This window comes from Oculina patagonica, chromosome 9, assembly GCF_052425735.1.
Source record: "Oculina patagonica isolate OP01 chromosome 9, crgOcupat, whole genome shotgun sequence".
NCBI classification, from domain to species: domain Eukaryota; kingdom Metazoa; phylum Cnidaria; class Anthozoa; order Scleractinia; family Oculinidae; genus Oculina; species Oculina patagonica.
The window spans coordinates 12,904,826-12,976,167 of NC_135766.1; the positions used below are offsets into that span (position 1 = coordinate 12,904,826).

At 39.6% G+C, this 71,342-nt stretch overlaps 5 protein-coding genes and 1 long non-coding RNA gene across 9 annotated transcripts in view; 4 read left to right on the forward strand and 2 right to left on the reverse strand.

Moving 5' to 3' along the window:
• Nucleotides 1-865: 865 nt before the first annotated feature.
• On the forward strand, nt 866-17,524 carry LOC144666284 (uncharacterized). The gene is made up of 4 exons (XR_013573152.1): nt 866-1,091; nt 2,960-3,021; nt 11,158-11,215; nt 17,461-17,524. It is a non-coding gene; the product is annotated as an uncharacterized LOC144666284 (long non-coding RNA).
• On the reverse strand, nt 3,380-4,958 carry LOC144666598 (uncharacterized). The gene is made up of 3 exons (XM_078528002.1): nt 4,259-4,958; nt 3,786-3,874; nt 3,380-3,411 (listed from the first exon to the last, which is right to left on the reverse strand). The coding sequence occupies exons 1-3, from the start codon at nt 4,729-4,731 to the stop codon at nt 3,380-3,382; spliced, it is 594 nt and encodes a 197-aa protein (XP_078384128.1). The 5' UTR covers nt 4,732-4,958.
• A 414-nt stretch (nt 17,525-17,938) lies between the features above and the next one.
• LOC144666207 (uncharacterized) lies at nt 17,939-31,468 on the forward strand. Its single transcript, XM_078527594.1, has 5 exons — nt 17,939-18,002; nt 18,338-22,941; nt 26,940-26,984; nt 28,311-28,355; nt 28,773-31,468. The coding sequence occupies exons 2-5, from the start codon at nt 18,377-18,379 to the stop codon at nt 28,795-28,797; spliced, it is 4,680 nt and encodes a 1,559-aa protein (XP_078383720.1). The 5' UTR covers nt 17,939-18,002; nt 18,338-18,376; the 3' UTR covers nt 28,798-31,468.
• A 1,299-nt stretch (nt 31,469-32,767) lies between these two features.
• LOC144666511 (uncharacterized) lies at nt 32,768-34,179 on the reverse strand. Its single transcript, XM_078527934.1, has one exon. The coding sequence runs from the start codon at nt 34,156-34,158 to the stop codon at nt 32,989-32,991; it is 1,170 nt and encodes a 389-aa protein (XP_078384060.1). The 5' UTR covers nt 34,159-34,179; the 3' UTR covers nt 32,768-32,988.
• A 7,684-nt stretch (nt 34,180-41,863) lies between these two features.
• On the forward strand, nt 41,864-58,749 carry LOC144666208 (uncharacterized). 2 transcript variants are annotated; one of them, XM_078527596.1, is made up of 8 exons: nt 41,864-41,959; nt 42,142-42,199; nt 48,215-48,284; nt 48,856-48,922; nt 50,449-55,074; nt 56,133-56,177; nt 56,723-56,773; nt 57,973-58,749. In XM_078527596.1, the coding sequence occupies exons 5-7, from the start codon at nt 50,495-50,497 to the stop codon at nt 56,745-56,747; spliced, it is 4,650 nt and encodes a 1,549-aa protein (XP_078383722.1). In that variant the 5' UTR covers nt 41,864-41,959; nt 42,142-42,199; nt 48,215-48,284; nt 48,856-48,922; nt 50,449-50,494; the 3' UTR covers nt 56,748-56,773; nt 57,973-58,749. The 2 variants fall into 2 exon arrangements, with proteins under 2 accessions (XP_078383722.1, XP_078383721.1); XM_078527595.1 differs by having other exon boundaries at nt 48,856-55,074.
• A 2,791-nt stretch (nt 58,750-61,540) lies between these two features.
• The window catches only part of LOC144666197 (uncharacterized), a 27,361-nt gene continuing 17,559 nt past the window's right edge, over nt 61,541-71,342 (forward strand). For 2 of the 3 annotated variants that reach the window (XM_078527570.1, XM_078527573.1), the window contains exons 1-5: nt 61,541-61,590; nt 61,815-61,875; nt 64,176-64,236; nt 66,701-66,759; nt 71,195-71,342. The exon at nt 71,195-71,342 is cut by the window's right edge and continues 4,317 nt beyond it. In XM_078527570.1, coding sequence (XP_078383696.1) covers nt 71,247-71,342 — 96 coding nt within the window. In that variant the 5' untranslated portion in view covers nt 61,541-61,590; nt 61,815-61,875; nt 64,176-64,236; nt 66,701-66,759; nt 71,195-71,246. The remainder of the gene's footprint in view (nt 61,591-61,814; nt 61,876-64,175; nt 64,237-66,700; nt 66,760-71,194) is intronic. The other variant, XM_078527571.1, reaches the window with a different exon arrangement.

Here is a 71,342-nt window from a genome sequence, read left to right on the forward strand (position 1 = left end):
TAGCACCAGAGTTCTCTATAGCCCTTCGCTGCCATTTTCAAATTTGTAAAAGGTTCGTGTTAACCTTAATTTGCCTCGAATTTGATGAAATTAACATAGCTGAGAAATATTTATTAATTTGATTGTTCATCAACTTTTTCAAATAAGTGATGTAAACATTTATATTGTATCTTAAGTGGTCAATAAAAATATGAAAATAAGTATATCTTATTTGTACTAACCATGTTGTATGTTCTGGGTATTATGATTTGGTCGCACACTGCTGGCTGAGAAACAGCAATGATTTTAAGGCCACTATTACCCAAGAAATTTGACTGGTTTTCAATCAATGTTCAACTAGTTCTGAAGAACCGTTTGTAAATTATAATAAGTATTAGCAGTATTTATTATTAAAATTAATTAATAAATTAATTATTATTAATTTTTTATTTTTTTACATTCCTGGCTGGGAAACATAATTTCTATCCAGCTGGCTGGGAACTTCCTTATGTGCCTCACGCTGGGAAAAAGGAACAGATAAATTTTTTTCCAGCAACAATGAAAAACACCTGGAAATGCTTTTATATCATTTATTTTCCTTCATTTGGGTGATTTTACCATAAATTGTTCGTTGGGTGCCCCTGCGCAGTCCCTTTAAACGACAAGTTATTTTCCATCAGATTCCCATATAAATACTTCACTAATTAAGTTGCGACATCATTATTTTGTATGCCTTTTCGAAATCAAGGAGGATAAAATGTGTTTGGATTTAACCTTTTATTTATTTTTCGCCTCAATCCAGGAACTCTATTCCTCGACGTTTATTTAACATGTCATATGTGTGTTTCCCAGAAATGCTACTGACATGCATTCAATTATTGATTAAATTATTAATAACTTTCGATGTTAAGGACGATTCCCTGCTAAGAGCCTGTCTAAGTTTTATTCAGGATGCCTAAAGGTGTCACGCATCAGTTTGTTTCATTCTTTGTCCTCCGTTTCTTAGAATGTACGCCGACGCATTATCTCCCCTCCCAGATATTTCGTTCAAGTTTGTCATCCAGTTTTATCGTCCATCGTAAGCACTGTTTTCACCTGGAGCGCAGATTAAGGTACTATATTAAGCTTAATTTATGTTTTGTAAAGATAAATTAGCAAAAAACGTTGACTTTCTTGTGGCATGTTTAAGAATTTCGACTGAGTTAATCGACTGATCATAAAAATATATTTTGTTTACACGAGTCTGTTTTCGCAACTGGCGTTCTGATTGATCAGTGTTCCTACATTCTTGCTGTATGTTAGTAATTATTTCTCAGTAGATAACGTTTTAGGACTACTTTGATCATGTTTGGCGAAAATAACTTGACTAACTTGAAAAAGACTATAATTATAAAGCTTACAATTAACAAACGCTGAGTGATATGCGAGTTCAGGAATGTTTTTCAATGTCCATATTTAATAACATTCCCGCATTCGTTAGCCGACTTTTGGTAGCTGAGTTGTAGGAAAGCTGAATACAGACTCATAAAGTTGGCAGACGGGAATTAGAACAAAGTTGATTTGAACAAGATAAAAGGAAAGCTATTTATCTCTTTTATCGAACGGACAGCAAGTTTTCGCTTACCGAAGCACTTAACAAGCTAGAAGTGACTGTCAAGTATTCAAAGTGTTGATTTGAGTCCAGATTGCATAGATTAAACTAAAGAACATTATCTTCGCCACAAGTTGGTAGTAACTCATCCATGTTTTATTTTTGTGGCATTTCTGGATAATGCACATCAATTTGTGGACTAGTTTATAAGCGAAAATTACATGTAATAAAAGATGCGTACCGTTATTCAAGCGTGGAAAGGAAAATATTCCGCTAATGAGTAATAACTGTCTATACATTCTTTGGAAAATTTTTATTTTTTTTTATTTTTCGAATACTCCAGGACTAAGTAACAAAGGAAAAATCAGAGACTTCAACTGAAATTACCGTATTTGTTCGACTTATAAACACCTCTCTCGAATAAACGCCGGCACATTAGAGCAAAAATATTAATAAACGCCTGATGCGGCGTTTATTTCAATAATAAAGTCAAAAAGCAAATGCAGTAATTATCAAGTTTGAGCAAGCCTTTAAGTTATTTTCCTTAAGATATTGACAATGCTGTTTTTAAAATTCAAATGTTCAGTTACCATACTATTGTCAGCAAGAAATAAATTAAATTTTAATAAACGTCGCCCTCGTATAAACGCCGCCCTCGAATAAACGCAGCCCTCGAATAAAAGCGGCACTCGAATAAACGCCATGGCGTTTAATCGAATAAATACGGTACCCGTATAAGTATTGTATTGTATTGGAGTAACCCCCGGGGGGGTATTCTACGACTAACGGTAAAGGGGATTAACCGTTATTGGGGTGCAAAAATATCAGTTTTCAGTGCTTGTTATGTATTAAAGAAATCCAAGAGTGCCCATCTCCCTTACCTGCAAGCAAACCCCTAGATATTTGACTTTTTTGAATCAATGATATGATTGGTCAAATTTTCCACCGTGTAGATGCACTATAAAAGGGATAGCTCCTCCTCCTCTTTGTCACAAATTCCCTGTTTCAATGAAAACTGAGGTGAACACTTCAACAGAGAACTGAAAAGGTAGAACTAATAATGATTTATTATATTTTTCCAGTTATTTTGCCCATGAATAATTTTTATGGATATCAATTAAACTTTGCAGACAATCCTTTAGCTTGAGTCCACGGCGACTAATCTTTCTTTAATAGTCATATGGTTGGTCAAATGTCAGGTGAAGTTTTGCATCAAATTCCCCACTATATGGAGATAGTTATAGACATAACTTCAAGTCAAATGCCTGTTGTTGCTGTTGTTGTTTTTTGTTGGGGATGGAGGGGGGTGCTCTTGGATTTGACATATATATATTATTTTAAATAATCAGTATTTATAGAATTTTAAATTTATATTCTTTAATCACACAGATCCCTGAGACTGGGAATTTCAAGTCAGAATGTGATATTTTGGACATTTCTTCTAATTGCTGGTAAGTTTGTAAACAGTGCAACAATTTCAACCAGGACCATTAATATTGCTTGAAATACAAAATAAAACAATCTGAGTTTAATTTGATGATGAGACGGTCAATCAATAGAACTATTACTGACCAAAGTGAAGTTGCTCAAGCTCTGAATTTTATTGGCATTAAACTAATGTAAAAATATTTTAGAGCCAGCAAAGAGTCAAGAGCATTATCTGAGCCTCAACAAAAGGTCATTTTTGCCAGCTGTAATAACTATGCAGCCATGAATGGATTGAACACACCGATTTGTTCGACACGAACTCACATTACGTGATCAATGTCACGCAACAGATCTAAATCACAACATTCCTCCCCTCTAGGATTACAAACTATTTGTCCTAAAACTTGCAATCACTGGAACAACAAAAAACAGAAACTTATGTGTTCTCTAATAACAAACAGTCCCTGTGATAATGTCACGATTAACACAGGTAGTAGACTGCAAAACAGTCGTTTTTTCTCTTAAGTCTCTTCGAAAAAGCGCGAATTTAAGGCGCGAAGCGCCGAATGTTGAGGCGCGAAGCGCCGATCGTTTTGCGAGGCGAGAAAAAATTTAGTCAGTAATTTTCAACTGTAACCTTGTGTAAGCACAATAATGTTCAAACAATACATGTACGTTTTGCACACATAACTGTTTGCATTTAATTTCTACGAATGCTGGAAAACCAGCAACACAGGTGAATTAAAAGAAGGCATATAATTTATTAACAATAGAAAGCAAAACTTACCACTGCAGAAAGATCTCAAGACTGAAAGGTTTCCGTACTGCTCTCTAAATGGCTTTTGTGATTTCTTCTTCCTTTTTGAATCAGTTCCCCTAGAAAAACATTCAATCAAATATTCTTTTGGTTAAAAATTATGTGTATGTATGTATTATAATTTGTTACATTTCAAGTCGTATCAAAGTTACAATAATCTTCAAGTTGAACCTTGCAACAAATTTGACCTGATTCAACACTAGACGATAAAACAGCAGCATACAACAAGTCCACAAACTGACAAAGATTTGTCAATATAGCATGATTGAACTTCGATTGAACATGATTAAACTTCGATTTTAAAATGCCTTCAAGAAAATATAAAGATAAGCTTTCACAAAGCTTAAAAGTTATATAAGCTCAAGGTTAATTACGGCGCAACTTTGCCACAATTTGGCAAGCACATAAGCTATTAAAACATTTCGATCAAATAAAAAACCTACCACGTTAAAACAGTGTGTGATTCATCAACAACAATAAGGGACAAGGAGCGACGAAAAGGACAGTCTTCCTTCAACAATGATGTGAACTTCTCGTTCAAGACTTGTTCGGCGGCTGCATAAACGACCTGAGTTTCGCCATTCTTTACGGCATTTAACGTCTCCACATCGAAACGCAGTTCAGCAGCAGTAAGATTGAACTCGTTTGATTTTATCTGCTCTTCCACAATACTCTTCAAAGGAGAAATTACTATGATAGTCGGCCGTTCGATCGAAGGAAGTGCTCCATTCAGCGAACTTGAAGCTCTGCTCTTGGCCAAAACAAACAGTTGGAATATTAAACTTTTCCCGAAACCCGTCGGTAGCACTGCAAAAACATCCTTTCCCACCAGAAGTGATTCAACAGCTGCCTTTTGCTCTGCTTTCAAAACGAAACCCAAATCTTTCGCAATCGCATCCAAATCAACATCTTCCATCTCGTTCCCGCGAAGAGCATGTCTTACTGTTAAATTGATGCGGTATCGAATATCTTTGATGAGGTGCGAAGAAAATTTTGTTGACAGGTAATGTCATAATTGACCAATGGGAATTTTCCGTTTCTGGGAGAACGGGAAATTCGAAACGAAATCAACGTATGTAAAGCCGACAGTCGTAACTTTTAGCGTCTCTCCCCAGTCTCACTCAGAGTTTTGACATCGGCTCCAGACCTCTCGCTGCCGTTCGAACAACCGAGCGCGTTGACCGAGCGTTCGCAAAAGATACGACTGTTTTGCAGTCTACAGGTAGTCCCTCAGATATCCTGGTCTGACCCTTTTCCGCACAGGGCGTGTCCTTAGAGGACTTGACTCGAAGGGTGTCTGGGTAGGTGTTGCTGGTGTTGCCGGTGGAGCCTTAGGAACATAAGTCGGATGGCTTACAACAGGGTCAGGTGATGTTACATGAACATCTGGCAAGGCTATCGGCGTCACGCTGGGTGTGTCGCCTGCAACTGGCTCTTCCACAACCTCATTCTCACGGCGTCGAACATGGTCCTGATGCCGCCGAATGACAGTTTCGTCGTCTAGCTGGACACGAGTTGACACCGGACCGGTTTTTATCCACTATGGTTCCTGACATCCAAGTGTTCTTGTGCCGGAAATCTTTAGCATACACAGCTTGACCTTCTACTACATCCCGTTCCTTGGCATGGTAATCGTGTGCGGTCTTCTGTTGAGACTGTTTATCTCGCCCTTTGTTTGCTACGCTTGGAGTCAGGCGATTAAGCTGTGGGTAGCTTCCGTCGCATGAGTAACTCAGCAGGTGGAACTCCTGTCGTGCTATGCTGTGTGTTCCTGTAGCTGAGGAGAAAGCGTGATAGTTTGTCTGGACGCTGCCCTCCTCCATCTTCTCATAGCCTTCCTTAAAGATTCGCACAGCCCGCTCCGCCAAGCCATTTGAGGCAGGGTGAAACGGTGACACCTTGATGTGCTTAATTCTATTATTCTTCATAAACTCCTGGAATTCTGAGCTGGCAACATTGCTGCCATTGTCGCTAACCAGTGTTGCTGGTAGGCAAAAATCTCTCTGAGTTTCTCGATGGTGGCGCTGGACGTGGTGGACCTAACCTGAAATCATACCCTCCCTCCCTACTACTGCTGCGGGGGAAGGAGGGCATGATACATTTGCTTGTCGAAAGTCATGTAAAAAAAAAGATTCTGGTTTTTTGTCTGATTGGTCGAGAAACAATACTCAATGGAGCGGTGTGGACTGATTGATTGTCGTATTTCAACGAGACTTCCGGTCAGAAGCTGGTAATGGCAAAGACGAGTCACGTTTACTGCGAGGACGAGTTCTTTTCTACGTTACTGTGAAGCCCTAACAGATTTCAAGTGTAACTCTCTGAAGGCAGAACAAATAGAGTGAGCGACAATGCGTAATAATTTTGGTTCCGTGAAGATGTTTTTGTTGTTCTTCGAAAACAATATTCAAGAGATGTTGGAATGTTACAAAAGCGACCGATCCTATCTGCCGTAAAACAGCTCTTGTCGGTGAATTCCTTTGTGTGTGTGTGTAAGCTGAAATAAAGGGACGGCATCCAGTACAACTGATAAATATATGTTCGCAAGCGCCATCTCACCTTGCTACTAAAAGCATTTTTATCTTAACACGGCGAAGTTTAAATACAGGCTGTACATATGTACAATTTTTCTCCAGACGTTTTCACGCCTTGTGGAAATCCGAGTCTCGAATTTGCCGCTTACTACAAAGAGTGGTTTGACAGTTCGACGACACATCAGTTTATTTAAATTAGGGGGCGGCTCGCGGCCGGTTAAATAAATGTATCAGGCGTTCTTTTTTCCTCTCGCTTTCGTAAAAAGAAAAAAGAACGCCTGATCGCAGGTTATGTTGGACCTCATACGATGCACTTCCAACCACTTTGAGTATGCATCTACAACCACATTTCTCCTTTGTAAGGCCCTGCATAGTCAATGTGAATCCTTGACCATGGAAGTCCCGGCCACTCTCAGGGGTGCAACGGCACTCTGCTGGTGCACTCCGATTTAATTGACATTTGTCGCAGATTTTCACTTTCTTGACGTAGCTTTTGCTAGGGCTTTCATGCGAGATTCACCAGGGTGGGCCTCGTGCAGTTCAGTGAGCACCTTTGATCTTTCCTGCGGTGGTACAATCATTCTGGCTCCCCAAAGTACACAACCATCTTCTACGCTCAATTCGGTCCGCTTGGTGAAGTAAGGGTTTAGCTCTTCAGAACTGTTCTTAGTCGGCCATCCTTCCAAAATGAAATTAAGCACTTGTGAGAGGATTGGATCCCTCTTGGTCCACTCTTTGATGTGACCACTGTGTACAGGTGTGCCTTCCAAATTTTCCATTAACAAGATGGTTTCACCTGGTACTGGAACTGAATCAGGCATCTCAGGCAAGGGTAGCCTACTTAGGCCATCTGCATTGCCATTGGTCTGGCCGGCCTTGTATGATATGTTATACTCGTAAGCAGACAAGGTAAGTGCCCATCGCTGGATTCGCGGTGATGCAAGGGCAGAAATCCCTTTCTTCTCATTCAAGGGTTTATGATCGGTCTTGATGGTGAATGGGTGTCCATAAAGGAACTGATTGAACTTCTTGACGCCAAACAAGGGTTGAGTAGTTCCTTCCAGCTGCATTTAGGGATCTGGACATGTATCCGATTTGTCGTCCAGCTCCACCTTCCACCTTGTGGAATAGGACTGCTCCCACTCCTTAATCGGACGCATCGGTGGCAAGGATAAATTCCTTTGAGGGGTCAAAATGGACTAGCAACTTGGCTGATTGCAACAGTTCCTTAGCTTTCTTAAATGCCTCTTGCAGTTCTTTTAGCCACTGCCATTTTGATCCTTTCTTAAGAGCTGGTGTAGAGGCTCCAGGACGGTTGCTACATCAGGCAAGAATCGATGGTAATAGTTGAGCATGCCCAGAAAAGCTCGCAACTGACTGACGTCCTTTGGCTCTGGTGCATTCTTTATTGCATCAACCTTCGCTGCCACAGGTTGGATGCCATCACCATTGATTACATACCCACAGTATGTGACTTGTGGCTGCATTAACAGACATTTTGCCAGGCGTAGCCTTAATCCTGCATCGGAGAGCCTGCTAAGCACTGCTTCTAGGTTGGCTAGATGATCTGTGTCATTCTTTCCACTGAGTAAGATATCATCAACTCGCACTACAACATGGGGAATGCCTTGTAGTAAGTTCTCCATTGTATCCTGGAAAATTCCGGGCGCTGAAGAAACCCCAAAGGGAAGTCTATTGTATTGATAGAGTCCCTTATGAGTATTGATTGTAGTAAATTTCCTTAACTGTTGGTATGCCTGTGACATATCCAATTTGGTGAATTAGTTTCCTCCGCCAAGTGTGGCAAGCAGATCCTCAGTCTTGGGGATCGGGTAATTCTCTACCTTGGAGACTTGGTTGACGGTCCACTTATAGTCACCACAAATACGCAATGATCCGTTTGTTTCACCACTGGAACAATGGGTGCTGCCCATTCCGTGAATTCTACTGGAGATATTATGCCCTCACTTTCTAATCGATCCAGTTCCTGTTCAACTTTTGCTTTCAGGGCATAAAGTACTGGACGAGCTTTCATGAACTTGGGTGTGGCCCCTGGGTCAACATAGATTTTGGCTTCGGTGCCCTTCAGTGTACCAAGTCCTTCGCCAAAAACATTCTTGTGTGCTTCTAGGATCCTCTGTAGCTGAGGGTTAATCTCCTGTATGTTAAAGATACTGTTCCAATTAAACTTAATCACTTGAAGTCAGTCCCTTCCAAGAAGGTTTGTACCAGGACACTTCACTACCATGGCTGGCAAATCATGCTGTTGATTTTGGTACTTAACAGGAATCAGCACCTCTCCTAACACTGGTATTTTCTCTCCTCTATACGTGCTCAATATGGCCTTGGAACTCTTTAACTCTACTTTGTCACCTAACTTGCTGTATGTTTGTTCATTTAGCACAGTTCTGGTAGAACCAGTGTCAATTTCGAAATTGTGCGGTTCACCACAAAGTTCGACACTTACTGCAAACGCCTTTGCTCTCCTTCCGTCCCGAATGTGATACATGGTTGCTGCATAAACATCTTCTTCCCCGGAAAATTCGTCCACTAAATGCGTAGACTGCTTCTGGTTCCCTTTTGTTTGCCCACTGTCTCGTGAGGGTGGTTTAGTTTTCCGTGTTCTGGAATCGGTTCCTTTACTCGGCGTTTTCTTGTAATTTTTCTTGCCATAACAAACTTTGGACAGGTGCCCTTTTCTCCAACATTTAAAACACTGAGCATCTTTGAATCGACAGGCTGAAGCTTCGTGTTTCTCTCCACAACGGTAACACTCAGGATCTGCACGACGATCTTTGTTATTCTTGTCACAAGCGCCAACTTGATGTACCTCGCTGGGGGTCGTTTCGGACTGGATGTCAACCACGTGCTTCGCTGCCAACCCTTCTCCGAGAGTGATTTCCTCGGCCTTTTTCAGAGTTAACTCCCGTTCTGCCAGTAATTTCCGCTTTATTTTCTTGTCATTAATCCCACAGGCTAATCGGTCTCTCAGCATTTCCGGCAAAGTCTCCCCGAAATTGCAATGTTCGGTAAGCTTACGTAACTCCGCCACATTCGCTGCAACTCCTTCGCCTTCGTTTCGATTTCGGCTGTAAAATTTGAAACGCTCCACTTTTTTACTCGGCTTGGGCGAAAATTGCTTTTCCAATGTATCGACAATCTTCTTAAAAGTTGTCTCCGCTGGTTTTGCTGCTTGGAGTAAATCCCGCAGAAGTGCGTATGTTTTGCTCCCGCAAACGCTGAGTAAGATCGCTCGTTGTTTCCCCGCGTCACGTTCTACATCGTTTGCCAAAAAATACTGTTCGAATCGTTCAATATACTGGGTCCATGACTGATCCGATTCTCTGAATTCGCCTATCTAACCGTAGGTCGCCATTCCTACTCGAATCTAGATGGAGTTTTCCCCGTCGCCAAAATGTAATAACCATGCAGCCATGAATGGATTGAACACACTGATTTTAATATTCGACACGAACTCGCATTACAAATCACGTGATCAATGTCACGCAACAGATCTAAATCACAACACCAGCACAGGGGTAGAGGTAGCGAGCGACACAACCTTAAAATTATACTGGCAACACAACACATTGGAATTCTTTGTTAACGCCTTGCCTTAATTATTACAGTCAAAATACTCAACGGATTGCATTATTCATTTCAAAAATTCAAATTTAATTTGAATATTGTAAATCATCCAACCGTAAACACGTGAACAGGTGAACATGTCAAAAATTACCCAATTTGATTGGTTAATTTTTGACAGGTTTACGTGCTAAAAGGATGTTGGCTTCCTTTAATAACTAAGGAGTTAACAATTCTAGGAAGCCAAATAACATAGAATAAATTACAATAATTATTAGGGTCAGAAAAACAAAACAAAAAATACAACCCAAACATGCACTCATCTCTAACTGAAAAGGGAAAAAAATACAAATCAAGGGGGAAAGAACTAAAATTATACTAGGAATGAAGTCTTAAATAAGATGAATGAATAAAGCTAAAAAGCAGCAAATAAATCATTGAAAAAGCAAAAGCAAACAAATATTTGTACAAAAATTCTTGTTTTTTAATTTTCTTAGAGGTTGACTTTCTATCTTTCTCAAGGGAGTTTCATTCCTTTTTTCCTTGAATGAAAATATTAAAAATTCCATAATAATTATTAGTTCTAGCACGGGGCAAATATTAATAATATTGATTTGCTGCACTTTGTGTATTGTAGTTATCGTAATGTTAAGGACTGAATAAAAAAAGGATGAAAATAGGAAGACAGTGACTTGTTATGGAATTTAAATAAAAAAAAGTGCAATATGTAATGTAACAAGATCAGAGAGCTTAACGATTGCTACTAATCTAAACAGAGGAGTTGAATGTTCATCAAATGAAGAAAAAGTCATGATTCGAACTGGGTTTTTTCTGTAAAATATTGTAGTTGGGTATGTATTACCACAGATAGTAAGTTAGAAATGGGTAGATTAAATAATAGTTTGAGATTAGTATTAAGAATATCAATATTAGCATAATGGCGAAGCTTAGACAATATTCCTATATTTCTTTTAGTTTTCTTTGCAATACATGCGATTTGAGGTTTCCAGGATTAAAATTTGTCATCTTTATCAATTAAAATTCCTAGGTATTTGATATAGGAGTCCCGGGTGTTGCAACTGTTTCCCATTTTAATGTTAGGTGGCCATAAAAGAATGACTGTTTTAACCAAAACCAAAACCATATTATTAAAAAAATATAATAATAGTGATTCAATTTATGGCATGTGATAATCCTGAGTCAGAGTGTTGTAATCATCTGTACAGGTGCCAATTTGTTGAACCTGAGGATCAGGATGTGAGTTATCATGTGTAAAGTTAACAGGTACATTGTGAACATTGTTAAAACCCAATGAAATTAATATATTATTTTATATTTTTGTCATTTTGGTGTTCTGGGGAATTTGGAATGTTCTAGGTTGCACTGCCCCCCTATTATTATTCTATCAGATGATTAATTACCCTGCAAGCAGCAAACTCAGACTACGGTCAATATAATACCTTAAATTGTTGTTATAGGTGGGAGGCTGGGATGAAGGTCATTGTGAGGTTTAGTGTGCCTGTAGTTCTGTTCTTCACAACTATTACAAAATTATTCAGGTGTCTGGAAAACCCGAATAGCGAATAGCGAATAGTCGCGAATAGCAAATAGTACGAATAGTGCGAATAGTAGTGAATAGTGACGAATAGTCGCGAATAGTCACGAATATAGTCGCGAATAGTGACGAATAGTCGCGAATAGTCACGAATAGTCGCGAATAGTCACGAATAGTGCCGAATAGTCGCAAATAGGGACGAATATCCGCGGTTAGTGACGAATAGTCATAAATAGTCGCCGTCGATAAGCCTAGGAGGGTTTCCACAAAAGTTACCGCCACATGCACAGAGCAATCTAGAAGATCAAGCAAATTGTTTATCACATGCTTGTCCGCTTACTCTAAAACTGAGAGAGTGCAAGTCAAGGTGTAACTATACGAATCACTTTCACTGAATGAAGCCTATATCTCAATGTTTTCTCGATGTTTTCAGTGCTGAATAAATGGCCCAGGTGTCTCTTTAGGTGTTCCCCAACCACAGTAATGGACATTTCTCCTGTACATCTGTTGAGCCTGACGTTGAAAGGCCTCTATCAGTTTTGACAATTAAGTCTCTGGCCATTCCTTTGACACATTAATAATACTGGCCACTTATTGAACACTGAAAACACAGCCACAAAGTTATAATTACAAGAAGGAACTGACAACAATCTTACTGTTGTGTCTCGCGGAATTGAATAAGTCAAACTGGTACAACACAACAAGGTTTAATCAAACATGGCGGCTCAATTCAACAACAGGCGCACATGGCATGCGTGCGCATAATAGTAACAAAACCGCAGACCATCATGTGCGGCATAGCATTCCTCCCCCCTTAAATCACAATCCATTAATAACGGACAAGTTCAGTTCAGTTACAAGTTCAGTCTCTCTGGTGGCTTCCGTAGCCGAAGGGGATAACGTCTACATGGTGGTGTTGCCGGACTGCTAACCATGGTTTCGCTTTGACTGCTGAGAGGGCTGTCAGGGGTGTTGTCCACATGTGTATCTTTGGTCAATGGTTCGTCGATGCCAGTCATAGTGGGAGCCTGTAATTCTTCATTCTCCACACTGCTTGCTGATTGTGGTGTTGCTGTCAACACTGCTGGGTTTAGTTGCGGTGTGTACTGTTCCTTGTTAAAGGTTGGAGTCACTGCAGACTCTCTGAGCTGATCAACATGTCGTCGCCATACTGTATTGGGTGCGACCCTGACTTCATAGGACAAGGGTCCCGAGTGAGCTGTGATGATACCCGGAACCCACTTGCTTCCAGCTCGGTAGTTTCGGGCAACGACAGCTTGGCCTACCTCTAGCTTTCTGGTAGGGCTGTGACTTGACCGTAACTCTTGATCTTGCTGTTTGTCTTCCACTCGCTTCCGTAAGTTAGGCTTCAGTATATCAAGCCTTGTCCTGATGTTTCTCCCCATGAGGAGCACAGCTGGCGTCTCTCCAGTCAAGGAATGTGGGGTTGATCTGTAGGCCAGCAAAAAGTTTGCCAGCTTCCAAGAGATAGATTTCTTTTCCGTCAGCGCTGCGCGGAGAGCTTGCTTGAATGTCTGTACAAAACGTTCAGCCATTCCATTTGTGGCTGGGTGGTACGGAGCTGACTTAATGTGCTTAATACCATTACTTCTCATGAATGCTTCGAATTCATCTGCTATGAATTGAGGTCCATTATCACTTACAAGCTGCTCTGGCAAGCCGTGTGTGGCGAAGAGCTTTCTTAGTTCCTCAATTGTTCTGCTGGCAGTTGTAGTAGTCATCGGTATCACTTCGGGCCATTTAGAATGTGCATCTACAGCAATCAGAAACATAGTTCCTAAAAATGGGCCAGCAAAGTCAACGTGGATGCGTTGCCATGGGCGTGCTGGCCACTCCCATGAGTGCAGCGGAGCGGTCTTAGGGTTGTTCTGGGTAAGTTGACAGCCAGTGCACCCTTTTGCTACTTCTTCAATTGCTTTGTCCATCCCTGGCCACCACATGTAGCTCCTGGCCAAGGCCTTCATCTTAACAATTCCAAGGTGGCCTTCATGGAGTTCAGCTAACAGTTGTGCCTGGTACTTGGGTGGGATTATTACTCGTGAACCCCACATAAGGCAGCCATCCTGTATGGTGAGTTCATCTTTCCTCCTCTGAAATGGCTCCAGATCCTTCTCACTAACGGTTGGCCACCCTTGCTTTGTGTTTTCCACCACACGTGACAAAACCGGATCTCTCTGAGTTGCTTGACGGATCATATCTGCATTGACTGGCAGCACTTCTATCTGTGATACTTGAAAAATCTCCACTGGGTCATCTACTTCCTTGTCGCAGACTTTCTTTAAAGGTAGGCGTGACAATCCATCCGCGTTTCCATGTTGGGTTGTGTTCTTGTACTCAATACTGTACTCAAACCCTGCTAGAAACAACGCATAACGTTGCAAGCGAGCAACTGTCATTGCTGGTATTCCTTTCTTGGGATTAAAAATTGAGGTCAGGGGCTCATGATCTGTCACGAGTGTGAAATGACGACCAAACAGGTAAAGGTGGAATTTCTTCACTCCCCAAACCAAGGCTAAGGCTTCTTTATCAATTTGGGAGTAATTTCTTTCTGCTTTGGTTAGGGTACGTGATGCGAAGGCTATGGGTCGCTCTGAGCCATCCTCCATGATGTGCGATAAAACTGCCCCGATTCCGACTGGTGAGGCGTCACAGGCTAGTCTCAAAGGCCTTCCTGGATCATAATGGGTGAGTACCATATCTGATGTGATTAGCTTCTTTACTGAGTGGAAGGCCTCCTCGCACTCTGTAGTCCACTTCCATCGTTTTGCTTGCTCCAAGAGCCCGTTAAGGGGATTGAGTGTGGTGGCAAGGTTTGGCAAGAACTTGTGGTAATAGTTTACTAGGCCTAAGAATGAACGGAGTTGCTGGACATTCTCTGGTCTTGGGGCGTTAACAACTGCATTAATTTTATCTTGGGTCTTGTGTAATCCATGCCGGTCTACTTCATGCCCACAGTAAGTGATCTTCGTCTGGAAAAACTCGCACTTCTCGCGGTTTGCTCGTAGGCCATTTGCTTGTAGCCTCTTCAGTACTTCCTCCAGATTGTCGAGGTGCTCTTTGTCATCTTTTCCTGTGATAATCATGTCGTCTAGGATGCAACTAGTTCCTTCGACCCCTTCTAAGATTTGATCCATGGATCTCTGCCAAATTGCTGGGGCTGAGGTGATCCCGAATACTAGGCGGTTGTATCGGTACAACCCCTGATGGGTGTTAATCGTCAAGTACTCTCGTGACGCTTCCTCCACTTCCATCTGATGGTAGGCCTGTCTGAGGTCAATCTTGGTGAACTTCTGTCCTCCTGCCAGCTTAGCGAATATGTCATCGATGCGTGGAAGTGGGTACTCCTCTGTCTGAAGCTGGGGGTTAACTGTGGTCTTATAGTCGCCACAAATTCGAACTGTGCCGTTTGACTTGGCAACTGGCACAATAGGCGTCGCCCAGTCGCTGAATTTCACCTTGTGCAGTATGCCTTCTCTTTCTAGACGTTTCAGCTCCACCTCGACCTTAGGTTTCATGGCGTATGGGACAGGCCTTGCTTTACAAAACTTTGGTTGACTGCCTTCCTTCAATGTGAGTTTCGCCTTGGCTGACTTGAGTGTGCCGATCTCATCCTTAAACACTTCACTGTAGTCGTCTAGGAGTCTCTCTAACTTCTTTTGGGTGTCTTGTGTCGGCTGTTCTTTTGAAATAGCACAGATCCTTTTCCAATCGAGTTGTATCTGGTGTAGCCAATCTCTTCCAAACAACGCCGGCCCTTGTGTCTTCACTACATACAATGTTAAGTCCTTGACTTGGTTGTTGTGTTCCACACGAACAAGTAGTTTGCCTTCTGGTGTTATCTTCTCTCCTGAGTAGGTCTTCAAAATAGCGGTAGTGTCAACCAGCGGTGTGTCTGGGAAGGATTCCTTGTACGTCTCCAAGGGGAGTGTAGATATCGCTGAACCTGTGTCTAGTTCCATCTTCAGTGTGTGGCCATTAACTTTTGGCGTCACCCAAATGACGTCACCAAATACCCCATGGTTAACATTGTTGACTTCTAGGGATGCCACCAAGCTATCATCACGCTCATCATCTACCTCGAACGAGTGAAGATTGGGGTTCTCGTCCTTTCGTCTTCGGGTAGGGTTCTGACTCTTTCCCGAGCGGCATACTCTTTGGATATGACCCAGCTTCCCACACTTTCGGCACGTTTCATTCCTGAAGTAACACTCGGCTGATTCGTGTGTACTACCCCCACATCGATAACAATGAGATTTTGATTTGACATCATCTTTCCCTTTTGGAACTCTTTCGGTATCCTTGTTTATTTTGTTGACTTCAGACACTTTGTTAATGTTACCCTGCAATTCTTGTGTGTCTTTCGCTGCCGCTTCCATTGCTAAGGCAATTTCTGACGCTTTGGCCAATGACAAATCTGGCTCGGAGAGCAGCCTTTTCTGGATAAGTTCATTGTGTAGTCCACACACTAGTCTATCTCTTAACGCGTCATTTAAGTTAGTTCCGAACTCACAATACAGCGACAATTTCTTTAATTCAGCAAGGTAAGTACTTACGGTTTCACCTTCGAGTTGGTTCCTTTTGTGAAAGCGGAATCGCTCTGCTATAAGCAGTGGTTTCGGTGACAGATGCTTCTGTAGTGTTTCTACGATAGTCTTGAAAGACAGGCTGGATGGCTTGGCTGGGGCGGCCAAATTGCGTAGTAATCCATACGTTTTGTTTCCCATTAAGCTTAGCATTACGGCCACTTGCTTTTCTTCCTTGATTTCGTTGGCGATGAAGTATTGCTCTATACGTTCCACATAGGCGTTCCAATCGTCGTTCGTTTCGTCAAACGCTTCAATTTTTCCAATCGGCATAGTGGCGAAAGCTCGAACTTTCTCTGGTTGCTGCGTTGGGTCTAAATCCTCGTCGCCAATCTGTTGTGTCTCGCGGAATTGAATAAGTCAAACTGGTACAACACAACAAGGTTTAATCAAACATGGCGGCTCAATTCAACAACAGGCGCACATGGCATGCGTGCGCATAATAGTAACAAAACCGCAGACCATCATGTGCGGCATAGCACTTACAAGAAGAATAAGATCTGCAAGGCTATTATATGCAGTGCCAGGGCCAAACTCTCATTCGACACCTTTGAGCGGTGTACAAAGTCTGTCATGTGACTGTCTGGTCATCCAAGTTCACTTTCCATTAATCTAACTATCATCTTTGATTAAGAGACACCCTGGTGTTGGATATTAACGAATAGGAGTCATGGTATTCCTGTGGTTTAATAATTATGTTCGTGTCCTAGAAAATGGTATAATATGTACTGTGTGGTGTAATAAACTCACCCAGAAGAAATTTGTACCCTGGGCTGTGTTATACTTGTGGGGAAAATGTTCCATGTATTTTGTTGTAGGTATGATGTGATAATGTAACTGGGATGGTACCTGTATAGTATGCTGAATGCCCCATGTAATATATTTAGACTACTGTTACATAACCGAAAGTTGTGTTAAGTTATTGCACCATATGTACCCAGGATGCTTAGCGAATAAAGTGTTGTGTTGTTCAGCCATATTGAAGCTGTGTTGTTTAGAAGCTATCTTTAGTATTCTTTACTGATATGCCACACCCCATATACAGTGAATATCCCTGGCAGGGTATACCTTCAGCTTGGGGTGTGGTATACCTACAATGTACCATTGGATTAGGTATTTGTTCTGGGGTATGTTGTTTACATTTTTAAACCTGTGGGAGTTGCCATAGTATGTTTAGGGTCTATGTTGAGTTATCCTGAAAGAGAATAGACCAGTTGCAGTTTGTATGTGGCTATGACCATGACAAAGTGTCCGCTAACCAGAGGTGTCCACACACGGGAGGTGTCCATTAGTGCAGTTTTTACTGTATAACAAACACCTTTAAGTTGATCAGTCTGTAACCTTATATGACGTACATTTTGTATTTTTAGAATCTCAAAATGAGTCAAACTGCTTTAACAAATATTAAAAATCCAAGTCACCAAGATCTCAGGTAAGTTCTGGTCACAAGAGTTATGCACACTCAAAAATAGCAATTCTATCTACCATGGCAGTGATTTCCCATAAACAGTTTAGAAAAAAATTCTAAAGATCAAAAATTTCTTCTAGATATTGTGTAAACATAGATCTCAGCCAGTTAAAACATCCAGTACAAACATTACAACACATACAGCTGTACTAGGGAAATTAGAACAGTAAATGAAGTAATAAGCAATATTACAAACAAGCCAAGCTAATCGGCAGGCCGAGCACAACTTTACAGCATTTGCTATAATTGCTGACCACAATTGAAAGGCATTGAAATAATCTTTTAAACTTGATTAAATCTAAAACTACTCCACTGTAATTACTTTTTAGGTGCGGGAATGAATTTGTTCTCCTTTGGTACATGCTTTTCACCTTAACTCATGTGAAATTTATAAAAAGGGGTAAAGGGCTGATAATTTTGCTTCCGTTGGGGAACAGTGTTAAGGTATGAACTTTTTATTTAGAGTAAGATGAAAATAAACATTCATGTAGTTCTGTTTGTTACCTTGTAATTAATATGAAACTAACGTACGTCCCTGTGGTCAGTAGCATGCTAAAATATATAGAAAAAAAAACTTACTGCGTTCTCAAGCTTACGGGACTACCTTGAATGTGCAATTTTTTCTTATGTCTGTCTTAAAAAGAAAAAGGCACTTCACCTTACATGTCTTTTAGTGGTTTAAGGTGGATCGATTATCAGAAGTAGAACTATCTTAATTCCATCATGTTCAACAATAAATGTAAAAAGAAAACGAAATATGATTTTCTTCCTTCACTTAGGTACAGTTGGAGGTCTAAACCTTTCCACATTGGATAAAGATGGCAGCTGCTGCACCTTCACCCCTGGCCAGCTCTGTAGAGAAAACAAATGGAGCCAAGCTCAGCAGACTTCTTATTGATGGTGGAACAACGGTTCTGAGGAATGTTTTTGATAGTTATCATCCTCCTGCAAACCTGGCTGCTGATCTCAATGCAAACTATCTTTCTCTAAACAATCTCTTAAGGAGAAGAGCCTTGCGTACAGCTCAGTGGGACCAACTGTTCCCACCTGGTGGAGCTGCACCAGACTCCAACACATTCGATATAACTCTTTTATTCGTCCTTTTGACCAACATTTGTGGTCTTTACCCTCATCCATTAGGATGGCACAATTTCCCACTCCCAAGTGACACATCTCTTGAGGCAAACCTTTGTCGCATTAAGTTTTTCCGAAATGAGTTGTATGGTCATTTATCGACCACTGGTGTTGATACACCAACTTTCTCTTCTTTGTGGCAGGACGTTAGTGCCGTTCTTGTTGCTCTTGGTTTGAATCAGGCAGAAATTGATAGATTGAAGGCAGAACATGGTGGGGAGGAAGATTATCTTGACGCGTTACTTGACTGGGCTGATAGTGAAGAGGATATCAAATCACAGCTGAAGGATATACGTCAATGTCAGACTGAAACACAACAAAGGATTGCAGAGGTACGTCAGACTCAACTTCAAGAACTTAAAACACTTGAGGATAGCCAGTCAAAACTGCAAGAATTACATCAAATCCAGATCACGACACAACAAACTGTAGAGGAAGTACGTCAGACCCAGCTAGAAGTTCATAAAGCGCTTCAGGATAACAAGTCAAAACTGGATGAAGTACATCAAACCGATAGTAACATAGAAGGAACTGTTGAGAGAGTACATCAGACGCAACTAGAAGACCGTGAAACAATCCAGGAAAACAAGTCAAAGCTGGAAGAAGTACATCAGACCCAGACCAAAACACAAGAAACTGTCCAAGCTGTAGCAAAAACCCAAGAGGAACATTTTGAAGCTGTTGAAACAGGTCTCCAGGAAATAAAGCAAGCAGTTGGTAGCTTGAAAGGAAGAAAAGGCACTGAAAGCCAAGCAGATAAAGTTCTACGGAAACTTGCCAAGTCTGAGTTCAAAGGAGACATTGAGTATCACGTGGGACGATTTCAAGAAGGCACACGTGAGTGGGTGTTTAACAAAGTTCAAAACTGGTTAGATGACAGAAACTCTCAAAACCGCGTGATGGTGATCAGCGCCAATGCCGGAATGGGAAAGTCAGTAATTTCTGCCGTCACATGCAAAATAATGCAAGAAGCTGGAAGACTGTCAGGAAGCCACTTTTGTCAGCATAATAACGCACGTTACCGAAATCCTCAGCTGATGCTTCAGTCCTTGGCCTATCGCTTGTGTCATGCCCTGCCAGAGTACAAGGAAGTCCTTCTGGAACAGCTTTCAGGAAATCTGGGTGAAGATCTTAACAACATGGGTGTGGAGGAGCTGTTTGCTTTGCTGTTTAAAGAACCTCTAAACACTGTAGCTGATCCTGGAAGAAACCTGCTCATGGTGATAGATGGTCTTGACGAAAGTGAATACCAAGAACGGAATGAGCTGCTTGATGTAATTGCTAACCACTTTTGTAAGCTTCCATGTTGGATTCGATTTCTATGTACGACCCGACCAGAGAGAAACATCGCCGAGGCATTAAAACAGTTGAAGCCGTTTCAGCTGGAATCAAGCGATGAAAAGAATGTGGAAGACATCAAACGCTTCTTCCAGAAGAGGACGGAACATCTAATCCAAACAGAAAATAAAGGTGCCATTGTGGAAAAGCTTATAGAGAAGTCTGAAGGACTCATGCTGTACGCATACTTTCTTGTGTCATTTCTCGACGAGAATGTAGCAATTTTGGAAAAAGGAGATCTTGATCGCAACTTACCATTGGCAATTTCGTCAGTCTACCATTCCTATTTCAAACGTCTAGAAAATGAACTAAGGAAGGAACTAGGCGTCAAGGAAGAGAATTTTCTGAATCTGTTAAGTGCTGTTACCGCATCAAGAGAGCCCTTGCCGATTGGCTTAGTTTCTAAAGTTTTGTTACCTTGTGCAAACTCACCAGTTACAAGGCGTAAAGTACTAAAAGCTATTAGTAGTGTGTCATCCCTTCTTCCCATTCGCGATGGCAGTGTACATGTCATTCACAAGTCAGTTAAAGACTGGTTGACAGACACATCATGTTATGGAGAGCATGTTTTTACCTTGGACGAGAAGGAAGGCCACCGCATTCTTGCAAACCTCTGTGCTGATGAACTTGATGACCTGAAACTCAAAGGTGAACGTGAACCAGTGCTTAGCTCTACTGAGAAGTATGCGCTACATCATGGTGCACCACACATGTTGCAGTTAGAGGAAGATATGAGACCAGGTGGATGTAGCCTGGAGGAGTGTGTACAAAGATATGTGATGGACTTAGAGCTTGTGTATGCAAAGCTCTTTGTAAGCACCTCGTTACCAGCTGAAGACATCTTATGGCTTCAAAGGCAGGAAATCTCTCAGGGGCTGTCTGAAGATAGTAAAGGTTTGTTGAACACCTTAATGTTCCTGTTACGAGAGTACCACAACACTTTTGCAAAACATCCTCATGTGTTTTTCGAAACCGTGCTGAATGAGGGAGGAACAGTGCTATCTTCTATGGCATCGAGCCTGTTGCAAAACAAATATCCAGAAATACCGTATATGGAATTTGTGCACAAGGAGATGCAGCGGGGTGCTGTTCTATCTCGATTTCAATGTTCGTCTAAAGTGGCTTGTTTTGATGTTTCACCGCAGATGGACTACATGGTGTGTGAATGTGACGAGGGAATGATTCAGATGTGGTCACTCCATACCGGCAAGCTTGTATGGGAACGTCCAGTGTTGGAAAAGAAACTTCACTACGGGAATGGAGCTTACAGAATATCACCTTCTGCTTCACATGCCTTATTATTTTACCGCTCAGTCGTTTTCCACCCCACTGATGAAGTGGTGTTACCAGGAGTCCTTAGCCATGCCTATAGTTTTGATGGAGACTTGAAACCACTGTTTCCCCAAAGTAGCTGCAAATTCACAGTTTGCTCGGTTTCAGGAGACAAGACCACAATGCTAACTGATTGCCCCAACAATGCAAAATGCATTGTTATGTGGAGTCTGAAGAATGGTTCCGAGATTACTCGTACCACAAGAAGTGAAGATGTTTTATCTTTTGCTTGGTCACGAGATGGGAAGCTGCTGGCAATTTCTCATTCCACAGGTTCCATTTCTATCGTCGATGTGTTGGATGGTTTTAGAACACTGACAGAAAATAACATCCAAGAAAGTTGTGGAATGATAAAGTTCTCACCTGACTGTCGATCTCTTTGGTGCTTTGGTGGAGTACATTTGCTAAATCATTTTTTTTGTTTGAATATCAATATGGCGGAACATCCGAATTGTGCATTAGATGTTAGTAATTCCTATGGTAAATCCTATGTGCCCTGGGAATTTGAATCACGTAGTGAGGCTGGATTTTTGTTAGGAGATCCTATTTCATCTGTGAATGTGAAATCTTGTTTTGTGTTAAATGAGGAAACAGTATTGAGAGGTTCTCCTGGTGATACTTTCGTAGACATGTTGCATATTCATAAACTACGAAAAAGTGGAGGAAAACTTACATTTGATAGCATCAAAGAAATTGCATTGTCTTTGAGTGGTGAGACCGTTTATGCTTTTGGCGATGCCCTGAAACCAAACGTCAGGGCTTGGGATGTTTCAAGTGGAGAGCTCGTTGGGCAGCTTACTCTAAACACAACTTGCCTTGTTAAGAATTGCCTTGTAGCTGTGAAAGAAGGTGTTTTATTAACAACAGGAACTGGTACTCTTGAGATGTGGGACTTTATATTGTCTGAGTGTGTCCAAAAATGGACCATAGAATACGCAGTCAGAAAGATCATCCCCATATCAGATGAACGAGTGGCGTGTGAGGCAAAATGGGGAAATGAGAACAAAGTGATCATATTGGATACAACAAGCGGAGAAATCATGTCGACAATCCCATCTGGTCACAGGATGCTGGTTGCATGTAACAGTAAGTGTCAGCTGTTAACCGGCAGAAGTTTCTCTTCACTTGTGTTGTCGGATGGCAAAACCACTCTATGGAAAACCAATCTAAGCGATGTAAATACATATGATTTAATTATAGTTCTATTTGGGGTGTTTTCTCTTGCAGAACAGTTTGTTGTAGTTTCCATAAGAGGCAAAATAACGCCCCCAACATTGCTTGTCCTCAGTGCAGTTTCCGGCGAAACACTACACATGTTATATAGAGGCGAGCAGTTTCGGGATTGTAAATTTGTTAGTGAAGAGGATTGTGTTATCAGCTCGGGAGAATATTGTCTTCGACTGTTTAACGTCAAATCTGGAGACCTGCTGAGTGTAATGTATCTGGAAAATAAGGTTACTTGTTTAGCAGCCTGTCCTCGTAAGCATGGCCTTGCCGTTGGCCAAAGTGACCGAAAACACGGATTCAAATTTATCCAGGTGCAGCTACCGCAAGATAAAGACAGCAGGAAGAACAAATGGTGAGTCATTACGAAAATTTTCAAAAAAATCACAAGTCAATGTTTATAAGAGATGAACATCTTATTCTTAAAATGATATTCGGAATAGCGGTGTATTGCAATGGAGAAATGCGCATCAATGCTCGCTACAACATTGAAAACAGACAGAATTAGTATGGTTTACTTCAAGCTTGTGTGAAAACCACAAGTTGCCATTTGAAGGCAATGATACAGCCTTTAGGTAGATACCAATAGAACCTATAAGAATCCTGTGGTGTTTTATTACTCCAATTGATCAAAGTAGAATATATACATATCTTGTTAGACATTTTTTCGACTTTTTTTGCTTGTTTACAAGCAAAAAGAAGTAGAATAGCAGTTATGTGGGGTAAAATCTGGAACCGGAAGGAATCGCATTCTTGTTAACTCTCAAGGGACTGTTTTAATTTCTCAAGGGAATACTTTCCGCTGTGGGTGATCAAAGCGCGTGACTTGTAAAGTGTCACTCTATAGTTGTGCTTCAGCACTTCCGTTCTTGTAGAAAAAACGTGACTTGTCAAATTTACAAACGTTATATAACAATCAAAAACGTGAGTAGCCCAAATCTTACGTCACATAACCAATTAAGAATGTAAGGGGTTCAGCGCTCGAAGACAGCGAAGTAAGAACGCAATTTGTACTGGTAAAAGTCTTTAGGCGCCAATATTAATTTAACCTAAAACGATTAACAACGCAAATTTGCACTGGTTCAAGTCCTTCACACACTGAAACGTTGCTAATAGTTAACCAAAGGGAACTCATTTCGTGACAATTGATTATTTCTGCTGAATTGCACAATTTAGAATTGCAACATCATTAAATGTGTTAAGTGATATTTACAAGTGTTTTGTAGCCTGTTGTGAAATTACTTCCGGTGGAAGCAGTCAGTAAAGACCAGTAAACGCTAAACGTTTTTGCTTCTGTTCAGAAGTTAATGCATCGCCATTAGAAAAATAAACAGCAACTGTTTTACTAGAAATGTAGTCGTTAGAAATGGCATGTGTAGCCGTAAGGTAAAGAATAACGCGAGGAAGCGGCTTTTGGTAATATCCAACTGAAAATTTACTGTGTGGGGTTAAGATTGCGTGACGAGACAAAAGGTAACTCTGTCGTGCGTAACCTTTATCGGGAACCCTGCATTAATAATGATGATAACAATAATGATAATGCATTTATATAGCGCATTTTCATATGTGTATGTTCAAATGCGCTTTACACATATTGGTTGAGGTCACACTTAGACTTTTCCTGTGGTTCTTTTACTATAGTAAAAAAAAAGGAAACAAAAGTTAACTATGGTAAACTGTGCTTGTTGACTTTTACATTTCCCAGATGGCTTCTTGTCCAAATGTTGTCAATCAAACTGCAATTTGATGACTAAAACAAATATGTTCAGACATTCCACTTTCACTCGCGTGACTGTACTTTCATCTGGAAAAAAATCTTTTTTGCATGTCGCCTGCGTGCAGTGAGCCATGGATTCAGAACGCGTGGTCCTTACGATTATTGCTCTTCTTCTATTAATCGCTGTTATCCGGAAAGCTCAGAGATTCAGATTTAGTGTCCTGAACATGTATTTTCTTCTGAACAGACGACGACACGACTAACCGTCCTAACCCACTGCTCTCCTCGCAAGGCGAATGCTGAGAAGACAAGCTTCTCAAGGGGAAGAAGAGCGGCGTGCATTTTTCAGCGACTTTCCTAGGACAACTGAAATAAAAGGTCTAGCGTTGCTTCTGTGTTGATCCGAACACAAGAATATAAAAGCACAAGAATGAAAATGGCGCAACCATTTCACGGTTCCGGAGCTTTGAGACCTTTCATGTCAAAACTTAGACAGCTGCAGTCCATTACTTAAATAAACAAAGTTTAGATAAACGCGCGATAAACCATGCCTTTTCAGGTCGTTTTACTATAGTTAACTTCGCTTTCATCCTGCCGCCGTTGCTATCGCGACAGACTACGATTACATTTACCATAGTAAACTGAAAAAAGTCGGTCACATTCAAATTGGCTTAACTATAGTAAACTTAACTTTACTATAGTAAAAAGAGCACTAGTGTGACCTCAACCATTGTAATTTAAGATTCAATTGTAAAGGCCAGACCACAACACCGTACCGGGAGCTTCGTGCCGTACTCTTCGTGCCCTACTCTACCGCTACTCTTCGTGCCCTACTCTTTAACGTCCCCTGTAATAAGACTGAAGATACAGGAGACGGGACCTACGGTTTATCGTCCTTTTTCCGAGAAGACTAGAATGTCTTACCTTTTGCAAATGTAATTACAAAGGCAGCACATTCTCCTCAGTTATTTTAAGACCCTGAGTGTTGGTCCGGTCTGGGGTTCGAACCCACGACCTCCCGCACAGCAGTCCTGCGCTCTACCAACTGAGCTAACCAGGCGGCGGTTTTAAAGCCGAGTAGAAATCTTTCTAACTCGGAAGGAAACAACTATTTCGATTAAAGGCAAACGTCAAAGTTTACCATTTTTAACCAAGCCAAAGTATATGAGTCGCAAAGCACCCAGCCGCCGCGACTGACAAATACAGCATTTCCTCCGCGAAAATAAAAAAAATGCTTGAACTGAAAGACGTGTGAATTCTTCCATGATATGTTCGAACAACAATGCCCAGGATAAACCTTCTACTCATACATACTTTTTAGCAACTTTTTTTATTAGTCGTAAGATTGTAAGCATTTTTGTAACTTTTTTACTATTTTTATATTTATTTTTTTTTTAAATAGTGTTTTTAAAATTTTTAACGTTTAACCTCTGTAAAGCGCTTTTGAACTTTTAGGATATTGGTGCTATATAAATATTTTATTATTATTTATTATTATTATTAAAAAAAGTCGATATCTCGAAGAGATCTTTGATTAGTGTGTAGTATCGCTGCACATTGTTACGAGTCATGCAGTACTTTGGCGAGCCCGAAGGGCGAGTCAAAATACAAATAACGACTAAAAATGTACAGCAATACTACACACTAAAATGTCTAATAAGAGATTTATTATCCAACGTTTTCTTTCCCCCAAAATGCTGACTTGCCAAGTTTTCAATCATTCGCGCGGTCAGGGAAAATGAGACGAGTACAAATATCGTGAGATATTTGTACTCGTTTCGCGCGTTGTTTGTACTCTACGAAGCAGAGTTGGTTTCGCGGCAAAATGTACAGCCGCCTTCCTTTTCCTTACGGTGGATTAAGATTACTCCTTATTTGGGTTTGATAAACAAATTAATAAATTCTTTACTTCGTTATCTGGTAAGAACGCTTGACATGTTTTGATTGTAAGTGGCATCCTATTTTCCTGAAGTATTTTCTCTGATTCCACCAAATGTTGGTTGTTGTTACTGGATATTAGGTAAAGGTAAAGTCTGCTTCGAGCCTAGTGGCCCATACAGGCCGGAGCTTATCCCGGTTTCCGTAGCATTAAGCGACTAGGAGTATTGCTACTCCCCCCTGGATGGGATGCTAGTCCATCGCAGGGTTACCCCCCAGCAGTAAATTCGCCGGTACCCACTTATACACCTGGGTGGAGAGAGGCACTGTGAGAGTAAAGTGTCTTGCCCAAGAACACAACGCAGCGCCCCGTCCAGGCCTTGAACCCGGGCCGTTCGACTCGGAGGCGAGCGCGCTAACCATTAGGCCACCGCGCCTCCCACACTGGATATTAGGACTAAAGGTTTTCTGTGTTACGATATCTTGTATACTGTAAATTAATTGAAAACAATGGGATGAAAAGCAGCATACCTCCAGTAGTAAAGAAGGGTCACATCAAATTGTTCAAATCCTTTGCTTACAGTATTTGTTCCTGGTAGTTCCTAGTTAGCCCGCTTTGTAAAACAGGGCCAACCTGTCAAATTACACATGTACCACTTGTTGAGATTCTTAACAAGTTCATGTTTTATTTGCTGTATACTTGTTTATTTTATAGTGTCCTGCATACATTAGACACTAAATAAAGTTATTTATTTCAGGGTGACTAGCACACCAGAGATAGAAGACAGAAGAGAAAACAAGAGGTCAGACATAAGCAGCAACGTTTCTAGACCTGAAGTGGGAAATTTTTAGCTGTATATCTGAGTATTTCTTTTTTTTCTTTTTGGTAACGCGTTTGGTTCAAACTTATCCAGCTACTACATTCGACTCTGCCATTGACAGTAGATAGAGTTGGTCGCTTAATTTGGGGAGGTTGGATTACAGGCCAGAGGTGGATAAAAATTATTGCTGGAGACAATTTGTTTTTGGAAATAACAAGGGTGTCATTAACCACATTCAGAAAGGAATCTGCGCTGTATACTGAAAACGTCAACAGCCTTTTTTTTGTTATTAAAGGGACTGTGCCACGGCTAAGTTAATTTAGTGTTAAATTTTGTCAAATAATCGCTATGAAAGTAAATCTTTGCAAAGAACTTTATTCTATGATTCTAAATGACAAAACCATAGCCTCATTGCAGCCAAATGTGTTTCCCGGGCGTTATAATTTCGAGTTACCTGCAGACAAGATTAACTTTAAAAACTGTTCAGCCGGACCCCCCGTCATGTATACTTCGAGTACCCCCCTGGGCATTATCCTAGGGTAAAAACTAAAATCTAAAAATACCGAGGCTATTCGTATTCAGAAAAAAATTAAAATTTGAAAGCCTAAGCAGGAATTTGTCCAAGCACGGACAAACCATCCACAGACTTGCGTGTTACTCAATTAAATGGTATTTAAAAGTTTTTGCTGTACTTGCGCAATCAAGTAGTTAAACATTAACCGCCCGGTTTTAAGCTTTATGCTTTAGGCGTCTTGTTTGCGCTTTAAAATCTTGACGATGAGATTATATGAACGGCAAGTTAAATAGACGTAAAAAATCTCCACTAGGTTACATGCAATCATAAAGGCTTACTTTTTTAAAAATAAATTCTTTATATAACAAATGTAAAAAACTTACCAACGAAAAGATTAGAGCCATGCGCTGAACAGCCCTTGCATATGTTGTCGTTTTATTATGTTGATGGGAATATTTTTTATACGGGAATGGTAAGAACACTTGACATACAATGTTTTGATTGTAAGCGGCATCCTATTTTCCTGAAGTGTTTATGAAAAACAATGGGATGAAAAGCAGCATAACTCCTGTAGTAAAGAAGGGTCACATCAAATTGTTCAAATCCTTCGCTTACAGTATTTGTTCTTGGTAGTTCCTAGTTAGCCCGCTTTGTAAAACAGGGCCAACCTGTCAAATTACACATGTACCACTTGTTGAGATTCTTAACAAGTTTATGTTTTATTTGCCGTATATAATTGTTTATTTTATAGTGTCCTGCATACATTAGACACTAAATAAAGTTATTTATTTCAGGGTGACTAGCACACCAGAGATGGAAGACAGAAGAGAAAACAAGAGGTTAGACATTAGCAGTAACGTTTGTTAGACCTGAAGTAGGAAGAGTTTAGCTGTATATTTGAGTATTTTTTTTCTTTTTTTGCTCGCAATGGTAACGCTTTCGGTTCAAACTAACGCAGATACTACATTCAACTCTGCCATTATTGACAGTCGATAGAGTTGGTCGTTTTAAAAAAATTAGGGGGGGTTCGACTACAGGCCAGAGGTGGATACTGAATGACCGCTGGACACATTTTTTTGGAAAAAAAACAAGGGTGTCATCGCGTGATAACCTTCAGAAAATAAAAATATGTCATCATTTAAATAACAATTGATTGCTTTTGTTCTTTTTCTATTCTTTTACCAAACTTTTTTTCGTAACGATATTCATATTGATTTTTTTTAAATATCGGTTTCTGCGTGTTTTGTATTTTTCAGCTGTTGCAGGTGTTTGCTTGTGTAGTAGCCAAATGATGCTGCTTTGCAAAGCAATTTGTAAGACGACTCTAATCAAGCAATGCTTCCTCTACATGAGTCTACAGAAAGAAGCTTGATCCACGAACGACGTGAAAACTCGAAACATGTATTTCCTTGTACAAATCGTGTTTATTTTTAGTGGCATTTTAGCGGTGTATATTGTAAACATTACTGTAGAGGGTATTGTGCAGCTGTATGAAGAACATACCTACGCAATGTCAAAGCAAGATTTAATCAAATGCATTTTTTTAGTGCGTGTACAAAGACGATATTTTATTATTCAAAATAATACATTCAATGAATCAATTAAGTTAGAGAACAATGTCGACTTTATTGTACAGAATGAACCATTAAATTTACCGTAATTAGTTGTAAAGATATCGAGTTTAGAAAGCTGTCAAGATTTTCTTATACAGAATCAGATACAGTGAGAGAGCCGCTCAGTCGTGTAAGCTGTGGTTATTGCGTTACACAGAATATATTGGAATACTTTGGTTGCAGTTTCACTTTTTTTTTCCAGGAAAAATAATCGATAAGGTTATTGGTGCTTGCAAATCGTTTTTATGATTTTAAATCAGTATTTTGTGTGTCGGTTTGTTTAATAGCCTTGATGTCGCCACAATTATTTAGTTTAGTTTGAGTAAACTGTTTAAGGAGGCTCCATGTAGTTTTTTTAACCAAAGGGTGGTTGTTTTGAAAATTAAAATTACCTAGGAAACCAATGTTCAATTTTTACCACAATACACCATACTGATCAAATATGACCAAATTTTAATTTTTTACCCGTCACTTAGTCACAAAGGTTGCCATAGCAACCATTGACGTTTTCTTTTGTTCTCAAACAAGCTTAATTTTCTCAAAATCTAGATTGACTTTTGGTATTCATTTTTTGATATGCTCGAGTTTAGTAGATTGACTACCTGTACACAAAATTTTAGGAAAATCTGTAAGAGCGTTTAAGAGTAAATCAAGAATGAAGTTTTTGGTATTTTCTTTTTATTTCCTGCAATCGGCAGTCGAAATATTTTTACAAATTAAAGCAAAAACTCTTTCGCTTTCAGTTTATGGTCTTTGATGGTGTAAGTATTTATATTTCAGTGAGAGTAACTGCGCCCAAATAATACGAAGCAATTTAAAAGTGCCTATTTTATATCAAAACGGGGTTTTTCTGAAAATTTCATTCTTGATTTACTTGAAAACGCTCTTGCAGATTTTTCTAAAATTTCGTCAACAGTTAGTCAATCTACTAAACTTTAATATATCAAAAAATAAACACCAAGAGTCAATCTAGATTTCAAGAAAATCAAGCTTGTTTGAGAACAAAAGAAAAAGTCAATCGTTGCTATGGTAACCTTTTGTGACTAAGTGACGGGTAAAAAATTACAATTTGGTCATATTTGATCATTATGGTGTATTTTGGCAAAAATCAAACATTGGCTTCCTAGATAATTTTAATTTTCAAAACAACCACCCTTCGGCTAAAAAAACTACATCGAGCCTCCTTAACTCTCTCTAAATCACCTTACTCAATAATTTTCAGTTTATTGGAAAATTTGGTTTAAAACAGAATTTTCCCAGTTTTTTTAAGGTACCTCACTCGATTTGCTGAGATAGCGAATTTGACGTGTGACTGTAGCTGTGTGGAGTTATTTTTGTTTGGATTTGCTGAACATTGATAAAATCCGGTTATTTTGCAATTCTCTTGACCAAGGTAATTAGAAGTTAGCAATCAGTGAGTATTAAGACTTGATAACCTTAATTCAGTATTTATCATAATAATTGTAATATAATGTTTGGTAGCTAGGGCTAGTGTTTAGTTGTAATAATTCAGCTTTAAATTGTTCGAGTTCTAGTCAAGGATTATTTCAAATATTAGTGCTGGAAAAGAAAAATTCGAAGTGCAGAACTTGAGTTTCTGGAAATCGAGAATACTTTTTAAACTGTCTCCGCTGAAACAAGCTTTTTTGTGACTCGGTATAAGTCCACACAGTTTATAGCTTTGATTAAGTGAAAACAAAAAAAAAACTAGAAAGGCATTTTGTAGTGCCCAAATTTGTAAAAAAAAAAAAAAAAATGGCAGATTCTTATTCGCAAAATTTCTGAAAGGTGGAATTTGATAAGTCTGCTACAAGCATGTCAGAGTTTTTATATTTTTACAATTAGATTTTTACATTTTGTATTTTCTGTACAACGGAGTAATGTACATACTATAACACGGCCTTCGATTACCAACCATGCAAGTGCTGGTTGGTAGCACATGAGTAGTACAAGTATATAATTAATATTGCAGCATAAAAAAGCCTATTAATGAAATTTGGATATTTGTTTTATAGAGAAATCACAAAATAAGTGATCTGTTATCCATGCTGCTAGATTTTTGGGGTTATTATAACTTTTCTCGGATATACATATATATATACCATTGCAAGTGCTTTATTTTTAGTTAGAAAGTTGTTGATTTTCTTAAGAGTCGTGTCCTTGGCTGTATTTTAAGATTTTTCTGTAGAGGAAAAGTTTGGGAATAAGCTGAATTGATCAACATTTGTAATAAGCCAAGAAAATAAACCAGTGTTTCATAACCGTCATTAAAGTTGCCCATCTTCATCTTGTGAGATTGGTCACAAAACCACCTTTAAAGAGTAAGGATCATGTTCCCTAGCCTGTATACAGCCGTCCTGCTCCGGTCCGCGATTTTTTTTTAGCGTAGCGGGACGGCTGTACACAGGCTAGGGAACAGGATCCTTACTCTTTAAAGGTGAGACGGCTGTACACAGGCTACCTGATCCCGGGGTAAAAATTCCAATGATGAACATCCTTAGGGCCAGGCCAAAAGTTGAACTTCACATGAGTCGAACCTAATGCAAATGACCAAAAACGATAGCTTTTGCTCATTTGCATTAGGTTCGACTCATATGAGGCCCGGGCCTTTGCTACCGTAGTTATGACTTGGCCTGCTTGCACAAAAGATTAATGATCACAACATTGTTTCTTGACATACATCAAACTTAAAATCCCAGGAGTTTGATGTCTTTTTAAGGAAGTTTTAAAACCCTCTTACGTCCTCTCTAATGTAAGATAGCACTATGGAATCGAATGAACGATCTTCTCCATCAGAGGCGGCGGAGCGTTTTTAAACGTGTGTGTGTGTGTGGGGGGGGGGGGGTCATCGTACTTCAAGTGAAGCACATACCCCCGGAGGGGGCGGATCCCCCTCCTTAAATTGCCTAAAGTGTCTTAAACAGTTTCCCTTGTGTCCGTAATCGATTTGTGACAATGCATAACTAGGCAGTTCAGACGATCCTGCTTCATGGTGCTTTCTGAGTTGTTCTTTAGACGTCGGAGGGCACAAAATGTACGTCCTGAAATCGCCGAAGCTACAGGTAATGCCAAACAGAATTATAACAGGTTGCAGACCATATAATTCCGCCAAGCACGATGCTGATAAAACGATTTGTGTCTTGACAAACCATTGTATGCTGCACTAGCAATACTTTCGGCACTGAAATGTGGGTGGGGTGGGGGATGGGGCTGAGCCCCCAAATTTTTGTTTGGGGACTTCATGATCAAATGCAAAGACAGAAAGCAAAGCTGATACTACTTGTAGGAAAAACGCTCAAAGCGTCAATGACATGATACGGCACAAACTGAAAGCCAAAATGCAACCGTGGTCAGTTGTTTAGCTCTTGCTCTTGGGACTGGTGGAGGGCTGGTACAAAGGTCCCGCAACCCGCCGGCTAAAAAGATGGAAACTGGAGACGACAATGAGGGTCTGAATGGGGGTACTTCGATAACACTGAACACTTTTTTGCCTCTGTAATATGAAACAGTAACATTTTAGGCATTTAAACACTAGCAGTAAAAAATTCACTGTAACAGTAAATTTTATCCAGAAAGAAACAAAAACGGCTCCAACGTGGCCAATATTATTTTATTTAAAAAAAAATTCGAGAAAAAACTCTTTTAAGTGTCAAAAAATTAATATTTACAGACGTTTCGGGCAGAGCCCTTCTTCAGTGTAATGTAAAAATGCCGATGTTAAAAAGCGAGTTGCGCCATACGAAAAACAAACGGCTGGCGCGCGCAATACGAGCGCGCGCGAATTTCACACAGTCGATTAATTATGGATTGACGTACAAATAAAATGTACGGCGCATGTTGTTGATATGCGCAGGATCAGTCAAATAAAACTGAAATTAATGTTCAGTCCGCTCGGTCTGAGAGAACCGAGCTCGAAAATCAGTCGCATTTCCTGCTGTTTCCGGCGCGTGTTGCCGCCACTGCACTGTTTCAGGCCACAAACCGCTATGTCGTCGAGTGAGTGGGAGGCTGAGTTGAAATGTTCAGCCACCGGGAAGCCAGGAGAGTGGTTACGGATACTTCGCAAGTGCTCACTGAAACGTTCCCGGAGGCGCCTCCCAGTCTCACCGATGTATAGGACCGAACAACGGCGACAAACGATGCAATAGACAACATTTTCAGACTGACAGGTGAAGCGATCACGGATGGTATAGACGCTCTTGGGGCCCTGTATGTTAGTTTGGGGTGTGGTGTACTTGCACGTCAGGCAACGAGGACGTCGGCAGGGATAAGTTCCGGCGACTGAGTGCGTGTATCCAGAGGAGTGCACGAGAGCATCCCTGAGGTTTTTGTCCCTTCGATACGACACTAGGGGGAACTCGGTGAAAATCCTGCGTGTCTCAGGATCAGTGGACAATATGTCGAACTTGTCCAGCAGGATGCGTTTTGTGCCGGTGTTGAAGGGGTTGTACGTTAATACGAGCGGCACTCTATTCTCTGCGTTGTCGTCCCGGTGTGATGGTGGTGTTAGTGCGTCGTCTCGGCGGACAGTTGATACCCTGCGTAGGTCGTTGTCGAGTGAGGCCTCGGGGTAACCACGCGCCAGGAAGAAGGTCTTCATTTCCGAGGTTCTGGCTACAAAATCATCATTATCAGAACAGATTCGGCGAAGTCGAAGAAACTGGCTGTATGGGATTGCCTTTTTACAATGATCCGGATGGAGTGACGTATGATGGAGGTAATTGTGTGTATCTGTCTCCTTGTAGTGCACGGACGTCTGTAGGGTGTTGTTTTTAATTGCCAGCTTGATGTCGAGAAAAGGTAGTTCCAGTTCACTGATGTTGGATGTGAACTGCAGGGCTGGGTGATAGTTGGAGACGTAATTGATAAATTCCTCCAGATCAAGGCGACTGCACTGTGCAGCTCCGACTACATCGTCAATGTAGCGTTTGTGAAGTTGGGGTACAAAGCCGGTGTAGTTGGAGCGGATCTGTTCTTCAATGTAACCGACAAACAGGCACGCATAGTTGGGACCCATTTTGCTTCCCATTGCCACGCCTCCTATCTGGCGATAGTGTTGATCGTTAAATGAAAATGCATTGAGATTCAGTACCATATTTAGTATATCAAGAAGTTTTCGGCCATTTTCCGACGATTCCCGATAATTTTGGAATATTTCCGAAGACTACTGAATTGATCTCTGGAGACTACCGAAGATTTCCGAAGATTGCCTATGATGTCCGAAGACTACCAAAGATTTCCGAGGAGAAATTTGAAAATTTTCAAAGCTCATGAGTGATTTTATTACCGATTTTCAAAGAGCAGATAAGAATTTACAATGCTAAAAGACTATGGCTTTTTTTACGAAAAACCCTCCAAACACTTAACAGTATTTTCTCCAGAAACAGTAAACATTAAAAAATTGGCCAATTTACACACACTAAAAAATATTGGCGAATAACACTAAACATTAAACTCCATTCAGACCCTCCACAATGGCACCGGAGTTTGTGGGATTTAATGTGTTGTGTTCTTTCACGTTGTGTTCTGGTGTTGAGGCGAGAGAGGGGCATGAGGGGGATATGTGCGCACAAGCTGAGAATTCTAAAACAAAATCAAGTTTTTATGAGGCAAGGTTCGCTCACAAACAATGATTTGTTTTCTTTTCAACAGCAGGTCGACATTTCTTTAGCGTTTGACGACTCACATTGTACAAAAGGATTATCAGTGTCACTTTTTGGAAGTTCAAAAATAAGGCTTACATGAAATTGAGGCTAACCTCACAAGCAAAAATTGATGCCTACTGTGTTGACCACGTCCGCTAAAGCTTTGATTGACAGTTTATATACTCTATTTTCTCAGATAGCTGAACCCGCAAAAAAAAGCAACGTAAGAGAAATAAAACTACCTGCTGGACTGTGAAACAGCCCCAATTTTAACGCCATGGGTTCTCTGTAAATAGCGCAAATCCTTTAATCGTCTCAAGCTTTGTCTGCCACTGTAAATTATGATACTTATACTGAAAAGGAATTCTTTGTTTGATCTCAGAATACGTATTGTTTAATAAGCCCGGCACCGTAGAAAAAAATAAGAATTTGCTCAGTAGCTCGCCTATTGCCCAAATAATCACCGCTTGGTATCGCTGCGTAAATTAAGTCTTAAATCAACAGCGTTGCATGGTTGATCAAAGAACGAAGGAAACTTGGCACAGTTCTCTGTCACGAAATGTTAGAGTAGTGAGGGAAGGACCGAATTAACCCCTTCTTTGTGGAATAAATTATTTTTTGTGGAATTAATTAAGTAGGTGACGTCATAGGGGCGTAAGTGACGTCATCAAAAATGGGGCGTAATCTAAAAATAGAAAAAATTACCTTTTATTTGTGGAATTAATTATTTTTTGTGGAATTAATTAAGTGGGTGACGTCATAGGGGCGTAAGTGACGTCATCAAAAATGGGGCGTAATCTAAAAATAGAAAAAATTACATCATCGGGCATAATCTAAAAATAGAAAAATTACATCATCGGGGCGTAATCTAAAAATAGAATAGTGACGTCACAATACCCCAGGGGTAAACGTCATAAAAATGATGAGATCATAATTTAAAAATAGAATAGGGACAGTATTGCCTTCATCTTGTTTATTGTCGCAAAATAAAATAATATTTTGATATAGGTCAAAGAATCTGCATTCAGAAGTCTTTTTAAAGGCAAAATTATCGGTATATTTAAGCTTTGTGGAGCAGCCGACCGAAAAGTCATGGGAGCGATTATTTCTCGTTTCCATTCTAACTCGGGCAATAGTTCGAATATAATGTATGCAGGTTGGCGCAATGTTTTGCTGTGAAAGACCATTGTCGCATTTTCATATTCCCGGCATATTCTGTTCATCTCTGGTAAGTTTTTGCTTCTAGTCCAAACTAGAATTAAATAACTTCGTGATCCTTAATCAACTAACGCCAAGATTTATCGCACGCGAATTCGCATCAACTTGAACTAATTAGTTTACGAAATCAACATTTCACTGGCACTTTTTTGTTTAACGAAATTACGTTTGTGAAGATCCATGATGTCATAATTGAACTTTCTACTCTATGGCGGGAGCGGTTTTCAGCATAACACAGAACAGGCATGAGTATTTATTTCGGTCAAAGTTTTTAGCTTTGTAATTATGCAAGTTGTCTTGTCGCATACATTTAGTACTGCTAACATACCGGTAATTGTTTTTAAAACAATGGTAAAGACTCGATGTGCTCTAGTGAACAAAGCATGACCAATCGAAAAGTTAAAACAATAGAGTGAACGCGCTTCAGTGACCTCGGATATAAACAAGGATTTCGAACCGCTTATGATAGAAAACATATCGGTACAGAGTTTAAAAAAAATCATACACTAAACACACAGATTGTAAGTAAGATAAACTTTTATTTCGATCGTTCAACATGGCATTACAATGATTTAATTTAATAATCCTCTTCTTGTCCTTTGGAAGATTTGTAAGGCGAGTTTTTATGTATTCGCCGGGAGCGTCTTGAAGGCCTTTTCGGTTCATCATCCCAGTAATTTACGAATCGGATTTGAGGTCGTTTCCGCTTTTTAGGCGGAGATAATGATTCCACCGTGGGAGGAGGGGTCAAGTTGCCTGCGGAAGATATTTGTTTCTGCCCTTCGGTTGCTTCTGGTATAGAATTGAGCTGGTGTTTGTATGTCAAAAACCTGTTTTGCAGCTGTATGTATTGCCTTGCTTTTTCGTCTTCTGCAAGGTCTCCACGAGAGAGAAAGCCATCCATATTGTTCTGCAAGCGTTGCGTTTCCGAAAGTACCGGGGGAATCATCAAGTTTTGCTGCTTAAGATATTGCACTAGTTCCTTAGAAACGTTGCCTTCTACTTGGCCTTTATCGAATCGTTCTTCACCAGGTAATACGTTCGTTCGCAATCTGCAACTGTCCTGAGTGGTTGGTTTAAGATAAACAAACAGATAACCAAATGGTCTCTGTACCGCGTCTTCATACTGTTTCATAAACCAAGCAGTTTGTCCAGGATACATTTGTTTTGCTAGTGTCAAAATCTGCAGTTTGTCGCGGGAGTTTTTGAAAAGTACCAAGTAATGGCTGTTTAAGCTGATGCTTCGATTGCCTTTGCCTTGATGGAAGAGGTTTTGCACAATGTAAATGACACTCAAGTTGCGATGATGCGATCCTTTAGTAAACAGGTTCACGACTCGGTTATCACTTCCGGCTTCGATCATTTGGTCGTCGATGACAATCAAGTTTCGTTTATTAACATCAAAGTAAGAATCTTGTTCTAAGGTCTCAGGGATACCCTTGCTAAATTCAATTCCAGGTATCGCCATCAACAACTCGCTGTAGGCCGGTTGCCACTGAGAATAGCACCAAACAATCCTCTCAGGGGGTAGGTGAATTGTCTTGTGAGCCTGTTGCAACAAAGATTTAACCCAGAGCGTCTTGCTCGAACCTGTCATTCCCGCCACCATAGACACCACCATACAGGTAAACGGATGCCCAAGTGAAACCGCTGACACTTTTCTCGAGAACTCCGACATAGTTTGAAATGGAGGAAAACCGGAAGTACTATGTTTACTGCTCATGTGTCTTTGCATGCTATCTTTCCTTGAAAAATTTTTTTGACAAATAGGACAGGACCAACTCATGTCAACTCTCTCACAACTCAACGAGAACTGAATTTCTGTGCAATGTTTCACAATTATATTGTTTATCTCCACCACCACCACCACAATTCTATTGTTTAACTTCACCACCACCACCAAAATTCTATTGTATAAGTCAACCACCACCACCACCACAATTCTATTGTTTATCTCCACCACCACCACCACCACCACCACCACCACCACAATTCTATTGTTTAACTCCACCACCACCACCACAATTCTATTGTTTAACTCCACCACCACCACCACAATTCTATTGTTTAACTCCACCACCACCACCACAATTCTATTGTTTATCTCCACCACCACCACAATTCTATTGTTTAACTCCACCACCACCACCACAATTCTATTGTTTAACTCCACCACCACCACCACCACCACCACCACCACCACAATTCTATTGTTTATCTCCACCACCACCACCACCACAATTCTATTGTTTAATTCCACCACCACCACCACCACCACCACCACCACCACCACCACAATTCTATTGTTTATCTCCACCACCACCACCACCACCACAATTCCATTGTTTAACTCCACCACCACCACCAGTATTAATTATAAAGAAAAACCTTACTACCGTTAGTTCATTCTTTAATCATGACTCGTGTAGTAAAGAACAATCGAGGTTTCCTTCAACTTTTAGCTGACTGTCCTTCTCATCAACGCCAGTTTCTTCTTAAGACAGCCACTCCACAACAGATGCACGCATTAGTGCAACTTATTCATAACGTTCTCAAGGAAAACATACCAATCTCTGAAGAAGATAAGCGTAAAGTGATACCCTACAAGGATGCTCTAGTCAACCTCGTTGAACCAAATGTTCCCTTCAAGACAAAGAAACGAATTCTTGTACAAGAGGGTGGAGGCTTTATTCAAGAATTATTGACCCCTGTTATAAGTAGTTTGGGACTTCTTATGTTATAAGAGCATAGCTGCATCCTTAAAATTGATCATTTATATCTTGCTTTTAACGAGTGCTGGTCAATATGAAGAGAAAGATAGACTGGGACGATGAAGAGGAGGAAAGCGGACAAGAAGATAGCACAACCTCTGATGACGAGAGCGATGACGAGGAACCCCGGATAAACGATGTTTTAAATAATCTTTCCCAAGCTGTGTCTAGAAAGTATGCTTCTGAACTGCTGCATAGCATGGCCACCTCCAAAGATATCTTGTTTTGGACACCACGCGGACAATTACTCCGAAATCAACGCATAATACCAGTAACAAACATTTCAGAACTGGTCGAGTATGTGCTACTTCCACATAACGATGATGTAGCCAAACCCCGCGCACTCAATACCTTTTCAGAGGGACTGGCGGAGCTGGGAGTTAATAAGCGTTTGATAAAGAATAAGAAAGTTCTAAGCGATATATTACAAAAAGAACAAGCCTATCGTGATAAAGAGGAAGAGGAGGATGACAATAACTCAACTGGCAGTAGTGAAGAGGAGGGAACAGCTTCTGAGGAGGGTAGTGGAGATGAGGAATCTCAAGGGAGCGAGAGCGACAGCGATGAAGAAGCCGAGAATAGCGATTTCGAAAATGTAATTCAGACAAAAGCTAGTTCTCGATGTGAACACTGGGAGGGTTCCAATGTATATGATACTGCGATCATGAAATGCCCGAAGTGCTTTTGGGAAGATAACTGTAAAATTTGTCCTATATGCGAGCACGAAATCCCTCTTGACCGAAAGCACGGAAAGGATACTTTGCGTCGATGTTACGATTGCGGAGCTATAACACACAAGAACGTGGAGACCTTGCAGAAGACGAAAAAGCAAGGCAATACATACAGCTGCAAAACAGGTTTTTGACATACAAACACCAGCTCAATTCTATACCAGAAGCAACCGAAGGGCAGAAACAAATATCTTCCGCAGGCAACTTGACCCCTCCTCCCACGGTGGAATCATTATCTCCGCCTAAAAAGCGGAAACGACCTCAAATCCGATTCGTAAATTACTGGGATGATGAACCGAAAAGGCCTTCAAGACGCTCCCGGCGAATACATAAAAACTCGCCTTACAAATCTTCCAAAGGACAAGAAGAGGATTATTAAATTAAATCATTGTAATGCCATGTTGAACGATCGAAATAAAAGTTTATCTTACTTACAATCTGTGTGTTTAGTGTATGACTTTTTTTAAACTCTGTACCGATATGTTTTCTATCATAAGCGGTTCGAAATCCTTGTTTATATCCGAGGTCACTGAAGCGCGTTCACTCTATTGTTTTAACTTTTCGATTGGTCATGCTTTGTTCACTAGAGCACATCGAGTCTTTACCATTGTTTTATAAACAATTACCGGTATGTTAGCAGTACTAAATGTATGCGACAAGACAACTTGCATAATTACAAAGCTAAAAACTTTGACCGAAATAAATACTCATGCCTGTTCTGTGTTATGCTGAAAACCGCTCCCGCCATAGAGTAGAAAGTTCAATTATGACATCATGGATCTTCACAAACGTAATTTCGTTAAACAAAAAAGTGCCAGTGAAATGTTGATTTCGTAAACTAATTAGTTCAAGTTGATGCGAATTCGCGTGCGATAAATCTTGGCGTTAGTTGATTAAGGATCACGAAGTTATTTAATTCTAGTTTGGACTAGAAGCAAAAACTTACCAGAGATGAACAGAATATGCCGGGAATATGAAAATGCGACAATGGTCTTTCACAGCAAAACATTGCGCCAACCTGCATACATTATATTCGAACTATTGCCCGAGTTAGAATGGAAACGAGAAATAATCGCTCCCATGACTTTTCGGTCGGCTGCTCCACAAAGCTTAAATATACCGATAATTTTGCCTTTAAAAAGACTTCTGAATGCAGATTCTTTGACCTATATCAAAATATTATTTTATTTTGCGACAATAAACACTGATGAAGGCAATACTGTCCCTATTCTATTTTTAAATTATGATCTCATCATTTTTATGACGTTTACCCCTGGGGTATTGTGACGTCACTATTCTATTTTTAGATTACGCCCCGATGATGTAATTTTTCTATTTTTAGATTATGCCCGATGATGTAATTTTTTCTATTTTTAGATTACGCCCCATTTTTGATGACGTCACTTACGCCCCTATGACGTCACCCACTTAATTAATTCCACAAAAAATAATTAATTCCACAAATAAAAGGTAATTTTTTCTATTTTTAGATTACGCCCCATTTTTGATGACGTCACTTACGCCCCTATGACGTCACCTACTTAATTAATTCCACAAAAAATAATTTATTCCACAAAGAAGGGGTTAATTCGGTCCTTCCCTCACTACTTGTTAGAAATTACTTGCTGCCGAAATATTCATAAAATCTCCAGGAAGTGAACGCGAAAGCAAACTTGAAGGTGTTTATTTTAAAAACTCCGCCAAGGGAGTCTATCCTCATAATTGCTTTCCCCCACCCCTGAAAACCATCCCTCACGTACCGGTTGGCCAGGCCTACAACTCTGCACAAAACTAGCTACCCCCTGGACTAGGCTCAATTTCCAGGGGGGACACCCCTATGATTTTTACGGGGTGCTCATTATACCTTTTAGGGGTACAATTTGTGGATTGGTACCGCTTAGTTAGGGTGCTTAATCCTAAAATAACCGCCGCTAGAGTTGTTGGTGGTAGATGAACCAGGAACGGTCATTGTTTTCGTAACGCAAATAACTTTGATTTCTGAATTTTTCACTTGTAAACAGTCATTCAGTCATCAAATTGCCAGTGCCAGTTTATTTGTTGTCTAGAATTAGAACCTCTTAGGGGCTCCTCTAGGAAAAGCGGAAAACCGCTTACCAAAGCTGGTTTAAACCAAAGTAGTCAACGCTCGTCAACGCTGTAAATATTTACTTGTCTTTCTCCAGACATCTAACTATAACTGACTCTGTTCAATCCGTTTTAAGAGGTGACAATATATCACGGAACCGTGTTGGTTTATATCGAGCCGCACTATATGTACATTACTCCACAGTTCCCAAGTCCCAACTCAGTGCCATTCCAGCTAATTGTATGCGCTGAGGCCTCTGGGACTGATTTTTGGCACTCGATTGCTCAGATTGCAAATTTGAGGTGTGACTGTAGCTGTGTTGAGTTATTTTCGTTTGGATTCACTGAACATTGATGAAATCCAGTTATTTTGCAGCAAGGTTAGTTCAGAAGCAACAAGTCGTGTTCTTTCTTATAGCAGCCCGACATTTCTTCAGTGTTTGTCGACTCGCTGATCTGCTAACTGCAGTAAAATCACTTCCGCTTTCGAATTCATCAGTTGTGCATTTCATATTTTGAACGAAACTTTTGTCATTTCTGAGCATTGTTGTCATCTATACAGGTCCCAAGCCGTGGAAAACAAATTCAAGATGTGATTTTTCTCCGATTAATTCTCTGAGGTAAGCAATTGCTGTGGAAAACCTTCGAATGAAGCTTGAGTTAAACTTTTTCCGAACCACACGCCCCCCACTTACTCCCCGAATAGTCCGTTTCTTTTGTCCAATTGATTTATCAATCAAGGGAATGCATTCCCTTAATAGTCAAAAAATATTCTGTCATTTGTTTTACTCGTTTTTACCTCTCCTTGAGGGGTTCCGTCAATTGTGCTTGGCTTAGGGTTTGGGAATCATAGTTCCCCTTAACCTGAGTATCAGGCCTTCCTAAGGGGAGGGGGGAGGGTAGGGAAGGAAAGAGAAGAGGAAGGCCTGACACAAACGCTTTGATTGGGTCATGTCGAACATCCAGATTCTGGATGTGGTGCTGATTGGGTAATTCACAATGGGCCTGACGTCACACCACCGGAAATAAAAATTTCATAACGGCGTCTTCTATGAACTGATGTCCACGCGAACGAACAGTGAACGAAAACTTCGCTCGACGTTATTTCAGTGTATTTATGAAAGGCGACGACTTCAAAACGGCTCTTGAAGGCGCTCTACAGTTTTTCCTGGAATTAGACGTAATAGAGGACAGCAATTATGCCTCGAAAGCTTGCTTGTGAAACGGAAAGACGTCCTCGGAGTTTTAACAAAATAAAGGTGACGGGCCTCTCCTACGTTTGTGACATTTGTACCCTTGCCGTTCTGTGTTAAATTCGGTTTTTCGACGTAATTTGCTTCTCACTTCTTTCTAAAGGGGAACTGTTTTATTTAGAGGCATTTTGTATTAAATAGAGCCGTAAGATTGTGGCCAAGGAAATGTCTAGAGGTCATTGCATTTGTCTGCGCTGCGTGGTTTCCTGTTTGTTTCACACTTCTTTGCCACATGTTTTGCTAGTTTAGTTTGTTTTTGCTCAATTCTATTTGCAAAATATGCTTTAAACTCTCGAAATTTTCGCCGTGGAAGGACAAGATATATGTTCCGTGAAAACGTTGATTACTTTCATTTTATTGATGCCGGGATCGGCATTAATACTGTTGCAAGATATTGTATTGTGTCTTATCACTTATATCTTGGTCCGGCTTCGCAAGTGACAACCGGAAATGAATTTGATTGGTTGACGCTTATCACGCCGTGAGGGGTGGAAAACTAGAATAAAAGCATCTGTGTCAGGCTTTTCTTTCCTTTCGCGCTTCTACCCTTTCTCCCTTCCCCTTTAGAAAAGCCTGATACTCAGGCTAACTTCCCCTCTGCATCCTGGGGGGGGGGGGGGGTTGTGATACAGTCAACTCTCGCCTTGCGGACACCCCGCTATGGTGGACACTCGCTGTTGCGGACCCTGGGGAAAGAGGTTTGACTGGAAATGACTCCCACTATTACGGACTCTCGCTATAACGGGCACTAAGTGATGCCCAAGCGTGTCCGCTATAACAAGAGTTGACTGTACTCCAAATAATGGATTTTTAAAGGGAGGCCCCGCCGGAGCAGGGGTATATTTTCATAGTGAAGGTATTTTATGAAGTTAATATATATTTGAAGTACGTGCAAAGGAAATCAAGGGTATGTATTTCCTTTATTAATAACAGTCGTGAAATATTGTGTCATTTTGTTTTACTCGTCTTTCCCTCTCCTTGTGGGATTCTCATTGTCTGCATATTGCTCAGTGGGGCTCAAAATAATTTTTGGATGATTGCCTGTCATGTTGACTGGCAAAACAAATTTTTCCTCTGTCAATGACATTTCTGCATGACTGGCCAAAATATCAGAAAGCATTTATTTTAATTTAATAGCCTATTTTAAAGCAGTTTACTGACAAGAAGACTTCCTTTAATACTTAAGGTGATTCCACTGAAATAGAAGGAGTATTAAAAATTTTCTGAAACTTGGTCTAGGTTACAATTATGTTATGAGCATTAAAAAAAATGAAATAAAAAATTGGAGTCACCGCGCTAGTTTTTGTGTAAAATGGATGGGCATTATAGTACTGTAAATATACGGCCCGCAAGGTATATATTAGGAACACCAGTAATTGTTGTTAGACCATTGCATGCCATTTAAATTAATGCATTAAAAAATGGGGGTCACTGTGCTTCCCTTGTAAAAATTTTACCGCGATCACGCCGCGAACGTGCCACGAACGCGGCGCGAATGCGCCGCGATTTGCGCCGCATTTTTGGCCGCCGCGATTGGCGCGATCGCGGCGCATTCGCGGCGCGATGGGGCTTGGATCGCGCCGCGACTTGTTGCCTTGCAGCGACTTGTTGCCTGGTGTGTCCCAACCTTAGTATATTTGTATTTTTAGGGGAGTTTTATCAATAGGCCTAGGGTTGACCTGTTAGCCCCCTTTTTAAATTCGTGTATAAATTATTTGTTTGTTTATTTTGTTTATTTTGTAATACAAACAAGCATTTACTGTACTGGTCAGTAACTTGCTTAAAGAGTAACCCAACTTCTAGGTGGTCAGCTGCTAGCCTTCACTAGCAAAACAGGGGGAATGTGAACTGGTTTTCCAATTCAATACAATTGACGCAACTTTCTCATTGGTTATAATTTATATTTTGTTGCAGCAACTTGTCGCAGTAGAGTACACACGCTGCCACAATGCTGCTTTCGCTCATTTTGTCGCTTCGATGTGTCTCACCAATTCAAACTGGTTTGAATTTGTGCGACACATCGCAGCGACAAAATTCTGTCGCAGAAACATTTAGATTGTCACAAGAATGCATCATGTCACACGAGGCAACACGTTGCGGTGACATGTTGCAGCGACTTGTTGCCTGGTGTGTCCCAACCTATAGAACAGGCTACAAACATGGAGTTTGCTGCATCTGGCAAACCAAAAGTTTGACTGGACAAATTGCCATCTTGACCAGACATTGTCCATTGACCAGCCATTATTATGAGCCCTGCTCAGGGTTCGTGAATCATGGTCCTACCCAGGAGGGAAAGGGGGGTATTCCCCACAGTGAACTTCCTTAAGGTTACTATTTTTAGTGGCTACTAATTTTAGCAATTTTTTCAGAGCAAGATTTAGCGACTATTTAATTTATAGCGATTTTCCGAAAAATTAAAAAGTTAGTGATATTATTGTGTAAACCAGTTTTTAATGAACATATACCTGGTAGCTAAGATGGAAAATAAATGTTCAGTAAAAGAACAAACTCACTTAAAATTGAACAAACATTGCCATTTTAAGTTGACAATGCTTATTTTGTTTTTGTTTTGGGGGGGAGGGGAGGTACTTAAATCTAACAAGTGTTAAATTTCACAGAGACAAATTTTAGCGAGCACTAAATTTAGCAATTTTAGCCACACTCGCTAAAATTGCTAAAATTAGTAGCTGCTGATAATACTGGGAGGCTCCACTTAAAAGGGGGTAAATTTTTAGGCTGAATTTTAGTATAAATAAGGGTAGGATTTTACTAGTTGAAGTATAGAAAAGGGGATTGGAAATGGGATTTTGTTATTTAAAATTCAAATACTTGAAAAAGATACACATGCATACATGCTTGATTTATGTAAATATTTGAAAGGGTCAATAAAGTGCAAAGTTCAGAAAAAGGATGTTGTATCCTTCTGTATAGACATGTGAAAGAGGTACCACTTTCCATAAATTAGATGATATCTAAAATTTAGGTTACCTTTTCTGTCAAAAATGCCTTAAGATGTATGCATTTACATGCAATGTTAAGGGCTATATAGGTTTGGGCCTTAGGGGGACACTCCCCATATCAAACAGTGTTGAGTACCTTCCCCCCCCCCCAAGATCACTACCGACCAGGTTTAAGGACAAAGTTGACGGGAACTCATAGAAAGCAAATGGCACGCAATCCATGCAGAAGCAATGACGTTTCATGGGGAGTTCCTTTACCTTCAATGTAAATTACAGTAGCTGACAACTTCTGTGTTGAATGATTGTTCGAAAAAAAAATTGGATTATCTTGTGCATGACATCAGATATACGACATTTCTCATGAGCAAGGTCAAACGTTGTCTTGTAACTGTTTCCCAGGAATTGTTTACACACAGGCCCAGTTTGTTTTAAAAGAATGTAAAGATTTTTGTTAACTTTCAATCTAAATTAGAACTCATCAAATATAATTTGTCTAGACCTTGTGTTTATACTTTGTATATACCCCTTAACTTCCCAGGAGTATTTTTATTGTGAGTTCTACATGGCAATTTTTTGTTGAGTTAAGCTTGATAATTTTTTTCTCTGTATTGAAACCAATCTTAATTTTTATGGCACTCTTTAAATCTGAAGACGTAGATCATTTATAAAATTGTAACTTTTTAAATAGATTTTTTAACCTTTTAATAATTTTTAATGTAATTTTAATTGTAGTCTTTGCCCTTTTTAATACATTTGTATTTTTTAAAGGAGTTTTATCAATGGGGTTAGCTTCTTACCTCTTAACTTCCTTTTTTGAATTCATGTAAATAATTAATTGAATTTGAATAATTCTTGGTTTTCACATGAGGTCATCAAAATTCTAAAACCCAGAATCGCAATACCCGTTAGTAGTGAGTTTTTTTTTCTTCACTGCATGGCTATTAGACGTCGTTAATATACATGTATATCTTGTTGAAGGTTTTTAGCTCCATAGCATTCACTGTCTTTGAGATAGAGCATTTTGAATTCGGAGTTTCATGCTTCACAAGATCAAAGATGGCTGCCAGAAGGCTGTAACATTTTCTTAAAAACATTAATGCCTCATCCTGCGATTTTTAACAATCTGATTAAGTTGAGGTTTTGTGAGAAGCGTTTATGTGAATGTTTACTAGTTCACGAGGGTGATCTGACTGCTTTGTAGCAGAATTTAATGCCAAATGTTTTCATTGATTTCTATATAACTGCTGGGCCCCATGTTGGAGCCCAAACAGTTGGGATCCAACCTGGTGTCTTTGACGGATAACTAGAGTACGGATAATGTACAGACGTGAGACTTGGACAAGTAGTTTATATAAATGTATGTAGTAGTTTTCTACAACCTGTAATATTATTATACTTGATTTTTTTGACTCAATAGTTTTGGATTTATTTATAATGTTTTCATGGCGTGACAGTGGCGTGACAGCGAAAACCACCTACTGTATATAACATGTACTGTGTGTTGAATGAATGTCCATTGCATTATCTTGTGCGTGATATACAATCACGAGCAAGCAAGGTCAAATGCAGTCTTGGAACTGCTTCACTGCAATAGCCCTTATGCATGTTTACGTTATATATATATATAGACTGGCTAGCTAGTTTCACCACCACGCCTCACTTTCGAAGTGCCAAATTGTGAATTTTATCATAAACGAATTCCCAAAGCAGCAAAGATGAAAAGAATACCCACGTGAAAACTGCATGAAAGCAGCAGAGATTTGACAATAATTCGCGTAAACGAGGCTTGGTGGTGAATTTTGAGCATATGACGTTATCATGCATAAGGCCTATTGTTCACACTGGCCCTTTGCTAAGATTTATGTTCACTTAATCCTAATAGAACTCATCAAATATAATTTGTCTCTCTTGTTTATACTTTGTATTACACCTTTCTTACTTCCCAGGAGTATTTTGCTTTGATTTCTATGCAGTGATTTCTTGTTGAGTTAAACTTGATATTTTTTTCCTTCATATGTAACATTTATTCCTGTACAGACTGTAGTTAGTTCCCAGTCCTGTTTGGATCTACTGATAGGTTAATTGCAACAGATCCCATCCACTTGCCTGATGGCATTATGCAATGACGTCATTACTTTAAATAAGTTAGAGCAGTCTAAGTGTTTTATATTAGTGACACCCTAAAAGTTGTTAATTTTTATTTCAAAACCTACAGTTTTTTGTTCATGCATTTTTAAGCCAGATGTCAAGTATAATTTTCCCATTTAGGTTCAAAAAAATGACACTTAGGTCCTACTTGAAATCAAAGAATCTGTTTAAATGCTAATAAGGAGCTCGAAGTTGAACAGGATTAAATAAGTTGATCAGTGTTTTGAACAAAATGTCTGCATCTCTTCTGATTGTCAATTGTTATCACTTACAGGTGCAGGTCCCAAGCTGTGGAATGCAATGTCAGGATGTGATTTTTCATACATATTTTCTTCTAATTTCAGGTAAGATCTGACTTATGGATCGAGGTTAATAAAATTAATTATTTGATGATATGCTCAATCAAAAATTATGGATCAATTTAACTCTCCAGGCTCAGCATGAGTTAACTCATGTGTCAATCGAATTTTTTTTAGTGTTTGATTAGTTAAGAAAATTCCGCTAAACACATGGGCAATAAAGGCATTAAAATAAAGTTACCAAAGAGAACTCATAGCAGTTGGTGATAGTTTAAATAACAGTTAGGAAAATGTTAGCCAAACTTGAGCTCTTGAGCTAACCCTGCAAGAGAAAAATAAAATTGAAATTGTCCATATTTTTGTCAAAATGAACGTTTTATGTTCAAAACAAAATAGCAAACGTTTTAACCAATTTTAGGAGGTTTAACATTAACTCTTTCAAGAATCCGGCTTTAGAATTAAATCACCGGATGTAAGACTTAGAGAAATGAATTACAATGAGCTGTTTCAAATGGTGTAAAAAATGTTATAAGAATATTTTTGGTAATTAATTTTTTGTTGAGGCATCAAATTTATTATAATCTGTTTTTCATACTGCTGTTATCATCATATGCAGCTCTCAAGTTGTTGAACCTGGGAATCAGGATGTGAGTTATCATTGCGTAAAATTCTTTAAATAACAGGTAGGCAATTTTGTTTATGTTACAATTTATTATAAAGCAGGCCTATCTTTCTTCCAAGATACATTAATTTTAACAAGACAGACTGGGGCAAGCCTGGTTCATAAGGTTCATAAGTCACTAGCTATGATTTTTTTTAACCAGCCAGCTTGCTGCAAGGGAAGTTCAAAATTCCTCGCAGGTTTTTTTGTTATGTGAGAAACTTAGGTACCTTGTGCTCTCAGCCAATCTCAAGTTTCGATGCTTTTATTTTTCACAAAATCCCATTTAAATGTTTTTTTTTGTTGAAATTTGACGCATTTTTGATGGTGTCCTTTAAATGCACAATTTAATTTAAGGAAATTCCCCATTGCGCATCCCTACTACGCATAATTTCACGTGGAATTAGTGCGCGCGTATTAAAAAATGGCAGCTTTAACTTTACGGCTAGACCACTTCAGACAGGTAAATCGTCATTTTCTCAAAAACGAGTATGGCGACCTACATGTATCATTTTTTCTGTTGTTTTGAATTGAGTAGCAACTTTCTTTCTGTAGAATAAATATGGACCAATTCTCAGTGTTGAATAAGAAATAATCGTCGAACACGTGAATTTAGCAAGCAATCGTGACTACCGGTACATGTATAATCATGGTAATTTTATAAAGATTTATTAGGTATAAACAAGGTGCTGTTGCTCCTAAATGAGCATTGGCACGCCCCACTGTTATTTCAAAATTTAAGTTCCTATAACATAAACAGTCAATAGGCAAAGTCTCACAAAAATCTCTCTACAGGTTCTATTTCAGTGGAAAACCTTGAGACAATTGTTAGCCTATTGGAAATCTCGAAATAAAGACAGAATCTTAATACATGCCAAGCTGTTTTGGCAGTATGTATTATTTACTCATGGGATATTTGTTTTTGATAGGCTTTTCACAGCATTTTAGTATCTAATAATAGGGTTTTGTGAGCAAAAAACAATTTGCAATAAAATTAATGCAGCTGTGTAAAGTCACGTCACCAGTCTCACCCTGGTGTAGGATATTAACCATATGGGAATTGCATAGTAATGATCCTGTATAATATGCCAAGGCAAAGAGTATACACTTAGGATATGCTTTACCGAGAAAGAGGATATAGCTTGCAATATGGTATACATACTACCTTCGGGTATGGTATTCTTACCTAGGAGAAAGTCATACCCTGGGTTATTGAGTACTTTGGGCTATGATTTACCTAGGAGAGTAGCATCACCCTGGGGTATGGTATACTTTGGCATACGAACAACCTAGTAATGGGGAAACCCTGGGGTATGGTAAACTTTGGGTATGATGTATGATGTATCTAGGAGAATGTTATCCCCTTGTACGACTTCCGGAAACAAACAACAACAACAACAACAACAACAAAACAAGCCGTTTAATCAAGGTACTCTGCATGAGCATAGAGTGAAATGCTATTTACACCTAGCAATTGATTTAATAGTGTGCCGATTACGTTAAGCTATGATACAAAAACAATAACGAAATCAATTTTACTGCACACAGGAACTGTTAAAGAGCTTCATGTAAACCTCTGTATGGTGTACTTTGAATGAAGATGGCAGCTGCTGCACCTTCACCCCTGGCCAGCTCTGTAGAGAAAACAAATGGAGCCAAACTCAGCAGACTTCTTATTGATGGTGGAACAACGGTTCTGAGGAATGCTTTCGATAGTTATCATCCTCCTGCAAACCTGGCTGCTGATCTCAATGCAAACTATGCAACTCTTGACAATCTCTTAAGGAGAAGAGTCTTGCGTGCAGCTCAGTGGGACCAACTGTTCCCACCTGGTGGAGCTGCACCAGACTCCAATACATTCGATATAACTCTTTTATTCGTCCTTTTGACCAACATTTGTGGACTTTATCCTCCTCCCTTAGGATGGCACAATTTCCCACTCCCAAGTGACACATCTCTTGAGGCAAACCTTTGTCGCATTAAGTTTTTCCGCAATGAGTTGTATGGTCATATATCGACCACTGGTGTTGATACACCAACTTTTACTTCTCTGTGGCAGGAAATTAGTGCTGTTCTTGTTGCTCTTGGTTTGAATCAGGCGGAAATTGATAGATTGAAGGCAGAGCATTGTGGAGAGGAAGATTATCTTGACGCGTTACTTGACTGGGCTGATAGTGAAGAGGATATCAAATCACAGTTGAAGGGCATACGTCAGGGTCAGACCGAAACACAACAAAGTATTGCAGAGGTACGTCAAACTCAACTTCAAGAACTTAAAACCCTTGAGGAAAGCCAGTCAAAACTGCAAGAATTACATCAAATCCAGACGACGACACAACAAACTGTCGAGGAAGTACGTCAGACCCAGCTAGAAGTCCATAAAGCGCTTCAGGATACCAAGTCAAAACTGGATGAAGTACATCAAACCGACAGTAACATGGAAGGAACTGTTGAGAGAGTACATCAGACGCAACTAGAAGACCGTGAAACACTCCAGGATAACAAGTCAAAGCTGGAAGAAGTACATCAGACCCTGACCAAAACACAAGAAACTGTCGAAGCTGTAGCAAAAACCCAAGATGAACGTTTTGAAGCTGTTGAAGCAGGTCTCCAGGAAATAAAGCAAACATTTGGTATGTTCAGAAAAAAGGACACTAAAAGCCGAGCTGATGAAGTCTTAAGCAACCTTGCCAAGTCGGAGTTCAAAGGAGACATTGAGTATCACGTGGGACGATTTCAAGAAGGCACACGTGAGTGGGTGTTTAACAAAGTTCAAAACTGGTTAGATGACAGAAACTCTCCAAACCGCGTGATGGTGATCAGCGCCAACGCCGGAATGGGAAAATCAGTTATTTCTGCCGTCACATGCAAAATAATGCAAGAAGATGGAAGACTGTCAGGAAGCCATTTTTGTCAGCATAATAACGCACATTACCGAAATCCTCAGCTCATGCTTCAGTCCTTGGCCTGTCACTTGTGCCATGCTTTGCCAGAGTACAAACAAGCTCTTGTGAATCGGCTCTCAAGAAATCTGGGTAAAGATCTCAACAACATGGGTGTGGAGGAGTTGTTTGCACTGCTGTTTAAAGAACCTCTAAGCACTGTAGCTGACCCTGGAAGAAACATGCTAACGGTGATAGATGGCCTGGATGAATGTGAATACCAAGAACGGAATGAACTGCTAGATGTGATTTGCAACCACTTTTACAAGCTTCCATGTTGGATTCGATTTCTATGTACGACCCGTCCAGAGAGGAACATAGCAGAGGCATTAAAACATTTGAAGCCGTTTCAGCTGGAATCAAATGATGAAAAGAATGCGGTAGACATCAAACGGTTCTTTCAGAAGAGGACGGAACATCTAATCCAAACAGAAAATAAAGGCGCTATTGTGGAAAAGCTTGTAGAGAAGTCTGAAGGACTCATGCTTTACGCGTACTTTCTTGTGTCATTTCTTGACGAGAATGTAGCAACTTTGGAACAAGGAGATCTTGGTGGCAGCTTACCATTGGCAATTTCTTCAGTCTACCATTCCTATTTCAAACGACTAGAGAATGAACTAAGGAAGGAACTAGGCGTCAAGGAAGATGATTTTCTGAATTTGTTAAGTGCTGTTACCGCATCAAGAGAGCCCTTGCCCATTGGCTTTGTTTCTAAAGTTTTGTTACCTTGTGCTAACTCACCAGTTACAAGGCGTAAAGTACTTAAAGCTATTGGCAGCGTGTCATCGCTTCTCCCCATTCGCGATGGTTGTGTACATGTTATTCACAAGTCAGTTAAAGACTGGTTGACAGACACATCATGTTACGGAGAGCATGTTTTTACCGTGGACGAGAAGGAAGGCCATCGCATTCTTGCAAGCCTCTGTGCTGATGAACTTGATGAACTGAAACTCAAAGGTGTACGTGACCCAGTGCTTAGCTCCACTGAGAAGTATGCGCTACATCATGGTGCACCACACATGTTGCAGTTAGAGGAGAATATGAGACCAGGTGGATGTAGCCTGGAGCAGTGTGTACAAAGATATGTGATTGACTTAGAGCTTGTGTATGCAAAGCTCTTTGTAAGCACCTCGTTACCAGCTGAAGACATCTTATGGCTTCAACGGCAGGAAATCTCTCGGGCGCTGTCTGAAGATTGTGAAGGTTTGTTGAACACCTTAATTTACCTGTTACGAAAGTACCACAACACTTTCGCAAATCATCCTCATGTGTTTTTCGAAACCGTGCTGAATATGGGAGGAACAGTACTATCTTCTATGGCATCGAGCCTGTTGCAAAACAAATATCCAGAAATACCATATATGGAATTTGTGCACAAGCAGATGCAGCAGGGAGCTGTTCAAGCTCGATTTCAATGTTCGTCTAAAGTGGCTTGTTTTGATGTTTCTCCGCAGTTAGACTACATGGTGTGTGAATGTGACGAGGGAATGATTCAGCTGTGGTCACTCCATACTGGCAAGCTAATATGGGAGCGTCCGGTGTTGGAAAAGAAACTTCACTTCGGGAATGGAGCTTACAGAATATCACCTTCAGCTTCACATGTCTTGTCATTTTACCGCTCAGTCGTTTTCCACCCCACTGATGAAGTGGTCTTACCAGGATTCCTTAGCCATGCCTATAATTTTGACGGAGACCTGAAACCACTGTTTCCCCAAAGTAGCTGCAAATTCACAGTTTGCTCAATTTCAGGAGACAAGACCACGATGCTAACTGATTGCCCTGACGATGCAAAATGCATTAGTATGTGGAGTCTAAAGAATGGTTCAGAGATTACTCGTACCACAAGAGATGAATATGTTTTATCTTTTGCTTGGTCACGAGATGGGAGGCTGCTGGCAATTTCTCATTCCACGGGTACCATTTCTATTGTTGATGTGATGGATGGTTTTAGAACACTGACAGAAAAGAACATCCAAGAAAGTTGTGGAATGATAAAGTTCTCACCTGGCTGTCGATCTCTTTGGTGTTTTGGTGGAGTACATTTGCTAAATCACTGTTTTTGTTTGAATATCAATATGGCGGAACATCCGAATTGTGCGTTAGATGTCAGGAAATCTTATGGCAAATCCTTTGTGTCCTGGGAATTTGAGTCACGTAGTGAGGTTGGATTTTTGTTAGGAGATCCTATTTCAACTTTGAATGTGAAATTCGATTTTGTGTTAAATAAGGAAACTGTATTGAGGGGTTCTCCTGGTGATACTTTCATAGACATGTTGCATATTAATGAACTACTGGAAACTGACGGAGAAGCTACATTCAGCAGGATTAAAGAAATTGTATTTTCTTTGAGTGGCGAGACCGTTTATGTTGTCGGCGATGCCAAAGAACCAAAAGTCAGAGCTTGGGATGTTTCAAGTGGAGAGCTCGTTGGGCAGCTTACTCTAAACGCAACTCATCTCGTAACTGAGAATTGCCTTGTAGCTGTGAAAGAAGGTGTTTTATTAATAACAGGAACTGGTACTCTTGAGATGTGGAACTTTGAATTGTCTAAGTGTGTCCGTAATTGGACCGATGTATACAAAGTCAGAAAGATCATCCCCATATCAGAAGAACGAGTGGCGTGTTTGGCAAAATGGGGAAATGAGAACAAAGTAATCATACTGGATACAACAAATGGAAAAATTATGTCGACAATCCCACGGGATGCTGGTCACTGGATGCTGGTTGCATGTAACAGTAAGTGTCAGGTGTTAACCTACAAACGACGTCCCACCGTCTTTGAGCTGTTGGATGGCAGAACCACGGTCTGGAAAACCAATCTTCGTTCCCTCGATTATCTTCGATTTGGTATGTTTTCTCCTGCTGAACGGTTTGTTGTAGTTTGCGTAATAGGCAAAGGAAAGCCATGCACAGTGTATGTCCTCGATGCCGTTTCCGGAGAAAAACTACACACATTATGGAGAAGCGAGGAGTTCTGGCTTCGTCCGGATTGCAAATTCGTCAGTGACGAGGAATGTGTTATCAGCTTAGCTGCAGTAGGTTATTGTCTTCATCTGTTTAACGTCAAGTCTGGTGACCTGCTGAGTGTAATCGATCTGGAAAATGAAGTGAATTGTTTAGCAGCCTGTCCTCGTAAGCGTCTTCTCGCCATTGATCAAAGGCTCCCTCAACTCGGATTCAAACTTATCCAGGTGTCGTTACCGCAAGATAAAGACAGCAAGAAGAACAAAAGGTGAGTGATTACGAACAATGTTAAAAAGTTAAGAGGTAAATATGTAATTCTTAAAATGTTATTCGGAATAGCGATTTATTGTAATGGACAAATGCACATCAATGCTCGCTACAACACTGAAAACAGACAGAACTAGTATGGTTTACTTCTAGCTTGTGTGAAAACCACAAGTTGCTATTTGAAGGCGATTATACAGCCTTTAGGTCGATACCAATAAAACCTGTAAGAAACTTGTGGTGTTTTATTACTCTAATCGATCAAAGTAGAACATTGAGTGCAATCAGAAGCTTATCACTTATTGTTCGGCAATAATCGGGAGCATGGAACCAGAGTCACACGCTTCGAGGGTGATAACCTTCTGGGTGTTATGGAAACCATTGTCGGTTAGCTGTGTTTTGGTGTTGAAATTGTTTATGGTCTTTCAATTATTTTGTTTGCGTGATTGTAGCGCCAACTTTTAAACTAGAGAAGTTTTTGAAAAAGCAGAAAATTATAACAAACTGGAAGTGTCCTCGCTTGTTTGTTTGTCTGTTTGTGTGTTCGAGTTTGTTACAAGGAATATCAGTTCAGATTCTGCTTTGTTTGAAGTTTTGTCTCCCGTGTCATCAAATCTCTTGAGGACGAGTGGCTGCATGAACAACATTTTTCTCCTCTTAAACGCCTTCTTTTAATTTTAACAGGATAGCTAAAACACAAAAGATAAATTTAAACAATGTAAATAATGTAGAATACACGACCCCACAAGCGTCTTAGCTGATATTTTTATTGTGTATAAATAAAGTGTTCTTGCTTGCTTGCTTTTAACTTTACTAAAAGCAGAGAAAACAACATGTTAGCCAATTGGTGTGCTGTAGTTAAAATGTACAGATGCATTCTGATTGCCTCATTCGAGATTTCCCGCTAAACGGTTTGGTCTTCCATTTCTACCATGTCACGAAGTCTTGTACCAGATAATTATTAAGTACTATTCAGGAGATTGGATCAACGCTATTCTAGAAGTAATAGGTAATTACATAAACAGCAACCTCCTTTAAAAAATGATGTTTTTTTGTTTCCAGGATGGCCAACACACCGGAGATCCAAGAAAACAGAATGAGAAAAAGGTTAGCCATCAGATAACAACGTTTTCAAGACTGATGCCAATGACGTATTTGTAATTTGCATCAGCAATCGAAATCATTCAGTGAGCAGTATTTTTGTGCAAACTGATTGGCTACAAATAGTGCACTGTGGTTGGTCCCTGCTTTTAAGCGCTCTTAACTTTCGTCCGGAGGTCGCCACACCAGAGATCGATGAGAGCAGACGGAACAAGAGGATAGCCGTAGGGCAACAATGTCCTGTACTTCTGAAGCATTTCTAATTGATTTAAGCTACCCAAAAAACTCAGTACATTTCACGGTTTTATTGGCTACTACATTTACAAATTACTTGTAATACAAATCACGATTTTTTTTTCATTACGGGGTATACACTATTTCTTCTCGCCTTCCTTCGTCTCCCGACTCACACACACACGATCGCGCAGGCCTGCACTATCCACTGATATTTCAAAAATAATAAAAAAAATTCCTGCAATAATGAGTGGCTACATGAACCACACTTTTTTCCTCTCAACTCAACTCACCTTTTAATATTATTTTTCCACTAGGATGGCCCATACACAAGATCTCTAAGTGAGCAGTGTTAAAAAAAAAAACAGGTTAGACATTAGGCAACATGGCTTACCCAAAGTTGAAAACTGTTTACTTCAGTTGATTATTGCCTACTAAGTCACGATATCCTTCAAAACGCTTGCAGGCTGCATGACCTGGTCTGTAACAAGCTATAAATGTTCTTGGGCTATAAGACACCATGCACGAGGGAAAGGAGAGCACGAAGTATTGCCAAAGTCTTTCCTTCTTTCATTCGTTGTTGAATTTAACGCTTAGATCCTTAGCCTTAGTCTGAGAAGGAAGAATAAATATCTCGGTTTTTTATCTAGCAATCACCATCAAGAGGTGTTTGCTAATGGGAAGTTTGACAGCGTCCAAGAACTGAGTGACAAATGGACACTTAATATTGTGTCTGACTGAACAGAATCGTAAGTAGACGTAAACTTGCGTCTACTTTCAACTCCATGTGGCCAGGACTTACGTGCACTTGTGTTGACTTGCGACAACTTGCGTTCACTTTGGTTGGGGTCAAATTTGGCGCACGTTTTTTACCGTTTGACCGCCCAAGTCAAAGCAAGTTGATCGCACGTCATTCATTAGCATTTTGGCACATTTTTTTTGATATTCAACTTGTTCTTTTGAAACTTGCGTGCACTTGCAAGTAAACGTGCGAGTTCGTTTGGCCACCCAAGCGCATCCGGTTGACTCGGCCTTTCGATAAAATTTAACGTGCTTTCCGATAATAATAATAATAATAATAATAATAATAATAATAATAATAATAATAATAATAATAATAATAATAATAATAAATAATAAATAAAATTTATATAGCGCCTATCCAGGCCTGCTCTAGGCGCTTTACAATAATGTTAAAAAAAATTAAGATTACTAAAATCGCAATATTAAAAAATCGATAAAAATCCAATCTGACTATGCCCAGTAAATTTTCGATGTATTCGTTTCTACTCCTTTATGCCTCGGTAAAGCGGCATATTCAAAAATTTAGATTTTCTGTAACACATCACTGTTAAGAGTTACCTTGAACTTTTCTTTACTCGTTTTCTGTAGGGCGAACAGCTCTTTTGGAGGGCTGTTCTCTGGCTAACCCCGCCCGTAATTGTGTCGATGAATACTTGTACTAAATTGTTGTTCTGAATTGCATTTGTATTTTACGTAATGGTGTTTTTAATATTTGCATTGCCTCACGTTGTCTTAAATTTGTCTGCTTTTTTTTTTTTTTCAGGTGTTTGCTTGTATATATAGTGATGTCTGAATGATAATCAATCATAACCAGGAATTTATAAGCTTTAACAGGAACTCCTATGGGCTTGTGCTTTATTAGTGTTTTGTTACTTAACGTATTTACTCCATTACTAATAAATTTTTTGACGTTTTGATGCGGCACTTATTCAAGACCGACGCTTATTAAAAGGTATTAAGCAACATCTTTGAATAAAACATGTCTGTAATTTGTATCCCAAAACAATTGCAACAACAACCAGAACTCGTTGCCACTCTTATTTCCACGCTGAAGTCGATTTGCCGCAGAATGTAAGCCTCTTTCAATAAGCGCCGGCTCGTTGTTGCGGGGTGTGCAACTTTTTGATATTTTTGCTGTCATGTGCGATGCATATTTTTAAAGAGTTACTTAGTCAAAAAGTTATATTTAATTTTGCAGCATTTGGTAGCTAGGTTTAGTGTTTTGGTAACCATATTTCAACGACGATTATACCTTTTAAATAACGCTGAGTAATTTTCAGTCAAGAATTGCTTGTAAATAGCAATGCTGCAGTCAAAGAAAGACTATAAAACGTAGTAAAGTTTCGTTTCTTGGTATCGAGTATACTATGTATACCAGTTCCGTCTGGACAAACTTGGTTGGTAACTCGACGAGTCGCGAAAATACGGGGAGGGGGGGGGGGGGGAGTCAGGAAAAAAACTTTTCGTGACTCAGAACATTTGGCTACACTGCCTTTAATCTTGATTAAGTGATTATACATTTGTGAAACAAATGTTAAAATTAAAATTGTAGTTTTATAATTTTATAAATGAAGTACAACGGCGTTATATGCCTACTAAAACGGTTACACCACCTTAGATTGGAAAAACCTAGAACAATGCCAGTATTAAATATTAATTTTTAAATAGTAATTATTAGTATTAAGCAGTACCGAAAAGGTAAACGTATTAATGAAAGTTAGATTTTTGTTTCCTAGTGGAATCACAAACTAAGTGATCTGTTTTGCATACTAAATGTTTAGAAAACTATATATTTTCTCTGATATAACATTGCATTATGTAAAATACTGTATTTTAAGGAAAAAATTGTTGATTTTCTTGAGGCGTGACCTTGGCTGTATATTAAGATTGTTCTTTAGAAGAGAAGATTGGGACTTAGCTCGAGTAGATCAACGTTTGTAATGAGCCAAGAAAATAAATCTGTATTTCAAAAATGTCATAAATGTTGTACACCTTCATCCTTTAAGATTGGTCAGCTCACCTTTAAAAGAGTTAGCACCCCGGGCTCGCGAAGGGGTGCCGGCGGGCCATTAATAAGAGGAAGGACTTTATTGAAAGTCTACCGTCTGTCCTGTGGTCAGGAATTATCTGCATATTTCTTAGGGAACAAATGTGATCTTGTTCATTCAGTCCTTTGAGAAGTACAGTCAACAAACGTCGGGAAGCCTTTGTCAAATGAATCTTGAACCGAAGATATAATCAGGCTAAAATAGTGTATTACAAATATAAGGGTCGGATGTTATGGTCAGGTTTAGAATAGGGAAGATTAGTGAAAATCGCATACATATCAGTGGCGGATCCAGAACTTCAGGTAGGTGGGGGCCCCGATCATCCAGACCCTGGAATAAGGAGGGGACCTGCTCTCAAAAATAATTTTTCTCTGTTTTTCGGGCCTAAGGGCCTGTTTACATGATTCCGGAATGACTTTCATTCCGGAACGAGTTCATTCCATCCCCATACATTCCTCTGTATCTGTTTACATGATACGGAGACGAAAGTCAAGTCATTCCGGAATGAGTTCATTCCGGTTTTCATTCCGGAATGAAATTTTCGTTCCGGAATGACATCTCATTCTGGTATCATGTAAACACAGAACGAATTTCGTTCCGAGATGAAACCGCATCTCATGAAACCGCAAATGGAGGCCACAGTTTGAACTCAGAGCGAAAAAGGGTAAGAGTATTTCCTGTATAGCCCAAAGAAGCAGCCCTACGGTCAAATTTCTCGTTAAAATTGCAGCAATGGTCATAAATGGGGACAATAACATGTTTGAGCGAAACACGCGCCATCTTTGTTTTTGATCTCGCGCGAAAACCACTCACGTGAAAAAGCCTAAGGGCCTGTTTACATGATTCCGGAATGACTTTCATTCCGGAACGAGTTCATTCCATCCCCATACATTTCTCTGTATCTGTTTACATGATACCGAGACGAAAGTCAAGTCATTCCGGAATGAGTTCATTCCGGTTTTCATTCCGGAATGAAAGTTTCGTTCTGGAATGACATTTCATTCTGGTATCATGTAAACACAGAACCAATTTCGTTCCGAGATGAAACCGCAACTCGCGAAACCGCATACGGACTCCACAGTTTGAATTCAGAGCGAAAAACGTGATAGCATTTACTGTTTAGCCCAAAGAAGCAGCTCTATGGTCAAATTACTCGTTAAAATTGCAGATACGGCCATTAATGGGCACAAAAACATGTTTGCGCGAAACATGCGCCATGTTGTTTTGATCTCGCGCGAAACATGCGCCACCTTGTTTTGATCTCGCGCGAAAACCGCGCACGTGAAAATACCTTTGGTTGAACCGGTCGACTCTGTCATGTGAATGCAGAACGAACTTCATTCCGGAACGAAACTCGTTCCGGAATGAAAGTCATTCCGGAATCATGTAAACAGGCCCTAAGGGCCTGTTTACATGATTCCGGAATGACTTTCATTCCGGAACGAGTTCATTCCATCCCCATACATTTCTCTGTATCTGTTTACATGATACCGAGACGAAAGTCAAGTCATTCCGGAATGAGTTCATTCCGGTTTTCATTCCGGAATGAAACTTTCGTTCTGGAATGACATTTCATTCTGGTATCATGTAAACGCAGAACGAATTTCGTTCATAGATGAAATCACAACTCATGAAACCACATACGGACTCCACAGTTTGAATACAGAGCGAAAAACGTAATAGCATTCACTATTTAGCCCAATGAAGCAGCTCTATGATCAAAGTACTCGTTAAAATTGCAGATACGGCCATTAATGGGCACAAAAACATGTTTGCGCGAAACATGCGCCACCTTGTTTTGATCTCGCGCGAAAACCACGCACGTGAAAATGCCTTTGGTTGAACCGGTCGACTCTGTCATGTAAATGCAAAACGAACTTCATTCCGGAACGAGTTTTATTCCCGAATGAAAGTCATTCCGGAATCATGTAAACAGGCTCTTAGATCATTTACGGTAAGCTGGAGCGGTTAGTACAAAATCAGACTGCAGACTCGGTACAAAACGCAGACTGAAAACAAGACTATTTTTCAAACTTCAGCTTTTTAAACTCGCTACAGCGGTTGATTTATCTTTATCAATTTCGAATTGGTAATATTCTGAAGTGTATTGCCTGCACCGTATGTGTTTAACCGTATGTGTAGCTCTTGCATTGCTCTTGGCCTGGGCGTCCTTGGGGCGAGGGCTGGTGCATAGGTCCCGCGTCCCGCCGGCTGAGAGAGATGATGGAAACTGGAAACGACAATGCCATCGGGGCTTGTGGGATTGTTGTGTTCACGTTTGCGTGTTGAGGCAAGAGGAGGGGGTGTGTAGCACGAAATCAAGTAATTTCAAGGTAAGATTCGCCTACAAGAAATCATCTGTTCTCTTTCTAACAGCACCTCGACGATTCTTTAGTGTTTGACGACTCACTGATTAATTTTTTCTTAGCTGCGGTCAGATCACTTCCGCTTTATATACGATCGTGCATAATTTATTTCATTCATACTTCGTTGAAACAAATAACGTTTATCAGTTTAAATTTATTAGGATTTATGAGCTTTATTATCACCTAAACAGGTCCCAAGCTGTGGAATTAAAATTCAAGATGTGATTTGTCATCGATTAATTCTTATTTCAGGTGAGTAATGTGGTAAAAACTTACGAACAAGTTTGAATGAAACCGGCAGACTGTACAAATTATTCTTTATTAATTTCTGGTCAGGGCTCAAACCCAGATATTTAGTCTGAATAAGCGATGCAACTCCCACACCAAGTTACAGACATCAGTTTTCAAAATTCCTTGACTTTCCCTGATATTAAAGAATAACATTTTACTGACCAAATAAATACAAAACACTGCTGAGGTTGCGTTGAACTAAAATGTTTCGGCCATCAAAGACAATTGCGGTATTAAATCAGGGTTGTTATAACATAAAACTAAGATGTCATTCTGAGTAGATTTGGATATCTGCCAAGTGTACATACTAGTTATGCAACGCTTTCGAGTGGTATACTATGTAATATCCCACGAGTCACTTGTATTTTCTCGGTATACACACGAGCCTTTAGGTGAGTGTGTATACAAAGAAAATACAAGTGACAAGTGGGATATTCCATAGTATACCACGAGAAAGTGTTGTGTAACTATTTTATACCATGCCATAGAAAATACGCTCACTAAATTTTATCGAGAATAAGATCGCAGCGCACGATGGGATGGTTGGGTTGAATACCATCGAATATACAACGGCTTTCCTGTATTCTGATTGGCTGTATTTTCTATGGCATGGTATAAATGTATTTATGTTATGTAAATAGTGCCATTAAAAACTAGGCAATCACAACTCCAAAAGGTACAAAACAATCAAAGAAGTTAATTCTTCATGTGTGTGTGTCCATACAGTGTACATGTCTATTATTATTATGTATTATATAATAACTTGAATTCTACGCGCATTTTGATTGGTTCTTACTTATGATCTATCAGAGTACAGACGCATAGATGATGTCACGCGTCAAAATGTGGTATGAAAATCAGTGACCCACTCGGCTAGCGCCTCGTGGGCCACTTCTCTGTTCATCCCACATTTTGACGTCATCTGTGATCTATAACTGAACAGACGCACGGCAAAATGGAATCTATTTGTTAAACAGTTCATAAAACAAAAAATTAAAGATGGCTACCAGTAATTCATTTCAAAACTTCTTCTTTCTTTTTAGTTATACTGACATACTGTACATGTATGAAATAGTACAGTGTCATTATGCATTTAGTGTTAGTTATAATAATAATCTATATGTCTAACATGCAAAAATTTCTGAATGCTCATTGGCTGAGTGCACGTCAACCAATCCCAAACAGTGCAGAAAGTTGAAATAAATTGATTGACAGCATGCCGATTTAAAGTCAACTCAAAAACGTGGTCTTTTCATTTGTTATTTCTTATCAAATGTCTAAACAGTCTTTAAATAACGTAGTATCAATGCTTATTAAAGACAAAGACATCACATCATACATATTGTATGTTGTTGTTGTGTCACATATCAACCTAGTAAATGGCCCAGCTCACGATATCTGGGAGGCCATGGGTTCGATTCCCGTTGGGGACTCAGAATTTTTCTTTGTCCCATGCTTGTGTCATCTTTATTATTAATTTTATTACCAGGCTTGAAATTTACAGTCTTTATTATTTACTACAAATTTGATGATTTCGACATTGCTGATCCTAGCAGTATGCAGGACAGGTGTCATATATCAACCTTGTAAATGGCCCAGCTCACAATGAGTCTCTCGTAGCTCAGTTGGTTAGAGTGCCCAACGGGTATCTGGGAGGCCATGGGTTCGATTCCTGTGCAGGACTCAGAATTTTTCTTTGTCCCATGCTCGTGTCATGTTGAACATCTCATCTTTATTATTTATTACCGAGCTTGAAGTTTACCATCTTTACTATTTACTACAAATTTGATGATTTCGACATTGCTGATCCTAGTGAATCTGGATTTTTTTTTTACTTTTCGAAAAAATGGTTCAGTCGGGTGATGGGAAATGATACATTTTATTGGGATGGCGTAACCACAATTTCCACTTGTAGCTGCTCAAACATAAACATTTGAGATTGAATATGTTAAACCTTTGTTTTGATTGATCAAGATCCATTCATAGAAACCAGCATGACTAAAGCATCATATTAATAATCATTAAATCTCAAGTCTCTGTAATTTGAAGGTATTCGTTCAGTACTGTCTCATTGGATGAAATTAATCGGAAACTATTGATTGTTCAAAACCAGTACTTATTTTCCCGGCTGTACTTGAATAGGACAAGGGAACATTGTATCATTATTTAAGTTCTTGTTATGATAGAGCAAGAAGTCTGTTATTTCAATAAAAAGTCTTTATTAAACAAAGTTTTTGCATTTTTTTGTTGATGATTTACAGGTCTTGACTTGTGTAATTCAACAGCAGGATGTGAGTTTTCGTACATCACTTCCGTTTTCTGGTAAGAGTTTGTAAAACTTAAACCAGGGCCACCTATGTCTATTTTCCCAGAATCAATAATATTCTTATTGAGTCTAAAATTAATCACTGCATTTATATGATAAGCTACTCACCACTAACAGAAAGGTCATGGCTTAAATGTTCAAGGAGTCATTTATATGCAGTGGGGTGGGAGATATATTATATTTTAGATTTTGTACATGTGTTCCCTGGGTTCCTAATATTATAACAGTTTTGGTAATTAGTAAATAAACCCCTTCTGGCGGCTGGTATATTAGAGAATAATGCCCAAGGCTGAATGATGTCCGAAAAATGGACAGTTGGCCGAGAGTCGAAGCTTTGACGGCAACTGTGAAATTTAAGGACAATAGTATCTCGCACTCACTTGTGAGATTGGATTGGAAATTCCTGGGGGGTGGGACGGGTCTCATAGGCCAAAGGGTGGGGGGTGGGGTCCTTAGAAAAAACCGCTTCCATGGGAGAGGGATAGATAATTTATGGAACTGCACAATTCGTATCACTGTGTGGCCTTGTAATGGTCTCTATTTTTCTTAATAAAATTATGACTTGTATGGCCCTGCCCACTATTTCCTTGGAAAAAACATATGAGATAAGGTCAGGTATGATGGCATACTCTTTGGTCTGACAGTGCAGGAAAAAGGCCTAGTAAAAAAGTGTCCAGCCCCGCAACTGCCACAAGATGGAATTTGAAACTGTCTGAATCTACAGTTTTCAATTCAAAATGAGCGATATTAAAGAGCATTCCAAAAGTGAAGAATGACCCCAACATGCTTTAACTTTACTAACCAGAAACCAATATAGTTCCCAAGGGCTAATGTTTCAAAGAAAACATGTTTAAACTCCGCAAATGATGAAGTTCAAAAATCTAAGTACATCAATTTATTTGAGGAGAACAACAATAAATGCCATAAAAAACTACATACTCAGTAATAAACATTTCCTGGTTTCTTAACAAAACCATAGTCGTGATAAACATTGTAGAAAAGAAATGCATAAGTCACAGCTTTGAAGATTATTGCAGACAGCAACTTAGTTGGGTAAAAGACATGCATTAAGTTATGGGTATACGATGTATGTCATCAGTCACAGTATTGTGTTCAAACTAATAATAAGTGCAATTGGAAAAAATCAAAAATTACTGTAAATGTAACAAATGCAAACTGTGAACTTTCTGACGAAAATTAATAGTTTTTACGAAAACTTACGATCTAGTCAGACATTCGAATTAAACTATAAAAACTCAACAGTGGAATTTATTTGAAAATGTCGCAACTTTACTATATACAAGAAATAAAACGCATTTCAACAGCAACAGAACGTTTTCTATAAAGTTTCCTTTGTAACTGAAACTCTGATCGTAACCGTTCTTAAACTCTACAAACTCATTTGAAAAAGTCCGTAACTTTACTTTGCACGGAAGCTTTTAGCTTGCGACACAACCAGGCGGACTGAAGATTCAACAAAACCTTTGCAAGCCACGCTATTAAGCTATTCTTTGTAATACAATCGTCGAATTCTGCCATTATTTAACTAGGGTAAAGTTAGCAAATAATCGCGACAGTGATAAATGACCGTGTACAGATGAACAGGGGGGTTGACAATGTATGACAGTTTGTTACTTGGGACGCGGAAAAGTGTCCGTTGTCTGTATTAACGGGTGTCCGTATTAAGCGGGTAATTTAAGAGAAAATGTATGAGGTTTTCTTTGGGACCAACGAAACTGTCCGTAATACCGGGGTGTCCGTATTAAGCGGGTGTCCGTTAAGCGGGGTTCCACTGTACTTATATTATAATTCTTACTCACAATACAACACTAGAATACTATACATTGCGCTAAATACATTTAATACAACGAGACACATTCTAAATAATTACTTACTAACTCAAGTGACATTACATTATACAACAACTTGTCATTTGTCTTGGTGTGGTGTTTTAACAGAATGGATACTTATTAAAATTTGCACACATGGCTTCTACCAACTAGCTGATTATTTCTAAATTTTTTCTTTGCTTTTAATATGACCCATACTAATACTCAGTACTATCAGGACTTTCTCATGAAAGAAACTGTCCATACCCCCCACCCCCACAAATAGACATGGAAAGAGATTGGGGATAAATGAGTGTTAATAAGGGGCTGGGTCGGGCAATACAGCATAACTGGGTCATGTAGCAGCACTCGCAAGGTCCCCCATGAATGGCTCGTTACCCTTAAAGAGAACAATAGAACAATCAACAGGAACAATGTGCCTAGCCCCAAAACAATAGCAACTGGTACACTAGAGGACCATTAGAATTACAAGTTTATGAGACACAACTGATAAAATTTACCTTTACCGGTGTTGAGTGGGGTTAAAATACATTTGTGTTTCTAGAATGGTTTTTGCTCTTTAACTCTTTCTGTTTTCTTTAACTTGACAATGAGATATTGTTGATTTCAGCAGATGCAGAGAGGGTGTCAAGTACTGACCATTATTATTGGCTTTGTTGGGGAACAATGGTAAGTGCCTAAATGTCTAGAGTATTAGTCTGAATAAGAATTAATCTAGTTATTATTATTATTATACATTGTAGTCACTAGCTGTCTTCTCATTGGCTAAGAGCCTACAGCTAATGCTGGGAATCCGCGCAACCTACAGATTAGTGAATAATCTGCTAGCAGATTATTCACTAATCTGTAGGTTGCGCGCGCAATGCATGATTTCCAAGAGCAATGTGACAGGCATCTGGCGGCGAAGGAAATTCATAGTTCGTCGATTCACCTCTTCAACAGAGAAATAGTTTGACCAAAGTTCAAAAATTGCTGACAATAAAGTCTCGGAAAATACAAAATGACCAACAAAAATTGGGAAGGAACTATTCCACGATTTAGTAAGACGACCAGCCGGAATTAGCACAAGTTTTGAAACAGGTTGAAATTGTTTGTCATTACTTCCTTTTCCAGAAAAACAATGTATACCTTATTCTCACTTAATTTCGCGAGTACTAAATTTCGCGATTTTCGCGATTTTGAAAAAAACGCGAAATTTAATACTCGCGAAATATAAGACACGCGAAGTTTAAAATCGCGAAATTTAATATCGTTCTGATAATATAAAAAAATAATGAAACTCGATGTGTTTTATCATAGTTATTCTAACATGTCTGAGCTTCATGTTTAGGAGTTTTTTGTTTGATTTTGTCCATTAGTTATCTCCCACTCTATCAGTGGCACTGTTCGAACTGTTCTCTGTCGCCAAGTTCCTCAAAATCTCGCTCTTCCAGTCGTGGATGAACCTATTAGGGATTTAGACTGTTAAATACGTTATGTTTTGTTATGTGTAGATTGTTTTGTTTGCTGTTTTAACGATGACTTTCATATTAATTATGTTGTTACAGTTTCGAGGTCAAAGCTTCATATTGAAGAATAGGTAAAAATCGCGAAATTTAATACACTCCAATTGTACCTTCTTCTCAAAATCGCGAAATTAAGTACTCGCAAAATATGGCTCTTGATTTTTCGCGAAATTAAGTACTCGCGAAATTTAGTGAGAATAAGGTAATAAAACAATTATTAGATTCGGTTTATGTGATATCCAGAATAATCAAGGTCTCTGTAAGTGTTATCAGCCTCAGCCTCCGGCTTCGGCTGATAACACTTACCTCGACTTTGATTATTCCGGATATCACAAAAACCTCATCCAATAATTGTTTATAATTATTGTAATAGGAGGCATGGTGACCTTTTGTTAAGCATGCTGGACTCTAGATCAAGCAGTCTGGGTTTGGGCACTGGCAGTGGGCACAGCATTGAGTTCTTGGGTGAGGCACTTCTCTCACGGTGCTTTTTTCCACCCAGGGCCCGGTTGTTCAAAACTCCGATTAAACTAACCACCGATTAAGCCTAATCGTCGATTAAAATCACTAACACCGGGTTAGCTAATCAGTGGAATTGAGAACGTTGTTCAAAGCCCGATTAGAGGTGCGATTAGTTAATCGCCGATTAACGGTTAGTACTTGGTGTAAAACCAATTGTATTGTCTCGCTAATCGACGATTAGTATCCCAAAATGCATTTCTCCTTGAGTAAATACTGCGATGGTTTCCAATATGGCGTCCGCAGTGTCGCATGTGGTAAAAGGAAAACAGCTGTGGCGACGTAAAACTAACTGGTCCGATTCCAAAATAGTCATGTTGCCACTTGCATTAAATCATAGTGATGACTAGCATTTGGACAATTGGTTCAGAGCGAGACACCGCTTCGTAAATCTGCCTCTACGAGGTTTGTAATTTTCTGGATGTATTGAATATGAAATTATTTATGGTGCCGAAGCAAGGCTGTCGTTCTTGTTTTTGTACTGTTTGTATTGTATTTATTGTTTTATAAAGCTTTAAATAAAGCTTACACAGAAAAGAAATGTACAGCAAAAAATAAATAAAACTATTTTAACGACGAGGGTCGTAGTTCTTGATCGCAACAAGCCAGTATGGTGTCGTTATATTGATAACTTCGCATACGTCTTTGTCTCACAAACAACAAATCCGCCATTTTTTTCCAGGTTAATCGGCCGATTAGTGAGTTAATCATCTCCCGGAGCAGTGTTAAATTTAACCCTTAGTTTAATCGGTGATTAGCGCTAATCGGGCTTCGAGCAACGCAATCTAATCGCTAGTTAAATTTTAATCGCCGATTAGCATATTTAATCGCTGATTAGCGCTAATCGGAGTTTTGAACAACCGGGCCCTGGTGTATAAATTGGTACCAGCGAATTTAATGCTGGGGTTAACCCTGGACTAGATAGATGGACTAGACATCATTGCATTCTTTATAATCATTCCTTGCCATTTAGAACTTTTAAAAAATATGTGTTTTTATTGTAAGAATGGAAACTTTTTCGGTTGCACGTATCATATTGTATCCAGCAGATAGAAATAATTTATTGATATCTGATGCCCAACATTTCAATTAGGAAATAGCATTATGCTTACTTGAAGTATTATGCCCCCTTCTAACCCGAGCAGTTCTCTGTCCAATGGACTTTGCAAAAAGTAATGTAATCAGGACTAAAGCCTTTTGTATTGGTCATGTTACATGTACATGTAAACACATGTACATTCATGATAGCAACCCATGTTGGAGAAATATATATATTTATAACATAGCTAGCAGAGCCGCGCAATCAAATTCAGTATACGTAAGCGTGCTCAAAATCCCGATGGAGCACGCTGATGACGTAATCGACGAGCGAAAATCTCACTGAGTAAAGCTCATACGCTGCGGGTGTTTTGCTAAAGCGAAGACATATTATCTTCGGAATATGAAAAGTGAATCCTTTCAATATTTTCCCAAGGATACGAGCTACAAGGTAAGCTGTTTCTTATTACGAGACGGAGAGCGAAAGAGAAAATAAATTCGATTTTGCCGTCAAAGTTGTTTGTGTGCTTTCCTTCATTCAAACAACAACAACTAACGTGCGAGTCTCGAAGGACGAAAATCATTTTTTTCACTGCCCTAACGTGGAAGAATGGGCCAACCATGAATGACAACAGCTCGATGGCACTAAAAACTAGCTGCCTGACGAAAGTTTTCGCGTTTTAAGCATTACACCAAAGCGTCTACGGCTCTGTTGTGATTTTGCCGCTCGAGAAAAATTAACTTCATCGGGCGCTTCATTGAGGCCCTGCCAGGGGGGGTTCCCGTGTCGCTTGTCTAAATTTAAAAGTGTGCTGTGTCGCTGTTTTATCGCTCTTTATGTCGCTGTCGGTAATTAAATTGAACGAAAATTGCTTGTCCTTGTCGGTATTTAAGTTTTTCCAAAAGGGTTGTCGTTTGTCGCGATTTTATTAGTATGCTGTCGCTACTTTTTGGGCCATGTCGCTTGTCGGAATTTACCCTGGCAGGGCCTCTTCATTCAACTACCGTTTTCAAAAATGTTTATTTACATCAATTACAAATCAAATCGGTCCACAAAAATACTTAAAACTAAGCATGGAACCGAATTCTTTGACTCTTTTAACCCTTGGAATCTGTTCGGCTGTTCGAGGTTGTTTTGTTATAATTTTCTTCCACGCGGGAGTAAACATTTTAATTTTAATTTAGCGAAAACTTGTCTCAGAATCAACAGCAGTATTTGCTGTTTTTGTCATTTTTTTTTTCTTCGCTCTGCCACCATATAAACTTAGTCAATTTATCAGCCATTTGACACAAACTGCTCCAATCGTGTAAACTTGTACATGTGTAATTTATTGCTCGACCGCTAAGTTTATGTTCTCACACTGCACACAATAAACACAGTTTTTTCCCGCGGCCGGTTTTGAGGCACAATTCCACCGGCAATGTTATAAAACAATTGGTTCATGCTTTTAGCTGTGCTCCATCGAGTTATGGAGCACTTGGGAAGCTAGAGTTGCCCTCGGCTATGGCCTCGGGCAACTCTTACGCTTCTTTCGTGCTCTCCAAACTTCCAGCGTGCTCCATAACTAGATGGAGCACGCTAAAGCATGAACCAATTGTTAAATATATGTTAAGTTTATTTGAATTTAGGCCAAGATTTTTAGTGTCCATTGTCGGTATTAGAGAGGGTCCATACGAGAGAAAATATGTGAGAATTTTGTCGAGACATCACAAGTTTCCGTGATAGAGAGGTGTTGACCAAAAACAAAAATTTTCACTGAGTAGTTTTTAAGTTATGTCTTAAATTTTTAAAAATATGGTATCTATCCCCATATCTGAGGTCGCCATGGCAACGATTTCTAACGTCGCAGCAACCTTATTTTTTTCATTAGTAATGCCTAAACGAATAATTATGTACCAAACGATTTTCCTTGACATTATTGTTGTAGCTGCCTAAACCATTACCAGCCACCTAAAATTACTTAGCAATGCATTTTAAAATGTGCCGGTTACGTTAAATTTAAAAACTAAAATGAAACTTTTTTTCTTTTCACTGTACCCAGGTACTATTGAAGAGCTTCATGTAAACCTTTATAAAGTGTACGGTGGATAAGGATGTCAGCTGCTGCACTTTCACCCCTGGCCAGCTCTGTAGAGAAAACAAATGGAGCCAAGCTCAGCAGACTTCTTATTGATGGTGGAACAACGGTT

Excerpts from the sequence above, each read along its gene's own strand:
- LOC144666598 (XM_078528002.1), bottom strand. The coding sequence starts at position 4,731 with ATGGAAGATGTTGATTTGGATGCGATTGCGAAAGATTTGGGTTTCGTT. Across the intron at positions 3,875-4,258 it reads TCACACACTGTTTTAACGTG|GGGAACTGATTCAAAAAGGA; the intron begins GTAGGTTTTTTA and ends ATGTTTTTCTAG. Across the intron at positions 3,412-3,785 it reads CTTGAGATCTTTCTGCAGTG|TGATTGCAAGTTTTAGGACA; the intron begins GTAAGTTTTGCT and ends TTGTTGTTCCAG.
- LOC144666207 (XM_078527594.1), top strand. The coding sequence starts at position 18,377 with ATGGCAGCTGCTGCACCTTCACCCCTGGCCAGCTCTGTAGAGAAAACA. Across the intron at positions 26,985-28,310 it reads GACAGAAGAGAAAACAAGAG|GGTGACTAGCACACCAGAGA; the intron begins GTCAGACATAAG and ends TATTTATTTCAG. Across the intron at positions 28,356-28,772 it reads GACAGAAGAGAAAACAAGAG|CTGTTGCAGGTGTTTGCTTG; the intron begins GTTAGACATTAG and ends TGTATTTTTCAG.
- LOC144666511 (XM_078527934.1), bottom strand. The coding sequence starts at position 34,158 with ATGGGAAGCAAAATGGGTCCCAACTATGCGTGCCTGTTTGTCGGTTAC.
- LOC144666208 (XM_078527595.1), top strand. The coding sequence starts at position 50,495 with ATGAAGATGGCAGCTGCTGCACCTTCACCCCTGGCCAGCTCTGTAGAG. Across the intron at positions 55,075-56,132 it reads GACAGCAAGAAGAACAAAAG|GATGGCCAACACACCGGAGA; the intron begins GTGAGTGATTAC and ends TTTTGTTTCCAG. Across the intron at positions 56,178-56,722 it reads GAAAACAGAATGAGAAAAAG|GATGGCCCATACACAAGATC; the intron begins GTTAGCCATCAG and ends TTTTTCCACTAG.